This window comes from Oncorhynchus keta, chromosome 20 (genome assembly GCF_023373465.1).
Source record: "Oncorhynchus keta strain PuntledgeMale-10-30-2019 chromosome 20, Oket_V2, whole genome shotgun sequence".
Lineage (NCBI taxonomy): Eukaryota > Metazoa > Chordata > Actinopteri > Salmoniformes > Salmonidae > Oncorhynchus > Oncorhynchus keta.
The window spans coordinates 12,819,332-12,880,279 of NC_068440.1; the positions used below are offsets into that span (position 1 = coordinate 12,819,332).

The 60,948-nt window shown below is 42.3% G+C and overlaps 1 protein-coding gene and 1 long non-coding RNA gene across 2 annotated transcripts; both read right to left on the reverse strand.

Annotated features, from left to right (window-relative positions):
- Positions 1-15,243: 15,243 nt before the first annotated feature.
- LOC127909868 (uncharacterized) lies at positions 15,244-18,196 on the reverse strand. Its single transcript, XR_008072630.1, has 3 exons — positions 17,867-18,196; positions 16,149-16,215; positions 15,244-15,492 (listed from the first exon to the last, which is right to left on the reverse strand). It is a non-coding gene; the product is annotated as an uncharacterized LOC127909868 (long non-coding RNA).
- A 21,722-nt stretch (positions 18,197-39,918) lies between these two features.
- dus3l (dihydrouridine synthase 3-like (S. cerevisiae)) lies at positions 39,919-57,647 on the reverse strand. Its single transcript, XM_035795478.2, has 16 exons — positions 57,542-57,647; positions 56,954-57,047; positions 50,676-50,946; positions 50,095-50,470; positions 49,577-49,659; positions 49,272-49,361; positions 49,046-49,087; positions 48,584-48,736; positions 47,680-47,796; positions 47,494-47,559; positions 47,230-47,340; positions 47,012-47,108; positions 41,676-41,751; positions 41,044-41,232; positions 40,636-40,764; positions 39,919-40,236 (listed from the first exon to the last, which is right to left on the reverse strand). The coding sequence occupies exons 2-16, from the start codon at positions 57,037-57,039 to the stop codon at positions 40,164-40,166; spliced, it is 1,959 nt and encodes a 652-aa protein (XP_035651371.1). The 5' UTR covers positions 57,040-57,047; positions 57,542-57,647; the 3' UTR covers positions 39,919-40,163.
- Positions 57,648-60,948: the final 3,301 nt, after the last annotated feature.

Sequence of the window (60,948 nt, forward strand, 5' to 3'; positions counted from 1 at the left end):
CTGCGTCTGTGCCAGCGTCTCCTTATAGCTGCACATCCGCCACATAAAATGCACTGCAAAACAAGATGGAGAAGTATGATTCACATGTAAAATTAAATCATTGCAGAAATGTAGCATATTTTTTTTTATAAATATGTAAACAGTATACACATTACACAAGTGAACACAAGACTATACGTACACATAGCAGGATCCACAGAGGTACCAAAATGATAGCGATGCCACAAGGGATGATAATGGCCAGAGCCCAGCCAGGAAAACCTCCACTTGTGGTATTGAAAGGAGTGGTCAGCAACAGAGTAGGAGGGGGTGTGGTTGCTTCTACAGTTGCCGTTGTGGGTGCTGCTGTTGTGGTGGTCGTAGCAGCTACAGTTGTGGTTTTTGTAGCAGCTTTTGTTGTGGTTGTCGAAGGAGCTGGAGTTGTGGTTGTTGAAGGAGCTGCCATTGTAGTGGTTGTAGGAGCTATAGCTGTTGTAATTAGAGCAGCATTATCAGCTGCAGTTGTAGGAGCTGCAGTTGTAGGAGCTGCAGTTGTAGGAGTTGCAGCTGTAGGAGCTGCAGTTGCAGCTGTAGGAGCTGCAGTGGCAGCTTTAGGAGCCGCAGTTGTTGGAGCTGCAGTTGTTCGAGCTGCAGTTGTAGGAGCTGCAGTTATTATAGGAGCTGCAATTGGGGTCTTCGTAAAAGCTGCAGTTGTTGTCGTAGTAGATGCTGCAGTTGTAGGGGTGGTAGGACCAATGGTTGTTGTAGTAAGAGCTGAATTGATTGTCATAGCAGCTTTTGTGGTGCTGGTTGAAGGAGCTACAGTTATTGGAGTAAGAGCTTTAGTTGTTGTAGGTATGGTAGATGTAGTGGTCGTAGGCGCTATAGTTGCCGTCGGAGCAACAGTTGTCATTGTAGGTGCGGCTGTTGTAGTGGTCATAAGAGCTAAAAGTGTTATAGTAGGAGGTGCAGTTATGGTCGTAGCTTTAGCTGCAGTTGCGTTTGTTGTAAGAGCTGCAGTTGTAGTGGTCGTAGTCGGTGCTTCTGTTGTAGTGGTCGTGGGATCTAAAATTGTAATAGGAGCTGCAGTTGTTGTTGTAGTAGGAGCTGCAGTTGTGGTTGTTGTATTAACTGCATTTGTAGTTGTTGAAGTAGGTGCTGCAGTTGCAGTGGTCATAGGAGCTACAGTTGTCATTGTAGGTGCTACAGTTGTAATTGTCGTAGTAAGTGCTTCAGTTGTAATTGTTGTAGTAAGGGATGCAGATGTAGTTGTCGTAGTAGGTGCTGCAGATGTAGTTGTCGTAGTAGGTGCTGCAGATGTAGGTGTCGTAATTGGTGCTGCAATTGTTGTTATCGTTGGAGCTTTAGTTATCGATGTAGTATGTGAAGCAGTTGTTGTGGTTGAAAGAGCTACAGTTGTTGTAGTAGGAGCTGAAGTTATTTTCGCAGTAGCTGCTGACGTTGTAGTGGTTGGGGATATATTTGTTGTCGTAGATGCTACAGTTGTTGTTGTAGGGGCTTCTGTTGTGGTTGTCGTAGGCGCTGCATTTGTGGTTGTCGTAGGAGCTACAGTTGTGGTTGTCATAGTAGGTGTTGTAGTTGTCGTAGTAGGCGCTGAAGTCGTGGTTGTCGTAGCAGCTTTGGTTGTAGTTGTTGTAGTTGGAGCTGCAGTTGTGATTGTCGTAGGAGCTACAGTTGTGGTTGTCGTAGTAGGTGTTGTAGTTGTCGTAGTAGGCGCTGAAGTCGTGGTTGTCGTAGCAGCTTCGGTTGTAGTTGTTGAAGTAGGTGCTGCAGTTGTTGTAGTTGGAGCTGCAGTTGTTGTTGTCATAGTAGGTGGTGTAGTTGTGGTCGTAGGAGCTACAGTTGTCATTGTAGGTGCTGCAGTTGTGGGGGTCGTTGGAGCTACAGTTGTTGTAGTTTGAGATGCAGTTGTTGTCATAGTAGGTGTTGTGGTTGTCGTAGTAGGTGTTGTAGTTGTCGTAGTAGGTGCTGCAGTTGTGGTGGTCGTAGGAGCTACAGTTGTGGTTGTCGTAGTAGGTGTTGTGGTTGTCGTAGTAGGTGTTGTAGTTGTCGTAGTAGGTGCTGCAGTTATGGTGGTCGTAGGAGCTACAGTTGTTGTAGTTGGAGCTGCAGTTGTGGTTGTCGTAGTAGGTGTTGTGGTTGTCGTAGTAGGTGTTGTAGTTGCCGTAGTAGGCGCTGAAGTCGTGGTTGTCGTAGCAGCTTCGGTTGTGGTTGTCGTAGTAGGTGCTGCAGTTGTGGTGGTCGTAGAAGCTACAGTTGTTGTAGTTGGAGCTGCAGTTATGGTTGTCGTAGGAGCTACAATTGTGGTTGCCATAGTAGGTGTTGTGGTTGTCGTAGTAGGTGTTGTAGTTGTCGTAGTAGGTGCTGAAGTCGTGGTTGTTGTAGCAGTTTCGGTTGTAGTTGTCGTAGTAGGTGCTGCAGTTGTAGTTGTTGAAGTAGGTGCTGCAGTTGTGGTCATAGGAGGTACAGTTGTGGTTGTCGTAGTAGGTGTTGTGGTTGCCGTAGTAATTGTTGTGGTTGCCGTAGTAGGTGTTGTGGTTGTCGTAGTAGGTGTTGTAGTTGTCGTTGTAGGTGTTGTAGTTGTCGTAGTAGGTGCTGCAGTTGTGGTGGTCGTAGGAGCTACAGTTGTTGTAGTTGGAGCTGCAGTTGTGGTTGTCGTCGTAGGTGTTGTAGTTGCTAGTAGGCGCAGTCGTGGTTGTTGTTGTAGTTGTCGTAGTAGGTGCTGCAGTTGTGGTGGTCGTAGGAGCTACAGTTGTTGTAGTTGGAGCTGCAGTTGTGGTTGTCGTCGTAGGTGTTGTGGTTGTCGTCGTAGGTGTTGTGGTTGTCGTAGTAGGTGTTGTAGTTGTCGTAGTAGGTGCTGAAGTCGTGGTTGTTGTAGCAGTTTTGGTTGTAGTTGTCGTAGTATGTGCTGCAGTTGTAGTTGTTGAAGTAGGTGCTGCAGTTGTTGTCGTAGGAGCTACAGTTGTCGTAGTAGGTGCTGCAGTTGTGGGGGTCGTAGGAGCTACATTTGTTGTAGTTGGAGCTGCAGTTGTGGTTGTCGTAGGAGGTACAGTTGTGGTTGTCGTAGTAGGTGTTGTAGTTGCCGTAGTAGTTGTTGTGGTTGCCGTAGTAGGTGTTGTGGTTGTCGTAGTAGGTGATGCAGTTGTGGCGGTCGTAGGAGCTACAGTTGTTGTAGCTGGAGCTGCAGTTGTGGTTGTCGTCGTAGGTGTTGTGGTTGCCGTAGTAGGCGCTGAAGTCGTGGTTGTCGTAGCAGCTTCGGTTGTAGTTGTCGTAGTAAGCGCTGCAGTTGTGGTGGTCGTAGGAGCTACAGTTGTTGTAGTTGGAGCTGCAGTTGTGGTTGTCGTAGGAGCTACAGTTGTGGTTGTCATAGTAGGTGTTGTGGTTGTCGTAGTAGGTATTGTAGTTGTCGTAGTAGGTGTTGTAGTTGTCGTAGTAGGTGCTGCAGTTGTAGTTGTTGAAGTAGGTGCTGCAGTTGTGGTCGTTGGAGCTACAGTTGTCGTTGAAGGTGCTGCAGTTGTGGGGGTCGTAGGAGCTACAGTTGTTGTAGTTGGAGCTGCAGTTGTGGTTGTCGTAGGAGGTACAGTTGTGGTTGCCGTAGTAGGTGTTGTGGTTGTCGTAGTAGGTGCTGCAGTTGTGGGGGTCGTAGGAGCTACAGTTGTTGTAGTTGGAGCTGCAGTTGTGAATGTCGTAGGAGCTACAGTTGTGGTTGTCATAGTAGGTGTTGTGGTTGTCGTAGTAGGTGCTGAAGTCGTGGTTGTTGTAGCAGTTTCGGTTGTAGTTGTCGCAGTTGGTGCTGCAGTTATAGTTGTTGAAGAAGGTGTGGCAGTTGTGGTCGTAGGAGCTACAGTTGTCGTTGTAGGTGCTGCAGTTGTGGGGGTCGTAGGAGCTGCAGTTGTTGTAGTTGGAGCTGCAGTTGTGGTTGTCGTAGGAGGTACAGTTGTGGTTGTCGTAGTAGGTGTTGTGGTTGCCGTAGTAGTTGTTGTGGTTGCCGTAGTAGGTGTTGTGGTTGTCGTAGTAGGTGCTGCAGTTGTGGTTGTCGTAGGAGGTACAGTTGTGGTTGTTAGTAGGTGCTGTGGTTGCCGTAGTAGGTGTTGTAGTTGTCGTAGTAGGTGCTGCAGTTATGGTGGTCGTAGGAGCTACAGTTGTTGTAGTTGGAGCTGCAGTTGTGGTTGTCGTAGTAGGTAATGTAGGTGTTGTAGTTGTCGTAGTAGGCGCTGAAGTCGTGGTTGTCATGTCGGTTGTTGTCGTAGTAGGTGCTGCAGTTGTGGTGGTCGTAGGAGCTACAGTTGTTGTAGTTGGAGCTGCAGTTATGGTTGTCGTAGGAGCTACAGTTGTGGTTGTCATAGTAGGTGTTGTAGTTGTCGTAGTAGGTGCTGAAGTCGTGGTTGTTGTAGCAGTTTCGGTTGTAGTTGTCGTAGTAGGTGCTGCAGTTGGTCGTAGGAGCTCCAGTTGTTGTTGTAGGTGCTGCAGGTGTGGGGGTCGTAGGAGCTACAGTTGTTGTAGTTGGAGCTGCAGTTTTGGTTGTCGTAGGAACTACAGTTGTGGTTGTCATAGTAGGTGTTGTGGTTGTGTCATAGGTGTTGTAGTAGGTGCTGAAGTCGTGGATGTTGTAGCAGTTTCGGTTGTAGTTGTCGCAGTAGGTGCTGCAGTTGTAGTTGTTGAAGAAGGTGTGGCAGTTGGGGTCGTAGGAGCTACAGTTGTCGTAGTAGGTGCTGCAGTTGTGGGGGTCGTAGGAGCTACAGTTGTTGTAGTTGGAGCTGCAGTTGTGGTTGTCGTAGGAGGTACAGTTGTGGTTGTCGTAGTAGGTGTTGTGGTTGCCGTAGTAGTTGTTGTGGTTGCCGTAGTAGGTGTTGTGGTTGTCGTAGTAGGTGCTGCAGTTGTGGTTGTCGTAGGAGGTACAGTTGTGGTTGTCGTAGTAGGTGCTGTGGTTGCCATAGTAGGTGTTGTAGTTGTCGTAGTAGGTGCTGCAGTTATGGTGGTCGTAGGAGCTACAGTTGTTGTAGTTGGAGCTGCAGTTGTGGTTGTCGTAGTAGGTAATGTAGGTGTTGTAGTTGTCGTAGTAGGCGCTGAAGTCGTGGTTGTCGTAGCAGCTTCGGTTGTGGTTGTCGTAGTAGGTGCTGCAGTTGTGGTGGTCGTAGGAGCTACAGTTGTTGTAGTTGGAGCTGCAGTTATGGTTGTCGTAGGAGCTACAGTTGTGGTTGTCATAGTAGGTGTTGTGGTTGTCGTAGTAGGTGTTGTAGTTGTCGTAGTAGGTGCTGCAGTTGTAGTTGTTGAAGTAGGTGCTGCAGTTGTGGTCGTAGGAGCTCCAGTTGTTGTTGTAGGTGCTGCAGTTGTGGGGGTCGTAGGAGCTACAGTTGTTGTAGTTGGAGCTGCAGTTGTGGTTGTCGTAGGAGGTACAGTTGTGGTTGTCGTAGTAGGTGCTGTGGTTGCCGTAGTAGGTGTTGTAGTTGTCGTAGTAGGTGCTGCAGTTATGGTGGTCGTAGGAGTACAGTTGTTGTAGTTGGAGCTGCAGTTGTGGTTGTCGTAGTAGGTAATGTAGGTGTTGTAGTTGTCGTAGTAGGCGCTGAAGTCGTGGTTGTCATAGCAGTTCGGTTGTGGTCGTCGTAGTAGGTGCTGCAGTTGTGGTGGTCGTAGGAGCTACAGTTGTTGTAGTGCAGTTATGGTTGTCGTAGGAGCTACAGTTGTGGTTGTCATAGTAGGTGTTGTAGTTGTCGTAGTAGGTGCTGAAGTCGTGGTTGTTGTAGCAGTTTCGGTTGTAGTTGTCGTAGTAGGTGCTGCAGTTGTGGTCGTAGGAGCTCCAGTTGTTGTTGTAGGTGCTGCAGTTGTGGGGGTCGTAGGAGCTACAGTTGTTGTAGTTGGAGCTGCAGTTTTGGTTGTCGTAGGAACTACAGTTGTGGTTGTCATAGTAGGTGTTGTGGTTGTCGTAATAGGTGTTGTAGTAGGTGCTGAAGTCGTGGTTGTTGTAGCAGTTTCGGTTGTAGTTGTCGCAGTAGGTGCTGCAGTTGTAGTTGTTGAAGAAGGTGTGGCAGTTGTGGTCGTAGGAGCTACAGTTGTCGTTGTAGGTGCTGCAGTTGTGGGGGTCGTAGGAGCTACAGTTGTTGTAGTTGGAGCTGCAGTTGTGGTTGTCGTAGGAGGTACAGTTGTGGTTGTCGTAGTAGGTGTTGTGGTTGCCGTAGTAGTTGTTGTGGTTGCCGTAGTAGGTGTTGTGGTTGTCGTAGTAGGTGCTGCAGTTGTGGTTGTCGTAGGAGGTACAGTTGTGGTTGTCGTAGTAGGTGCTGTGGTTGCCGTAGTAGGTGTTGTAGTTGTCAGTTGTGCAGTGGTGTCGTAGGAGCTACAGTTGTTGTAGTGGAGCTGCAGTTGTGGTTGTTAGTAGGTAATGTAGGTGTTGTAGTTGTCGTAGTAGGCGCTGAAGTCGTGGTTGTCGTAGCAGTTCGGTTGTGGTTGTCGTAGTAGGTGCTGCAGTTGTGGTTGGTCGTAGGAGCTACAGTTGTTGTAGTTGGAGCTGCAGTTATGGTTGTCGTAGGAGCTACAGTTGTGGTTGTCATAGTAGGTGTTGTGGTTGTCGTAGTAGGTGTTGTAGTTGTCGTAGTAGGTGTTGTAGTTGTCGTAGTAGGTGCTGCAGTTGTGGTCGTAGGAGCTCCAGTTGCAGTTGTGTTGTGGTCGTAGGAGCTACAGTTGTTGTAGTTTGCAGTTGTGGTTGCTGCAGTTGTGGTTGTCATAGTAGGTGCTGTGGTTGTTGTAGTTGTTGTAGTTGTCGTAGTAGGTGCTGAAGTTCGTGGTTGTCGTAGTAGGTTGTGGTTGTCGTAGTAGGTGCTGCAGTTGTGGTGGTCGTAGGAGCTACAGTTGTTGTAGTTGGAGCTGCAGTTGTGGTTGTCGTAGGAGCAGTTGTGGTTGTCATAGTAGGTGTTGTGGTTGTCGTAGTAGGTGTTGTAGTTGTCGTAGTAGGTGCTGAAGTCGTGGTTGTGTAGCAGTTGTCGGTTGTAGTTGTCGTAGTAGGTGCTGCAGTTGTGGTCGTAGGAGCTTCAGTTGTCGTTGTAGGTGCTGCAGTTGTGGGGGTCGTAGGAGCTACAGTTGTTGTAGTTGGAGCTGCAGTTGTGGTTGTCGTAGTAGGTGCAGTTGTGGTTGTCGTAGTAGGTGTTGTGGTTGTTGTCGTAGTAGGTGTTGTTGTGGTTGTCGTAGTAGGTGTAGGTGTTGTAGTTGTCGTAGTAGGTGCTGCAGTTGTGGTGGTCGTAGGAGCTACAGTTGTTGTAGTTAGTAGGAGCTGCAGTTGTGGTTGTCGTAGGTAGGTGCAGTTGTGGTTGCTGAAGTCGTGGTTGGTAGCAGCTTCGGTTGTGGTTGTCGTAGTAGGTGCTGCAGTTGTGGTGGTCGTAGGAGCTACAGTTGTTGTAGTTGGAGCTGCAGTTGTGGTTGTCGTAGGAGCTACAGTTGTGGTTGTCATAGTAGGTGTTGTGGTTGTCGTAGTAGGTGTTGTAGTTGTCGTAGTAGGTGCTGAAGTCGTGGTTGTTGTAGCAGTTTTGGTTGTGCAGTTGTCGTGAGCTGCAGTTGTGGTTGTCGTAGGTAGGTACAGTTGTGGTTGTCAGTTGTTAGTTCAGTAGGTGTTGTAGTGTCAGTTGCTGAGCTTCAGTTGTAGTAGGTGCTGCAGTTGTGGGGGTCGTAGGAGCTACAGTTGTTGTAGTTGGAGCTGCAGTTATGTTGTTGTAGGAGCTACAGTTGTGGTTGTCATAGTAGGTGTTGTGGTTGTCGTAGTAGTTGTAGTTGTCGTAGTAGGTGCTGAAGTCGTGGTTGTTGTAGCAGTTTCGGTTGTAGTTGTCGCAGTAGGTGCTGCAGTTGTAGTTGTTTGTGGCAGTTGTGGTCGTAGGAGCTACAGTTGTCGTTGTAGGTGCTGCAGTTGTGGGGGTCGTAGGAGCTACAGTTGTTGTAGTTGGAGCTGCAGTTGTGGTTGTCGTAGGAGGTACAGTTGTGGTTGTCGTAGTAGGTGTTGTGGTTGCCGTAGTAGTTGTTGTGGTTGCCGTAGTAGGTGTTGTGGTTGTCGTAGTAGGTGCTGCAGTTGTGGTTGTCGTAGGAGGTACAGTTGTGGTTGTCGTAGTAGGTGCTGTGGTTGCCGTAGTAGGTGTTGTAGTTGTCGTAGTAGGTGCTGCAGTTATGGTGGTCGTAGGAGCTACAGTTGTTGTAGTTGGAGCTGCAGTTGTGGTTGTCGTAGTAGGTAATGTAGGTGTTGTAGTTGTCGTAGTAGGCGCTGAAGGTGGCTAGCAGTTGTCGTAGTAGGTGCTGCAGTTGTGGTGGTCGTAGGAGCTACAGTTGTTGTAGTTGGAGCTGCAGTTATGGTTGTCGTAGGAGTACAGTTGTGGTTGTCATAGTAGGTGTTGTGGTTGTCGTAGTAGGTGTTGTAGTTGTCGTAGTAGGTGCTGAAGTCGTGGTTGTTGTAGCAGTTCGGTTGTAGTTGTCGTAGTAGGTGCTGCAGTTGTGGTCGAGGAGCTCCAGTTGTTGTTGTAGGTGCTGCAGTTGTCGTAGGAGCTACAGTTGTTGTAGTTGGAGCTGTAGTAGGAGCTACAGTTGTGGTTGTCATAGTAGGTGTTGTGGTTGTCGTCATAGGTGTTGTAGTAGGTGCTGAAGTCGTGGATGTTGTAGCAGCGGTTGTAGTTGTCGCAGTAGGTGCTGCAGTTGTAGTTGTTGAAGAAGGTGTGGCAGTTGTGGTCGTAGGAGCTACAGTTGTCGTGTAGGTGCTGCAGTTGTGGTTGTCGTAGGAGGTACAGTTGTGGTTGTCGTAGTAGGTGTTGTGGTTGCTGCAGTTGTTGTGGTTGCCGTAGTAGGTGTTGTGGTTGTCGTAGTAGGTGCTGCAGTTGTGGTTGTCGTAGTAGGTGTTGTGGTTGCCGTAGTAGTTGTTGTGGTTGCCGTAGTAGGTGTTGTAGTTGTCGTAGTAGGTGCTGCAGTTATGGTGGTCGTAGGAGCTACAGTTGTTGTAGTTGGAGCTGCAGTTGTGGTTGTCGTAGTAGGTAATGTAGGTGTTGTAGTTGTCGTAGTAGGCGCTGAAGTCGTGGTTGTCATAGCAGCTTCGGTTGTGGTTGTCGTAGTAGGTGCTGCAGTTGTGGTGGTCGTAGGAGCTACAGTTGTTGTAGTTGGAGCTGCAGTTATGGTTGTCGTAGGAGCTACAGTTGTGGTTGTCATAGTAGGTGTTGTGGTTGTCGTAGTAGGTGTTGTAGTTGTCGTAGTAGGTGCTGCAGTTGTGGGGGTCGAAGTCGTGGTTGGTTGTAGGAGCAGTTGTGGTTGTCGTAGTAGGTGTTGTGGTTAGTAGGTGTTGTGGTTGTCGTAGTAGGTGCTGCAGTTGTGGTGGTCGTAGGAGCTACAGTTGTTGTAGTTGCTGCAGTTGTGGGGGTCGTAGGAGCTACAGTTGTTGTAGTTGGAGCTGCAGTTGTGGTTGTCGTAGGAGGTACAGTTGTGGTTGTCGTAGTAGGTGTTGTGGTTGCGTAGTAGTTGTTGTGGTTGCCGTAGTAGGTCTTGTGGTTGTCGTAGTAGGTGTTGTAGTTGTCGTAGTAGGTGCTGCAGTTGTGGTGGTCGTAGGAGCTACAGTTGTTGTAGTTGGAGCTGCAGTTGTGGTTGTCGTCGTAGGTGTTGTGGTTGCCGTAGTAGGTGTTGTGGTTGTCGTAGTAGGTGTTGTAGTAGGTGCTGCAGTGGTGGTGGTGTTGCTACAGTTGTTGTAGTTGGAGCTACAGTTGTGGTTGTAGTAGGTGTTGTGGTTGTCGTAGTAGGTGTTGTAGTTGTCGTAGTAGGTGCTGCAGTTGTGGTTGTAGCAGCGGTTGAAGTTGTCGTAGTTGCTGCAGTTGTAGTTGTGAAGTAGGTGCTGCAGTTGTGGGGGTCGTAGGAGCTACAGTTGTTGTAGTTGGAGCTGCAGTTGTGGTTGTCGTAGGAGGTACAGTTGTGGTTGTCGTAGTAGTGTTGTAGTTGTCGTAGTAGGTGCTGCAGTGGTGGTGGTCGTAGGAGCTACAGTTGTTGTAGTTGGAGCTGCAGTTGTGGTTGTCGTAGGAGGTACAGTTGTGGTTGTCGTAGTAGGTGTTGTGGTTGCCGTAGTAGGTGTTGTAGTTGTCGTAGTAGGTGCTGAAGGTGTTGCAGTTGTAGTTGGTAGTAAGTGCTGCAGTTGTGGTGGTCGTAGGAGCTACAGTTGTTGTAGTTGGAGCTGCAGTTGTGGTTGTAGGTGTTGGAGTCGTAGTAGGCGCAGTTGTGGTTGTCATAGTAGTTGTCGTAGTAAGTGCTGCAGTTGTGGTGGTCGTAGGAGCTACAGTTGTTGTAGTTGGAGCTGCAGTTGTGGTTGTCGTAGGAGCTACAGGTGTGGTTGTCATAGTAGGTGTTGTGGTTGTCGTAGTAGGTGCTGAAGTCGTGGTTGTTGTAGCAGTTTCGGTTGTAGTTGTCGTAGTAGGTGCTGCAGTTGTAGTTGTTGAAGTAGGTGCTGCAGTTGTGGTCGTAGGAGCTACAGTTGTCGTAGTAGGTGCTGCAGTTGTGGGGTCGTAGGAGCTACAGTTGTTGTAGGTTGTCGTAGGAGGTACAGTTGTGGTTGTCGTAGTAGGTGTTGTGGTTGCCGTAGTAGGTGTTGTGGTTGTCGTAGTAGGTGCTGCAGTTGTGGTGGTCGTAGGAGCTACAGTTGTTGTAGTTGGAGCTGCAGTTGTGGTTGTTGTAGGTGTTGTGGTTGTAGCAGTTGTGGTTGTCGTCAGTAGTAGGTGCTGCAGTTGTGGTAGGAGCTACAGTTGTTGTAGTTGGAGCTGCGAAGGAGGTACAGTTGTGGTTGTAGTAGTAGGTTTCGTAGTAGGTGTTGCAGTTGGTTAGTAGGTGCTGCAGTTGTGGTGGGTAGGAGCAACAGTTGTAGTTGGAGCTGCAATTGTGGTGGTCGTAGGAGCTATAGTTGTTGTTGCAGCTTCAGTTGTAGTTGTCGTAGTAGGTGCTGCAGTTCGTAGGAGCTCAGTTGTAGTTGTTAGTAGGTGCTGCAGTTGTTGTGATGTTGTCGTAGAAGTCAGTTGTGGGGTCATAGGAGTAGTGTTGGCAGCTGCAGTTGTGGTTGTGGTTGAGCTAGGTGCAGTGGTTTGTGTTGTGGTTGTCGTAGTAGGTGCTGCAGTTGTGGTGGTCGTAGGAGCTACAGTTGTTGTAGTTGGAGCTGCAGTTATGGTTGTCGTAGGAGCTACAGTTGTGGTTGTCATAGTAGGTGTTGTGGTTGTCGTAGTAGGTGTTGTAGTTGTCGTAGTAGGTGCTGCAGTTGTAGTTGTTGAAGTAGGTGCTGCAGTTGTGGTCGTAGGAGCTCCAGTTGTTGTTGTAGGTGCTGCAGTTGTGGGGGTCGTAGGAGCTAGTTGTTGTAGTTGGAGCTGCAGTTGTGGTTGTCGTAGGAGGTACAGTTGTGGTTGTCATAGTAGGTGTTGTGGTTGTCGTAGTAGGTGTTGTGGTTGTCGTAGTAGGTGCTGTCGTGGTTGTCGTGCCGGTTGTGGTTGTCGTAGTAGGTGCTGCAGTTGTGGTGGTCGTAGAGCTACAGTTGTTGTAGTTGGAGCTGCAGTTGTGGTTGTCGTAGGAGCTACAGTTGTGGTTGTCATAGTAGGTGTTGTGGTTGTCGTAGTAGGTGTTGTAGTTGTCGTAGTAGGTGCTGAAGTCGTGGTTGTTGTAGCAGTTTCGGTTGTAGTTGTCGCAGTTGGTGCTGCAGTTATAGTTGTTGAAGAAGGTGTGGCAGTTGTGGTCGTAGGAGCTACAGTTGTCGTTGTAGGTGCTGCAGTTGTGGGGGTCGTAGGAGCTGCAGTTGTTGTAGTTGGAGCTGCAGTTGTGGTTGTCGTAGGAGGTACAGTTGTGGTTGTCGTAGTAGGTGTTGTGGTTGCCGTAGTAGTTGTTGTGGTTGCCGTAGTAGGTGTTGTGGTTGTCGTAGTAGGTGCTGCAGTTGTGGTTGTCGTAGGAGGTACAGTTGTGGTTGTTAGTAGGTGCTGTGGTTGCCGTAGTAGGTGTTGTAGTTGTGGTAGGTGCTGCAGTTATGGTGGTCGTAGGAGCTAGTTGTTGTAGTGGAGCTGCAGTTGTGGTTGTCGTAGTAGGTGTTGTTGTAGTTGTCGTAGTAGGCGCTGAAGTCGTGGTTGTCATAGCAGCTTCGGTTGTGGTCGTCGTAGTAGGTGCTGCAGTTGTGGTGGTCGTAGGAGCTACAGTTGTTGTAGTTGGAGCTGCAGTTATGGTTGTCGTAGGAGCTACAGTTGTGGTTGTCATAGTAGGTGTTGTGGTTGTCGTAGTAGGTGTTGTAGTTGTCGTAGTAGGTGCTGAAGTCGTGGTTGTTGTAGCAGTTTCGGTTGTAGTTGTCGTAGTAGGTGCTGCAGTTGTGGTCGTGCTGTAGGTGCTGCAGTTGTGGGGTGTAGGAGCTACAGTTGTTGTAGTTGGAGCTGCAGTTTGTCGTAGGAACTACAGTTGTGGTTGTCATAGTAGGTGTTGTGGTTGTCATAGGTGTTGTAGTAGGTGCTGCAGTTGTGGTTGTGAAGTAGCAGTTTCAGTTGTAGTTGTCGTAGTAGGTGCTGCAGTTGTAGTTGTTGAAGTAGGTGCTGCAGTTGTGGTCGTAGGAGCTACAGTTGTTGTAGTAGGTGCTGCAGTTGTGGTTGTCGTAGGAGGTACAGTTGTGGTTGTCGTAGTAGGTGTTGTGGTTGCCGTAGTAGTTGTTGTGGTTGCCGTAGTAGGTGTTGTGGTTGTCGTAGTAGGTGCTGCAGTTGTGGTTGTCGTAGGAGGTACAGTTGTGGTTGTCGTAGTAGGTGCTGTGGTTGCCATAGTAGGTGTTGTAGTTGTCGTAGTAGGTGCTGCAGTTATGGTGGTCGTAGGAGCTACAGTTGTTGTAGTTGGAGCTGCAGTTGTGGTTGTCGTAGTAGGTAATGTAGGTGTTGTAGTTGTCGTAGTAGGCGCTGAAGTCGTGGTTGTCGTAGCAGTCGGTTGTGGTTGTCGTAGTAGGTGCTGCAGTTGTGGTGGTCGTAGGAGCTACAGTTGTTGTAGTTGGAGCTGCAGTTATGGTTGTCGTAGGAGCTACAGTTGTGGTTGTCATAGTAGGTGTTGTGGTTGTCGTAGTAGGTGTTGTAGTTGTCGTAGTAGGTGCTGCAGTTGTGGGGGTCGTAGGAGTACAGTTGTTGTAGTTGGAGCTGTGGTTAGTACAGTTGTGGTTGTCGTAGTAGGTGTTGTGGTTGCCGTAGTAGGTGTTGTGGTTGTCGTAGTAGGTGCTGCAGTTGTGGTGGTCGTAGGAGCTACAGTTGTTGTAGTTAGGAGCTGCAGTTGTGGGGGTCGTAGGAGCTACAGTTGTTGTAGTTGGAGCTGCAGTTGTGGTTGTCGTAGGAGGTACAGTTGTGGTTGTCGTAGTAGGTGTTGTGGTTGCCGTAGTAGTTGTTGTGGTTGCCGTAGTAGGTCTTGTGGTTGTCGTAGTAGGTGTTGTAGTTGTTGTAGTAGGTGCTGCAGTTGTGGTGGTCGTAGGAGCTACAGTTGTTGTAGTTGGAGCTTCAGTTGTGGTTGTCGTCGTAGGTGTTGTGGTTGCCGTAGTAGGTGTTGTGGTTGTCGTAGTAGGTGTTGTAGTAGGTGCTGCAGTGGTGGTGGTCGTTGGAGCTACAGTTGTTGTAGTTGGAGCTACAGTTGTGGTTGTCATAGTAGGTGTTGTGGTTGTCGTAGTAGGTGTTGTAGTTGTCGTAGTAGGTGCTGAAGTCGTGGTTGTAGCAGTTTCGGTTGTAGTTGTCGTAGTAGGTGCTGCAGTTGTAGTTGTTGAAGTAGGTGCTGCAGTTGTGGGGGTCGTAGGAGCTACAGTTGTTGTAGTTGGAGCTGCAGTTGTGGTTGTCGTAGGAGGTACAGTTGTGGTTGTCGTAGTAGGTGTTGTAGTTGTCGTAGTAGGTGCTGCAGTGGTGGTGGTCGTAGGAGCTACAGTTGTTGTAGTTGGAGCTGCAGTTGTGGTTGTCGTAGGAGGTACAGTTGTGGTTGTCGTAGTAGGTGTTGTGGTTGCCGTAGTTGGTGTTGTAATTGTCGTAGTAGGTGCTGAAGTCGTGGTTGTCATAGCAGCTTCGGTTGTAGTTGTCGTAGTAAGTGCTGCAGTTGTGGTGGTCGTACGAGCTACAGTTGTTGTAGTTGGAGCTGCAGTTGTGGTTGTCGTCGTAGGTGTTGTGGTTGTCGTAGTAGGCGCTGAAGTCGTGGTTGTCATAGCAGCTTCGGTAGTAGTTGTCGTAGTAAGTGCTGCAGTTGTGGTGGTCGTAGGAGCTACAGTTGTTGTAGTTGGAGCTGCAGTTGTGGTTGTCGTAGGAGCTACAGGTGTGGTTGTCATAGTAGGTGTTGTGGTTGTCGTAGTAGGTGCTGAAGTCGTGGTTGTTGTAGCAGTTTCGGTTGTAGTTGTCGTAGTAGGTGCTGCAGTTGTAGTTGTTGAAGTAGGTGCTGCAGTTGTGGTCATAGGAGCTACAGTTGTCGTAGTAGGTGCTGCAGTTGTGGGGGTCGTAGGAGCTACAGTTGTTGTAGTTGGAGCTGTGGTTGTCGTAGGAGGTACAGTTGTGGTTGTCGTAGTAGGTGTTGTGGTTGCCGTAGTAGGTGTTGTGGTTGTCGTAGTAGGTGCTGCAGTTGTGGTGGTCGTAGGAGCTACAGTTGTTGTAGTTGGAGCTGCAGTTGTGGTTGTCGTCGTAGGTGTTGTGGTTGTCGTAGTAGGCGCTGAAGTCGTGGTTGTCGTAGCAGCTTCGGTTGTAGTTGTAGGTGCTGCAGTTGTGGGGGTCATAGGAGCTACAGTTGTTGTAGTTGGAGTTGTGGTTGTCGAAGGAGGTACAGTTGTGGTTGTCGTAGTAGGTGCTGTGGTTATCGTAGTAGGTGTTGCAGTTGTCGTAGTAGGTGCTGCAGTTGTGGTGGTCATAGGAGCAACAGTTGTAGTTGGAGCTGCAATTGTGGTGGTCGTAGGAGCTATAGTTGTTGTTGCAGCTTCAGTTGTAGTTGTCGAAGTAGGTGCTGCAGTTGTGGTTATCGTAGGAGCTTCAGTTGTAGTTGTTGAAGTAGGTGCTGCAGTTGTAGTGGTCATAGGCGCTTCAGATGTTGTCGTAGAAGCATCAATTGTGGGGGTCATAGGAGCTACAATTGTTGTAGTTGCAGCCGCAGTTGTGGTTGTCGGAGCTGCAGTGGCTGTCGTAGAAGGTGCTGTAGTTGTGGTTGTTGCAGTTGGTGCAGCTGGTGTAGTGGTCGTAGGACTGACAGTTGTAGGAAGAGCTGCATTGGTTGTTGTTGAAGCTTCAGTTGTTGTCGAAGGAGCTACAGTTGTTGTAGTAGGAGCTACAGTTATTGTCATAGGAGCTACACTTGTTGTCATAGGAGCTGCAGTTGTCATAGGAGCTGCAGTTGTCGTAGGAGCTGCAGTCGTCGTAGGAGCTGCAGTCGTCGTCGGAGCTGCAGTTGTCGTAGGAGCTGCAGTTGTCGTAGGAGCTTCAGGTGTCGTAGGAGCTGCAGTTGTCGTAGGAGCTGCAGTTGTGGTCAGAACTCCATGGATATTCCAGCATAAAAACACTGTGGTTTATGAGATTAATGGTTAATATGTTTATTGCGCACAATATCAACATTTCCAAGATTTCCCTTCATCAGCATGGTGCAGTTTTTGACATATTTATTATGTAATATATACAATTATAATTTATAGCTACATATTATTCCCTTGATTGTTAATAATATTACCTATAATACTTTATTGAGATTACCACACCTGAGTTCTATTTTTGTTGTTGTTGAAAAGAGGGTACATTTTTCATTACAGTAGTGTGGTAATATAATTCAAGTAATAGAGGTTACAGCAGTGTGATAATGTTTACTGCTTACAATTGAGTCATTTTCCTTTTTTATATTTTGGAAACGTATTTAATCGAGGGGAGACATTTGACAGTAAAGTAGCCTTGGCAAAATGTAAAACTGCCTCCATGAAATGTCAAAATAAACATATTTAGAAAAAATCATAAGCATTGTAACATCATATGCATACAACACGTACATCATTGCTCATTATTCTAATTACATTATCCAAATGTATATGGTCTATTTTGTCACCATCTTGCCTTTTTGGTTGTTAATATTTTAATTCAGGATTAATACATGAGTTGGCATGAAGTTAGCAAATAGTAAAAAATGAGTTAGAAACATGAACACAGAATGAAATTCAGTGTACTACATACCCATTGTAAATAAAGTAGCTGTCAGTTTCTGGGTCTTCATTTTGGACTCAGTTGATGCAGTTGTTTTCTGAATAGAAAGGAAAATATACATTTTATTGACAGGTCATAAGCCACTATTCATGTTCAGCGGTGGACACTTTTCAACTTAATCTGTAACTTGTTAAGCACATTTATGCAACTCATTTAGGTGTGCCAGATCAAGAGCTGTGAATAATTATTCATTCAAGACATCGCTGTGAACAAAATTAGCTTGTGAAGAATAATGTAAAAAAACAAGGAAACAAAATGTGAAAACTTTGCAAGGCTGTGAATCATTTCACAATGGTCACTATAACCACTATAACATGGATTTATACACTTTAGTGAAATTACACAGTAAAATCCAGATTAGCGTTGCATTTTTTCCCATCAGAAATCAGCCTATTACCGCATCCCACCAACCATGTTACTTCATTGCAGAGGAAAGGGCATTTCAAATTTGCAAACGGTCTGCGAGCGACCAGGAATTCACACATATTCTGTGAAAGTAATCGGTGTAGTTCATCAAAAGATGCATTTTTTTTCAAATATAAAACATGAAATAGTAAAATCAACATTAGCGTTACAATTTTTCAAGAGAAATACGCATTTTGCTGCTTAATAAGCATAAGTATTTAAACTTGGCTTTCAAAAGTTGACCAATCCATTTTCTACATTCTTAAAAAGATGAGAAAAAATAAGAAACCTGCACACTGCTCTTGCTAATATCACTGCTCTATTAAATTCACATTTAGGCCTCAAGCATGAAACACATTGAACGTATGTGACTGGAGCAATGTCAACATAAGGGTGCAAATTAAAAACACTCACAAAATCCTGGAGTATAAGGAAAACAAGCATATGTTACAAATGTTTATATTTTTTATTTAACCTTCATTTAACTAGGCAAGTCCATTAAGAACAAATTCTTACTTACAATGACAGCCTAGGAACATTGGGTTAACTGCCTTGTTCAGGGGCACAACAACAGATTTTTACCTTGTCAGCTCTGTGATTCGATCTAGCAACCATTCGGTTACTGGCTCAATACTCTAACCACAAGGCTACCTGCCACCCCTATAATATAACAACGTGCATTTCATAAGTGTTCTTATAATTCTAATAAAGTGTGTACATAAAACGTATTAAACAAGACCGTAAAACATCAATGAGGACATCGACCTATCAATAAAGTTGTCATAAATCATTGGGTACTGAACAAGAAAAACCGTCAGAGTGATCTGAAGTGGCGGCGTTAACTCATGTTCACATTTACATAACATGCATGGGCATTTCATCATTAAGACCAGGCTGTAACACAATACAATGTGGAATAAGTCAAGAGGTATGAATACTTTCTGAAGGCACTGTAAATCATATAAATTTAAAGTTTTCAAATGGTCTGCCAGCAATGAACTACATATTCCTATACATATTCTGTGACAGTTTAGTAGTTCATCAAAAGTGTATGGATGTTTACATATAACGTGTACATAATAACCATAATCTTCATTGTTTCAATGTTGTTGCCTTTACATTATCAATTTTGGATTTTAATCTTTTCTTGTCAGACCATTTTACCTTGTTATATTTGTATGTGATATTTAAAAAAAGATTGTGCTGTGTGCAATTTATTTAAAAATATTGATCAAGTATTTTCCGTGTATATATTCAATTATAGAGTAAAGGTCATTACTTACCTACAGCAAACACTTCAATGGCAGTCACCTATTTATGTAATTTCTCCAAATATCAATTGAGGAAGGTCTTGGTTAATGACAATTAACAATCACAATATCTGGCTTATATCTACTCTAAAATATAATTTTCCTTCTAGTTCTGCTAACCATTTCAAGCTTACAATTGAACTGTTCCCGTGTATACTGTCATGCCAATGTATTTCTAGTTTGTATTTATATTACTACAGGGCTGGTTTGATGCCACAAATTGTCTCTTTCAGGTGACGTAATATTTTGGGAGGCACCAAAGATAATAAGATAAAGGTGACGAAAAAGGGAGGGACAGAGGAATGCAAGTGGGAAGTACTTAGCTTCAAAATGTTTGTTTTTTTCCCCAGGTACTGACTGACGTGGTATGGAAAACTGGTAAGGTGTTCTGACAACAAAATTTGTCACGGACTAAAAATAATTGAAAAAAGGGGAGGGGGAAAATAATCTGTTTGAGAGTATAATAACAGTTATGTACTAACCTTTTTTTATTGTAAACTGTTTAGGTCACAAATTAATAAAAATCTGTATATTGTGACTCGATAAAAAAAATACATATTTAAAGACTTGTATCTCTCTATGATAATGAAATGTGTTCAAGTTATTTTTTAAATATTTTCTATTGAACATTAACATGACACTACAATAGTGTTTCAGTATTTTGAAGTGTGCCTTGGTCCTCATTATTTTGATATCATGGATGGTCAGTCCTTGCATCCATAGCTACATCTATGAATTTGAGAGTGGTTACGTTTACTAAAGTGGTGGGGTGTCCACATTGTTGTTGTTTGAATCCCAGATTTCCCCACTAAGGACTCAGGGACTAAGGACTAAAATCTTTAGTAAAGCTATCAAAAAGTAAATGCATAATAGTATTGACCTATTTCTGGGTGCACATTTAACCTCTGCAAGGTTCATGGCAACGATCTGAAGTATGCAGGTTTTCCCTCTCCAGCTGACTGTCAGTATCACTTTATTTAGGGTTAAACCTTGATGCACAGTTTTCCTGTCTTCCTCAGGGAGTTCCTCTCAACCAAGGGGAATATTCTGCATGCCAATGTTGCATTAGTTGATCTGAAACAAAGGTGGGTAATACATAACACCTTGATGAGTGTTCCAGTGTCATTCATAACAACTATTAGAACACATTTATTCAACATCATTCATGAGGAATTTGATAAATATTTGATTTATTCCGTCAAAGTACACATCCCTCTGACATACTAATCACACAACAATCTGGGAGCACCAGGAAGGCCTCAGAGCAGTACCCAGGTAGCAGATTAGGGGTTATGTGACTTGCTCAAGGCCACAAGAGCAGAAGGGTTGGATCCAGACCTGTCTGTAAATAATATATTTCAAATACTCTAACTGACTGTGGTCGGTGATTTAGCTTGCCTGGCACAATGGAACCATTGTAGTAGTCCCAAAAGAGAAAACCTCATCTTTCTGGCACTCACTCCAGACAGGCTCAATAGTATTTGAACCCAGGTCAGAGCAATTGATGACATTGTAACATGTTGAGTAACTTTGCCTGATATCTGAAAACTATTAGATCAAATCAATCAATCACATTTGCTGTAAAAAAGGGCTTTATAAATTAGTGTTCGTCAGGAATTGCTTTACTGATACCGACCTAAACCCCATCGAGCCAGAAGCTTATGCCTTGGCTTTAGCTCGGCAAAGACTAATACAGCCTTGTGGTGCACAGGACTAATCCAGTCAGTAACACCAGCAACAATACTGTTCACTCAGACCAGACTATTTCAACTAAAACCATTTAACTTCATAATACCAAGATAAATAATTTTAAAAAATGTCTAAATGTTACTATCTCATGCCGCCTTGACTAATAAGGACTGTTATAATACAGGATATACTGGATTTTTCCTAAAACTTAACCAGCCAGGCGCATTTATTACCTTTTATTTATACTTTTGTACTATCAAACTTGGTCTGATGCATTCCTTAATACCTCTGTGAAGTGAATTATTTCCATAGAACTCCATCCTGCTTATATAACGGCTACTTGCCACATTAAACTAAACTAACTACTGGTAGAACTGTATTAATCTTAAAGAAAATGTACTGTCATCTTGCAGAGAGCACGATCCCCAGTCAAAAAGTGCCTCACGTGTCAGTGTTTTGACCCGTGATTTTTTTGCTGCACACATCCCAACTGTCACGTCTACAACCATTCCCCCTCTCCGGCGCTCGACGTCGCCAGTATTAATTATTGTGCACACCTGCCACCTTCTTGATTACCTCAGCTATATCTGTCACTCCCTTTCGTTCTTTCCCCAGGTGTTTTTGATTTTGCTACTGTGTTTTGTGGCCTTACGCTACTTGTGTTTATTTCTAACTCCCTATACTTGCTTTCCGATTCATAGCGTCCACATTACACCAACTCACGATTTGTATTGAACCAATCATAAAAATGTATATTTATCAGATGTGAATTGTACAACTTACACTTAACACAATTTGGATATTGATTCACTGTGATTTAATGTTTTCTAATGATGTATTGTTGTGTTAGGTGTTGCCGTCCACCAATAACTACACCGTTCTGTGACTTGCCACACCCTAAACAATCATTGATGATTAAACACTGGTTTGGCTTGTCATTAGATTACATATGATAAAAAGGAATGTTCTTTCAAGTGTTGTATCACTCCCTGACGTCTTCCTGTCGTCTCCCATGACGTTGAAAGGTGTTTGAGTTTCTTATAGAACAGATTCTATTGAACATACCTTTACATCCATAACAAGGAACATCCTCCTTGTTTTATGTTTGAATGCTATGACATGGAAGATGGTGTTAGTGCTTAGTTTATGAAAACAGATCTAATCCAGTGTTGCCAACTTAGCCACTTTGTTGCTATATTTAGTGAGTATTCAGACCCCTCTAGCAACACATTTTCAAAAAAGCAACTAGCAAAAATCTAGTGATTTACATAAAAAAAAACAATTAACCTGAATTAGTGCCAGACTAGTTACCATAATTTTCTCACATTACCATTGACAGTTTTTTCTATTGTCTCTTTTTGGTCCATTTAGATTGTTAATGTAGATTGTATTACAACAAATGGTTAAATGTTATGGTTAAAAATGTTCATGTTTTACTGTGACTTGTTTTAGGCTCCTAAGTGGACCATAAGGTTAAAAAAACAAACCAAATTAAGAAAACTAAAAAAATCAAGTAAAAAACATTAACTCCGCCAGAGGGTCACTTTTGCCAGTCCCAAGGCCGGATAAAGGAGGAGGGTTGGAAATAACAAGACAGTGGTATCATCCCAGATTAGGAACAATACACTATTTCAAAGGAGGAGGAAATCGCATTATCACAGAAGTGACAGCCGTTGAAAACAGTGGGAGGCTGACATGGTTTTTTGAGTGGGGATGGTTTGTCCTCTGGGTTTCGCCTGCCATTTCAGTTCTGTTATACTCACAGACATTATTTTAACAGTTTTAGAAACTTTAGAGTGTTTTCTATCAAACTCTACCAATTATATGCATATCCTAGCTTAGTTTACCTTAGGCACGCTTTTCATCCGCACGTGAAAATACTGCCCCCTACCCAAGAGAGATGAACAAATATCATTGTGTAATATGAAATTTCACATTCAACTAAATCTGAGATGTCCTAGTCTCAGATATCCCGGACCTTGGAGCATCGTAAGCTATTGCCTGGTTACCCATCCACATCGTTCCCGGCAACTGGCGTTTCTTCTCCTCTACGAGTATGGATTTGCCTCCCTCCCTGATGATTTATAGAATGCAAACACATTCTGACCATTCTGATTGGTCCCAGATATCAATGGGTTGGGCCAGAGCCAGACTAAATGATGTTATCAATTTTGATCCTCTGATTAGTTAAATTTGTTAAAGACCATTCAATCACTGATAAATTTGTTTTGTACAATGCCACTAATTTTGAAGTCACACAAACGACTTCTAGGATAGCAGGTTGTGACTGAATGTAGAATGTATGATGCAATCAATAGAGCAGCAGTAATTAATTTGGCGTGAGTCTTCAGCCAATGTAAGCTAGGTAATGGCAGAAGGTCTGGGGAGGATGTCGGCTGCTCTCTGACAATCCGAAATGGGTAAAGAAATATTATAGTGGAGGATCCTCTTCAGACAGATCTCTCAACAAATCAAGAGTTTGCGTAGGCAGGGTTCAAAATTCAGGCAGGAATTCTGCTCATGTTTAGCTAGGGCAAGAAGCGGCTCCGGCAGCGACCTTACCGGTGATGTGCTTCCCATTTCTGACTTGTCCTCTTTTGTCCAAACTGATGCAGGAACATCTACACACGTGTTAAACTGTAGTGTTGGTACATTGCCGGAAGCAACCAGTCTGTATAGGGAGTCTAGAGATGACACAGTCCAGAGCCGAAGTTCCCCTAGCCCTGTATGTGTCAATGGGTTTTGGTGTTGATCAATTAATAGTCCTACATCATCTTTTTTCCATCTTTTCAATGGGCTTTCATTGGGAATCCAGATTTCTAAGGGACCTTCTTGCAGTTCCTATCACTTCCACTGGATGTCAACAGTCTTTAGAAATTGGTTGAGGTGTTTCCTTTGTGTTATGAAGAAGTACGGTCATCTTGAACGAGGACCACTTGAAGTGTACTGTTAGAGGCGTGTGACCAGAAAGCTAGCTAGAGTTTGTTTTCCTCCTGTATTGAACTCAGATCATCCCGTCTTCAATTTTATCGATAAAAAAAATACCTAAAGTTGTATTACAAAAGTCGTTTTTAATGTTTTGGCAAAGTTTACAGATATTTTGTAGTCACGTTGGAACCGGTGTTTTTCTGGATCAAACGCGCCAAATAAATGGACATTTTGGATATTGACGGAATTAATCGAACAAAAGGACCATTTGTGATGTTCATGGGACATATTGGAGTGCCAACAAAAGAAGCTCATCAAAGGTAAGGCATGAATTATATTTTTATTTCTGCGTTTTGTGTCACGCCTGCAGGGTTGAAATATGCTTATCTCTCTTTGTTTACGGGGGTGCTATTCTCAGATAATATCATTGTTTGCTTTCGCCTGAAAAGCCTTTTTGAAATCTGACATGTTGGCTGGATTCACAACAAGTGAAGCTTTAATTTGCTATCTTGCATGTGTGATTTAATGAAAGTTTGATTTTCATAGTAATTTATTTGAATTTGGCGCTCTGCATTTTCCCTGGCTTTTGGCCAGGTGGAACGCTAGCGTCCCACATATCCCAGAGAGGTTAACCTCTCACAACCTACACTTCAAACATAGTCTGGCAATATGACAAAGGGAAAAGGCACAAAAAAGGGGGCGCTAAACAAGATAATTTGAATGAGACAACAAACCAATTTCAACATCACCGACCCACGAGGAGTTAGCTGAAGATGCTAGCTCCCAAGAGTTCCCCACACAACCTACTCAAAGCGACCGACTGGCTGCTATAAACTCACTAAGCAAGAAGGTGGACACAAGGTTGTTGATCTCAAAGAGTATTGGGATATTGCCTGAAACTGTGAAGGCAACTATGGGCAGGGTGCATGAGGTTGAGCAGACGACAGTCGATCACGAGGCCAGGCTACAGGACATAGAGAAACAGTGCACGTTCAAAAATGACAACAAAACCCTGAAAGCCCGATTTGGAAATGCTCGAGTCGCATTCAAGATGCCAGAACATCCAAATATTTGGGATCCAGGAGGACACTGAGAAATGGAAACCCACTGAATTTGTCTCTGAGCTGATACCGGCATTGCTGGGGAGTGAACACTTCAAAATGGCCATCCTGATCGATCGCGCACACAGATCACAGGCAACGAAGCTGGCCACGGGCGCCACCAATGCCATTCATTGCACGGCTGCAATATACCCAGACCAGGGATCTCATCCTCAAGCTGACTAGTCAAAAGTTCCCCTTAACTACAACAGAGCCAGGGTGTCTTTCTACCCAGATCTTACTTTGGAGGTGAGGAACCAGCGGAAAGAGTATGATGAGTTACTCAAGAAATGCAGGGCTGCCAACATCTGATATGGATTCCTCTTCCCAGCCCGGTTTAAGGTGACCAGTCGAGTGATTAACACGTACGTTTGACAACCCAAATGAGTCTGATCTGTTCTTGTCAAGCAAGCTCCCAGGCTGAGGATACAGAACGGCTGTGTCAACCGGGCTAAATGGCTAAATACAGGCCAGGAATGTGTTTGAATGTCTTTTCGATCAGAAGATCAGAAATTGGGACTTATATGATGGGTGAGATGTTAGGTTAAACAATGCTATATAAGCCATATCAGAGTTATGAGTTAGTTCAAGCTGTATGTCTAGACACACTATAAGGTTTGTGTGGTAGTCAAGGAGTGCTTCGTTTGGGGAAGTCACTAAGTAATGGGACGGGAGGGGGATGGGGTCTGTGTTTTATGTTCACATTTAATACATGTGGCATGACAAGCTCCCACACTGCGGGACATTGTTCTTTTGGGTTTTGTATGACAGCAACAATTTGCTCTAAAATAAGAAATTACACACAGTGACCGAGCACAGAGTAGACCTGGTGGAATAAAGAGAGTCAGCTGGAACTGTAATGGCATCTCATGAAACAAGATCATGTTTTTTCTCATCTTAAATCACTGGGCACTGACATAGTGCTTCTTCAAGAAACTCATATTAAAAGCTAGGCTCAGGTCAAGCTACAAGTCGGTTGGATCGGTCAGATATACCAGTCTAATTTTGATGCAAAAGCGAGAGGGGTAGCAACATTTCTTTTGTTTACTCATACTCGATTTAAGATCCTAATGGTAGGTATATTATTGTGGAAGGTACACTGAATTGGAAACCAATAACCTTGGTCAATTTATATGGACCCAACTTCGATGATCTATTATTTTTTCAAAGGGTATTAAGGCCATACAAGTGTTATTGTTGGAGGTGACTTTAACTGTACGTTAGATCCTCCTTTTAGATAATCAGCTATCAAGGTCACTTCAACAATAAAATGCTAGTGTCTGTCTAAATACATTGATGACAAACCTTAACATTGTCAATATTTGGAGACTGACGCACCCAATAGATAGAATAATCCCTTTCTTTTTGTCAGTTCATAAATCACATTCAAGTTTTTTTTAAATTTTTTTAAATTGTTGTACTCCAAATTTCAGCAGCTGCGTCGGGTACCTATCACCCTATTCTAATTATGGACCACTCTCCTCTCCATGGTGCTGAAACTCGACAATGTGCTACAGGTCGGCGACCGTGGCACTGAGATGCATACCTGTTGAAAGATGAGACTATTTGTCAGTATTTGAAGGAGCATGGGGGATGTTGACGACTCCACCCTTTCGGAATCTCTAAAGGCTGTGATTAGAGGTTACATTATTTCTTATACATCAGAGAGGAAGTAATGCGCCAATACTAGGATGAGAGAAATAAAAAAGAGTTAGGGGATTATAAGAACGTTTTTCAGACGAATTCCTCAAATGCAGTCCTTGAGAAGATCACAAAGTTGAAATATGAATAAAATACCATCCTTTCGAAACGGATGGGCTCTTTACTTGCAAGAATGCAACAAAGTTGTTTTGAACTGGGTGACAAACCACATAAATTATTAGCAAGACAGCTCAGTACAGGCATCTAGAGGTTTTCACAAAATAAAAGACACAAAGGGTAAAATAGTAACAGATCCGCAGAATATTAACCGCAGAATATTAATAAATGCTTTGCGTAGTTTTAATCAGAGCTATATCAATCAAAATGTGATGCTACTGATCCACAAACTATGGAATGCTTTCTCACTGAATGTGAACTTCCTAAACTAGACAGGGGGGCAGCTGCTGCACTCGATGCTGGGATAACTTTAGAGGAAATTAGCCCAATGCATATGTAATAGAATTCTATAAGAAGTATTATGCCAGTCTAGCTCCACTTATGTTGCGAATGTTTAAACATTCCAAAGACAATGCCAAACTCCCGCAAACACTGTATGAGGCTACAATGGCACTGATTTTGAAAAAAGATAGATTCCATGGAGATGTCATCTTATCACCACACTCTTTTGGAGAGATTGGAAACTCAAATTGGTCTACACGGACAAGTTCTGGCCCGGTTTAGATCTTATCTGTTGGAAAGATATCAGTTTGTCTCTCGGGATGGTTTGTCCTCAAATCAACTGTAAATTTCGGTGTTCCTCAAGGCTCTGTTTTAGGACCACTATTGTTTTCACTATATATTTTACCTCTTGGTGATGTCATTCGGAAACATAATGTTAACCTGGAAGCCTGTGTTTCAGACATAAGGATGTGGATGGCGGCAAATGTTCTACTTTTAAACTCGGACAAAACAGAAATTAAATGCTTGTTCTAGGTTCCAAGAAACAGAGGGCCAAAAAAGCGAATTGATGCCAATATCACGGACTGTGGATATGCAATACCTACCCCATTTAGAACAGTGATGGACAAGTTGACAAGCCTTGGCATTGTAGTGACAAGAGAACTTGATCAGCTATTGAAAGTGAAATGGGACATGCAAATTTATCAGCTTAAATAAAATATATTGATTTTTGGAAAACTCTGCCTGTCTCCTTGGTTGGTCGTATAAACGTTATTAAAGTGGTTATCCTACCCAGGTTTCTTTACCTCTTCCAATGTCTACCCAATTCCATACCACAAAGCTATTTTAAGAAACTGGATTCAATAGTAACTCAATTTTTATGGGATAACCTGGCAGCCAGAATTTCAAGGAAGCATTTATGCAAGTACAAGATAGATGGGGGCTATGGCCTTCCTCACTTTAAACTGTATTATTGGGCTGTTAATTTTAACATTGTGTCTTCCTGTTGCTGGTTTTTGATTGAGCAGGCCCTACAACACTCTACAGTTGTTGTAGTTGTAGCTATAGTTGTTGTAGGAGCTTCAGTTGTGGTCGTTGTAGTAGGAGCTGCAGTTGTGTAAACTGCAGTTGTGGTCAGAACTCCAAGGATAATCCACCATAAAAACACTGTGGTTTATGAGATGAATGGTTAATTTGTTTATTGTGCACAATATCATTATTTCCAAGATTACCCTTCATCAACATGGTGCAGGTTTTTACATCTTTATTATATACAATAAACAATTATAATTTCTAGATAAATAAATTAAATACTGAAATGATTCCAATGATTGATAATAATATTACCTATAATACCTTATTGAGATTACCACACCTGAGTTGCATTTTTTACAGTAGTGTGGTAATATAATGCAACTAATAGATGTTACAGCAGTGTGATAATGTAATTTTCTGTAGTCACTTTTCAATGGTTCATTAGAGAGAGAGCGTCATTGAAAGTGAAAAAAGGCAATTGCAAAGTTCTTTATTATTAAATATGTCATTTAAGTATAACTCTGACTGGTGTGTAGTTTGTAACTCTCCTCATTTGGTAAAGCAGAAAAATGCCACGACACTTGTTAAGCAAATATATGCACTTGAACTCATTTTGTTGTGCCAGATCAAGAGGTGTGAATAACTATGATGCAAGACATCTCATTGAATAAAGGTTTTCAAGGGTGTGAATAATTTCACAATAGCCACTATAAGTGCTGTGAACATGGATTTATTCACCGTAGTGAAATTACAGAGTAAAATCCAGTAGCATTGCATTTTTTCAATGAGAAGTCAGCCTATTACTGCATCACGTCAATCATGTTACTTCATAAAAGAGGAAAAGTCATTTCAAATTTTCAAATGGTCTGCCAGCACCCAGCAATTAATTCTTAATTCTATACATATTCTGTGAAAGTAATTGGTGTAGTTCATCGAAGTGGATGTTTTTTCAAATATAAAATATAATACATAAAATATATTATATTCCACATTAGCGTTGCAATTTTTCAAGAGAAATCAGCATTTTACTGCTTAAAAAACATAAGTAATCTTGGCCATCAAAAGTTTACCAATCCAATTTCTATATTCTTCAAAAGATGAGAAAAAATATGAAACCTGCACACTGCTCTTGCTAATATCACTGCTCTGTATTAAGCTTTACATATCGGCCTCAAGGCCTTGATCAGAACTTTTTTAATTTGCTCCACCCACATCCGTTCAATGCATTGAATGGGATTGAAGTTTAAGGAAAACAAGCATGTTAGCAAAAATAACAATGTGCATTTCATTAGTATTCTTATAATTCTAATCAAGTGTGTACATAAAACGTATTAAACAAGACTGTGAAACCACAATGAGGACATCGACCTATCAATAAAGTTGTCATAAATCATTGGGTACTGAACAAGAAAAACCGCATGGGCATTTCATATGTGGAGGGTGAAAATCCCAAAACATTCTCTTTTGCTCAGAGTATCATTTATATCAACTCCCTGGTCTGATATCTTGACTTTCTCTATGCCTCAAAATTTAAATGTAGAAATGTTTTTGGTCATTAAAATGTACTGTGACTGGATAATCCCTGTTGTTTCTCCTGATTTAACTTTTATGTTCACTAATTCTCTGTTTGAGAATGTTGTAAAATCTCTATTTTATCCATTTTGAATTCAGGCTGTAACACAACAAAATGTGGAATGAGTCAAGAGGTATGAATACCTTCTGAAGGCACTGTAAATCATGTAACTGTTACTACAAAAAAGAGGAAGTCATTTAAAGTTTTCAAATGGTCTGCCAGCAACTCACTCTGAATCCTATCCATATTCTGTGACAGAATAGTAGGTGTACTTCATCAAAAGTGTAATGGTGATCACATATAACACATACATAATAACCATAAGTTTCAATGTTTTTGCCTTAGATGATCAATTTGGGATTTTTATCCTTTCTTTTAAGACCATTTTACCTTGATATATTTGTATGTATTTCTATGTTTTGTACAGTGTGCAATTTAATTTAAAAAATGTTATCAAACCTTTCCATTTATATATTCCATTATAGAGTAAAGATTATTACTTACCTACAGCAAACACTTCAATGCCAGCCACCTATTTCTGTAATTTCTCCAAATATCAATTGAGGAAGGTCTTGTTTGGTCAAAGATAATCACAATATATAGCTTATATCTACTCTAAAATCTCATTATCTTTCTATTTCTGTTAACCATTTCAAGCTTTTTTTAAATGTATTTTTAATTTCACCTTTATTTAACCAAGTAGGCCGATTAAGAACAAGTTCTCATTTACAACTGCGACCTGGTCAAGATAAAGCAAAGCAGTGCGACAAAAACAACAACAGAGTTACACACGGGACAAACAAACTTACAATCAATAACACAATACAAACAACACAATCAATAACACAACACAAACTTACAATCAGTCATAGAAAAATCTATGTACAGTGTGTAAATGTGGTAAGATTAGGTAGGTAAGGCAATAAATAGGCCATAGAGGCGAAATAACGACAATGTAGCATTAACACTGGAGTGATAGAGGTGCAGATGATGATGTGCAAGTAGAGATAATGGGTGCAAAAGAGCAACACAAAAAAGCAGCAACAACAACAACGACAAAAATATATATATATAAATAACAATATGGGGTTGAGGTAGCTTACAATTGTTGATACAGTAGGCACACTGTCATGAAAATGTATTTCTAGTTTATATTACTATAGGGCTGGTTTGATGCCACAAATTGTCTGTCTTTCAGGTGACATAATATTTTGGGAGGCACCAAAGATAATAAGATAAAGGTGACGAAAAAGGGAGGGACAGAGGAATGCATGTCAGAGTTACTTAGCTTAAACAAATATATATCCCCAGGTACTGACGTGGTATGGAAAACTGGTTAGGTGTTCTGACAAAAAATGTGGGATGGACAAAAAATAATTGAAAGAAAGGGAGTGGCAAAGAATCTGTTTGAGAGTATAATAACAGTTATATACTGACCTTGTTTTATTGTAAATGGTTTAGGTGACAAATACAATTAGCCAGAAATATGCTTCATTGTACTTAATTGATTTAACTTTGGAGCCATTCATTTATTTTAGTCAATGGCCAGCAGTCATCCTTTTTCTATTTAACAGTCCTACACACACATGTGCTACTTCCCATATATTTTTACACAACATTTATTTTAAAGGTAGATTCAGTTTATAAATCTCTAACAAAAGTGATTGTTGTAATCAACTGGTAACTATGATTGAGGGTCACAATGACCCCACATGGTGAGCCCAACAATGGAGGAAATTATCTTGGATTTCTGATTTCTAGTTTTACGTGGAGTTGGACTTCATTAATTGTATTAATAAAAATAATATATTTGAATGGACTCCATCTCAGTGCTGGAGGTGTCACTACACACACCCTGGCTCGAATCCAGGCTGTATCACAACCGGACGTATTTGGGAGTTCCATGGGAAGGCGTACAATTGTCCCAGCGTCGTCCGAGTTTGGCCGGTGTAGGCTGACGTTGTAAAGAAGAATTTGTTGTTAACTGACATGCCTAGTTAAATAAAGGTAAAAAATATATATTATGTGTGTAACGTCTTTCTTGTGGAGAAGGAGAGTCAGACCAAAATGCAGCGTGATGATGATTCATGATATTTTAATGAAGGAAAAAAACTATACATGAAGAAACTACAAAATAATGAAATGTGAAAACCGAAACAGCCCTATCTGGTGCAAACACAAAGACAGGAACAATCACCCACAAAACACTCAAAGAATATGGCTGCCTAATATGGTTCCCAATCAGAGACAACGATAAACACCTGCCTCTGATTGAGAACCACTCCAGACAGCCATAGACTTTGCTAGATACCCCCACTAAGCCACACACCCAATACCTAACAAAACCCCAAGACAAAACACACCACAATAAACCCATGTCACACCCCGGCCTGACCAAATAAATAAAGACAAACACAATATACTTCGACCAGGGCGTGACAATGTGTATATAATGTATATACATTCATAACTATTATAACACATTTCATCAGCATCATTTATGAGTTATTTGTTAAACACAAGTCCCCTCGAAAAGCTCTTTTATATATCAGTACAAATAACATTTGTATTTCTTCTGTCACAGTACCCAACCCTCTGACATACGATTCACACAACAGTCTGGAAGCACCGGGTAAGTCTCAGAGCAGTACCCGGGTAGCAGTTTAGGGGTTTATGTGCCTTGCTCAGGACCACAAAGGCAGAAGGGTTGGAACCAGACCTGGCTGTAAATAATATATTTCAAATACTCTAACGCACTGTGGTCGGTGATTGAGCTTGACCGGCACAATGGAAATATTGTAGTAGTCCCATAAGAGCAAATCCCATCTTTCTGGCACTCACTCCAGACAGGCTCAATACTATTTGAACCCAGGTCAGAGCAATTGATGTTATTGTAACGTGTTGAGTAACTTTGCCTGATACCTGAAGACATGTATTTGTCAGGCATATGTGTATAGGTGGCAGGGAAGTCAGGCGCAGGAGAGTCAAACTGAGTGTAAAATGGAGTCTTTTAATAATGTCCTAGTAACATGCTCCATAACACTAAACAGGAAAAGAACATAAACAAAATATGGGTACGAAGACCCGACACGCACCTATACAACAAACAACACTACACTGACAATAAACAATCTCTGACAAAGACATGAGGGGAAACAGAGGGTTAAATACACAACAGGTAATGAATGGGATTGAAAATTTGTAAGTCGCTCTGGATAAGAGCATCTGCTAAATGACTTAAATGTAAATGTAAATGTAAAACAGGTGTGTGGGAAGACAAGACAAAACCAATGGAAAATGAAAAAAGGATCAATGATGGCTAGAAGACCAGTGATGTCGAACGCCGAGCACCGCCCAAACAAGGAGAGGCAACGACTTCGGCAGAAGTCGTGACAGTATTAGATCAAATCAATCACATTTCATTTATAAAACCCTTTTCACATCAGTGATGGTCAGGAATAGCTTTACTAAACCCCATCGAGCCAGAAGCTTATGCCTTGGCTTTAGCTCAGCAAAGTCTAATACAGCCTTGTGGTGCACAGGACTAATCCAGTCAGTGACACCAGCAACAATACTGTTCACAATACTGATTTAAAATAATTTAACTTAACTTAATAATTACTTACTGGAATTAAAAAATAACTAATGAAGGTTCCTTGTGAATGATGTTAAAATATGAAGGTTGTTATGCATGATAGTTTTAACATTCACAAAGTGTTACACAAACTATCTATTTACGCAATTTGGGCGAAGATCTTCATTCTAGCCAGCATCATGTGGGTATCACTTGTGAACATGTACATTCCTGGGTGTGATGCCTGACTCAACATGTCTAATTGTTACTGTCTCAAGCCTTCTTGAATAATAAGGACTGACTGCCATGAATGTATGCATGTGTTTTTCAGTTATACCTGCTCGGTGTAAACACATCATAGGTTTTAGAGAGTATGTTTATCGTCAAAGGTGTGATTTTCTTTTTAGGGTGTGACTAGCTTTAAGACTCATTTTCCACCAGCCTATTCACGGAGACAGTGCTGTGAGTGCAGCTCTGTTCAGCTCAGCAATGTGAAAAGCCCTTTATAGGTTTTACAACTTTTGCCCATCCAAAATTGGAGTCATAATCATATACAAATTTATGATATATACAAGATGTGTCCTTAAACTTAACCAGTCAGGTGCATATATAACCTTTATTTATACTATTCAACTAACAAAATTGGCCTGATGCATTCCTTTACACCTCTGTGAAGTGGATTATTTTCATATAACTCAAACCTGTTAATACAATGGCTACTTGTTATAGTAAACTAAACTAACACATGAACTGGTATAAATGTATTCAGTTTAGAGAAAACATAATGTCATCATGCAGAGGGAAAAATCCCCAGTCAGAGCGTGCTGGCAAGTTGCTTCGTGGTTCAGTGTTTAGATCAGTGATTTTTTGGGGGGAAATATCCCAACTAATGATTTGCATTGACCCAATTGTAACAACTTATATTATAAGATGTGAATTGTACAACTTACTCTTACACTTAACCCTATTTGGACTGTGATTTCCGGTTTATGATGATTGATTGTTGTTTTAGGCGTCCACCAATAACTACACTGTTCTGTGACGAGCGACGCCCTAAGAAATCATGGTTTATTAAACACTGGTCTGGTTTGTCATTCGATGACATATCATAAGATGGCATGTTTTTTAGGAGTTGTATCACTCCCTGACGTCTCCCTGACGTCTCGTATGACGTTTAAAGGTGTTTGAGTTTCTTTTAGAATCTGCTCTATTGAACATACCTCTACATCCATAACAAGCAACATCCTCCTTGTTTCGAAGATGATTTATAAGATAATTTAGAAGATGCTTTTATCGAAAGCAACGTACAGTAGAGCACGCATACATTTTTGCGTGGCTGACCCCAGGGGGAACCAAAACCACTACCGTGGAATTGCAATCGCTACACTCTACATAATGGTACACAATGCCCCTTTGAAAACTTTTAATGCTTGCTTTCATCAATTCAGACATGCAAGAATGCATTTTCTAAGTATTTGGTCCTGGGCCTATACACTGAGTATTTATTTATTTTTATTTCACCTTTATTTAACCAGGTAGGCCAGTTGAGAACAAGTTCTCATTTACAACTGCAACCTGTCCAAGAAAAGGAAAGCAGTGTGACACAAACAACAAGACAGAGTTACACATGGAATAAACAAACATAGTCAATAACACAATAGAAAAGTCTATATAAAGTGTGTGCAAATGAGGGAAGATAAGGCAATAAATATGCCACAGTGGCAAAATAATTACAATATATAAATTAAACACTGGAGTGATAGATGTGCAGAAGATGAATGTAAGTAGAGATACTGGGGTGCAAAGGAGAAAAAAATAATATAACAGTATGGGGATGAGGTAGTTGGATGGGCTATGTACAGGTGGGCTATGTACAGGTGCAGTGATCTGTGAGCTGCTCTGACAGCTAGTGCTTAAAGTTAGAGAGGAAGATATGAGTCTCAAGCTTCTGTGATTTTTGCAATTCATTCCAGTCATTGGCATCAGAGAACTGGAAGGAAAGGCGGCCAAAGGAGGAATTGGCTTTGGGGGTGACCAGTGAAATTATACCTTCTGGAGCGAGTGCTATGGGTGGGTACTGCTATGGTGACCAGTGAGCTGAGATAAGGCGAGGCTTTACCTATCAAAGACTTATATAGGACAAGGAGCCAGTGGTTTTTTAAATATTTTTATTTCACCTTTATTTAACCAGGTAGACTAGTTGAGAACAAGTTCTCATTTGCAACTGCGACCTGGCCAAGATAAAGCATAGCAGTGTGAAAAGACAACAACACAGAGTTACACGTGGGGTAAACAATAAACAATAAGTCAATAACATAGTAGGGGGAAAAAATAATCTATATACATTGTGTGCAAAAGGCACGAGGAGGTAGGCAAAAAATAGGCCATAGGAGTGAATAATTACAGTTTAGCAGATTAACACTGGAGTGATAAATGATCAGATTAACATGTAAAGGTAGAGATACTGGTGTGCAAAAGAGCAGAAAAGTAAATAAAATAAAATCAGTATGGTAAATTGGGTGGGCTATATACCGATTGACTACGTACAGCTGCAGCGATCGGTTAGCTGCTCAGATAGCAGATGTTTAAAGTTGGTGAGGGAGATAAAAGTCTCCAACTTCAGAGATTTTTGCAATTCGTTCCAGTCGCAGGCAGCAGAGAACTGGAAGGAAAGGCGGCCAAATGAGGTTTTGGCTTTCTCTCTTTCTTTCTCTCTATCGGAGGACCTGAGCCCTAGGACCATGCCTCAGGACTACCTGACATGATGACTCCTTGCTGTCCCCAGTCCACCTGGCCTTGCTGCTGCTCCAGTTTCAACTGTTCTGCCATATTATTATTGGACAATGCTGGTCATTTATGAACATTTGAACATCTTGGCCATGTTCTGTTATAATCTCCACCCGGCACAGCCAGAAGAGGACTGGCCACCCCACATAGCCTGGATCCTCTCTAGGTTTCTTCCTATGTTTTGGCCTTTCTCGGGAGTTTTTCCTAGCCACTGTGCTTCTACACCTGCATTGCTTGCTGTTTGGGGTTTTAGGCTGGGTTTCTGTACAGCACTTTGAGATATCAGCTGATGTACGAAGGGCTATATAAATAAATTTGATTTGATTTAGACCTTCAGGTCAGGAACAATGGTGGCCCTCTTGAAGCATGTGGGAACAGCAGACTGGTATAGGGATTGATCCCCAGCGCGGCTGGGGATGCCGTCTGGGCCTGCGGCCTTGCGAGGGTTAACACGTTTAAATGTCTTACTCACCTCGGCTGCAGTGAAGGAGAGACCGCATGTTTTCGTTGCAGGCCGTGTCAGTGGCACTGTATTGTCCTCAAAGCGGGCAAAAAAGTTATTTAGTCTGCCTGGGAGCAAGACATCCTGGTCCGTGACTGGGCTGGGTTTCTTCTTGTAGTCCGTGATTGACTGTAGACCCTGCCACATGCCTCTTGTGTCTGAGCCATTGCATTGAGATTCCACTTTGTCTCTGTACTGACGCTTAGCTTGTTTAATAGCCTTGCGGAGGGAATAGCTGCACTGTTTGTATTCGGTCATGTTGCCAGACACCTTGCCCTGATTAAAAGCAGTGGTTCGCGCTTTCAGTTTCACGCGAATGCTGCCATCAATCCACGGTTTCTGGTTAGGGAATGTTTTTATCGTTGCTATGCGAACGACATCTTCGACGCACGTTCTAATGAACTCGCACACCGAATCAGCGTATTCGTCAATATTTTTATCTGACGCAATACGAAACATGTCCCAGTCCACGTGATGGAAGCAGTCTTGGAGTGTGGAGTCAGCTTGGTCTGACCAGCGTTGGACAGACCTCAGCGTGGGAGCCTCTTGTTTGAGTTTCTGCCTGAAGGCAGGGGTCAGCAAAATGGAGTCGTGGTCAGCTTTTCCGAAAGGGGGGCGGGGCAGGGCCTTATATGCGTCGCGGAAGTTAGAGTAACAATGATCCAAGGTTTTACCACCCCTGGTTGCGCAATCGATATGCTGATAAAATTTAGGGAGTCTTGTTTTCAGATTAGCTTTGTTATCCCCAGCTACAATGAATGCAGCCTCCGGATAAATGGTTTCCAGGTTGCAAAGAGTTAAATAAAGTTCGTTCAGAGCCATCGATGTGTCTGCTTGGGGGGGATATATACGGCTGTGATTATAATCGAAGAGAATTCTCTTGGAAGATAATGCGGTCTACATTTGATTGTGAGGAATTCTAAATCAGGTGAACAGAAGGATTTGAGTTCCTGTATGTTTCCTTCATCACACCATGTCTCGTTAGTCATGAGGCATACGCCCCGCCACTCTTCTTACCAGAAAGATGTTTGTTTCTGTCCGCGCGATGCGTGGAGAAACCCGTTGGCTGCACCGCATCTGGATAGCGTCTTCCCAGTGAGCCATGTTTCCGTGAAGCAGAGAACGTTGCAGTCTCTGATGTCCCTCTGGAATGCCACCCTTGCTCGGATTTCATCAACCTTGTTGTCAAGAGACTGGACATTGGCAAGAAGAATGCTGGGGGTGGTGCGCGATGTGCCCTTGTTCGAGTCTGACCAGAAGACCGCCTCGTTTCCCTCTTTTCGAGTCGTTTTCCTTGGGTCGCTGCATGCGATCCATTCCGTTGTCCTGTTTGTAAGGCAGAACACAGGATCCGCGTCGCGGAAAACATATTCTTGGTCGTACTGATGGTGAGTTGACGCTGATCTTATATTCAGTAGTTCTTCTCGACTGTATGTAACGAAACCTAAGATGACCTGGGGTACTAATGTAAGAAATAACACGTAAAAAAACTAAAAACTGCATAGTTTCCTAGGAACGTGAAGCGAGGCGGCCATCTCTGTCGGCGCCGGAAGAGATCCTATATCGACGTAACCTGAAAGGCTGCTCAGCCTTGAAGAAGCCACTGCTCCAAAACCACCATAAAAAGCCAGTCTACAGTTTGCAACTGCACATGGGGGCAAAGATCGTACTTTTTGAAGAAATGTCCTCTGGCCTGATGAAACAAAAATAGAACTGTTTGGCCATTGTTATGTTTGGAGGAAAAAGGTTGGAGGCTTGCAAGCCGAAGAACACCATCCCAACCGTGAAGCCCGGGGGTGGCAGCATCATGTTGTGGGGGTGCTTTGCTGCAGGAGGGACTGGTGCACTTCAGAAAATAGATGGCATCATGAGATAGGAAAATTCTGTGGATATATTGAAGCAACTTCTCTAGACATCAGTCAGGAAGTTAAAGCTTGGTCGCAAATGAGTCTGCCAAATGGACAATGACCCCAAGCATACTTCCAAATTTGTGGCAAAATGGTTTAAGGACAACAAAGTCAAGGTATTGGAGTGGCCATCACAAAGCCCTGACCTCAATCCTATAGAAAATGTGTGGGCAAAACTGAAAAGCCTACAAACCTGACTCAGGTACATCAACTCTATCAGGAGGAATGGGCCGAAATTCGACCAACTTATTGTGGGAAGGTTGTAGAAGGCTACCCAAAACATTTGACCCAAGTTAAACAATTTAAAGGCAATGCTACCAAATACGAATTGAGTGTATGTAAAACTTCTGACCCACTGGGAATGTGATGAAAGAAATAAAAGCTGAAATAAATCATTCTCTCTACTGTTATTCTGACATTTCACATTCTTTAAATAAAGTGGTGATCCTATCTGACCTAAGACATGGAATTTGTATTGTTAAAAACTGAGTTTAAATGTATTTCGCTAAGGTATACGTAAAAGTCAGACTACATCTGTATATTTATACCCTCCTACTAGGCGGAGTGAAATCCTTGCACATCTATACAGCCAATTCATCTCTGTTGTTAGTCAGGAGCTTAACTGGTTCCTCTCATTGGTGTAGACTCCTGCTAGAACCGTCATGGGTGAGTAAATATGTGTGTGTGACAGGAGAGACTGTTCCTCCTCAGTAATCTAGTATGGTACTGTAACGGTACAGCGCATTCGTAAAGTATTCAGACACCTTGACTTTTTCCACATTTTGTTACTTTACATCCTTACTCTAGAATTGATTAAATTACATTTTTTTCCTAATATAATAATAATAATAATATATGCCATTTAGCATTTTTCCTCATCAATCTACATCCAATACCCCATAATGACAAAGCAAAAGCAGGCTTTTAAAAATGTGTATAAATGTAAAAATATATATATATATTAAAAAACAGAAACCTTATTTACAATTCGTTTTCTGACACTTTGCTGTGAGACACAAAATTCAGCTCAGGTGCATCCTGTTTCCATTGATCAACCTTGAGTTGTTTCTACAACTTGATCAGAGTTCACCTGTGGTAAATTCAATTGATTGGACATGATTTGGAAAGGCACACAACTGTATATAAGGTCCCACAGTTGACAGTATATGTCATAGCAAAAACCAAGCCATTAGATCTAACAAATTATCCGTAGAGGAGCAAAAAATGTCTGCAGCATTGAAGGTCCCAAGAACACTGTGGTCGCCATCATTCTTAAATGGAAAAAATATGGAACGACCAAAACTCTTCCTAGAGGGGCCTTAGTCAGAGAGGTGACAAAGAACCCGATGGTCACTCTGACAGAGCTCCAGAAATCATCTGTGGAGATGGGAGAACCTTCTAGAAGGACAACCATCTCTGCAGCACTCTACCAATCAGGCTTTTGTGATAGGGTGGTCAGATGGAAGCCACTCCTCAGTAAAAGGCAGTGGTGGAAAAAGTTCCCAATTGTCATACTTGAGTAAAAGTAAAGATAGTTTAATAAAAAATGACGAGTAAAAGTCCAAAAGTATTTGGTTTAAAATATACTTAAGTATCAAATGTAAAAGTAGGAATCATTTAAAATTCATTATAAGTAAACGAGACATCACAATTTATTTTTATTTTTTAAATGTATGGATAGCCAGGGGTAATAATAATAAATAATATATGCCATTTAGCAGACGCTTTTATCCAAAGCGACTTACAGTCATGTGTGCATACATTCTACGTATGGGTGGTCCCGGGAATCGAACCCACTACCCTGGCGTTACAAGCGCCATGCTCTACCAACTGAGCTACAGAAGGACCACATACTCCAACACTCAGACAATATACAAACAAAGTATTTGTGTTGAGTCAGTCTGCCAGATCAGAAGCATTAGGGATGACCAGGAATGTTCTTTTGATAAATGTGTGAAATGGACCACTTTCTGTCCTGCGAAGCATTTCAAATTTAACTTTTGGGTGTCAGGGAATGTATGGAGTAAAAAGTACATCACTTTTACTTCTCTACATTCCTAATATAAATAGTAAAGTACAGATACCCAAAAAAACGACCTAAGAGATGGCAGAGTTTTGATAAATTAGAAAATCAGATTTTACGTGTCCATTTAAATGCTTTGTAAATACACTCCACAAATGGTCTATCAACTTGAAACTGTGTATTCATCAAATACATTACAATAATGAACCATGTTCCGTTTTGCGTTGATATCTTTTTTTTAAATCTAACAATTAACTGTTTTGACTATGTAACACTAATGCTTAAAATAAATCATATCAAATCTTCTCATGGACTAAAATTCAGATTCACTCCAAATTTGGTCCCTGGACTAGTCACAATAGTCCCTAAAGAGAAAATAACATTGATACATTCAAAGATGGCCACTCTATACCAGGAGATGCATATTAGCACATAAGCCAAAATATTCTCCCGAACCATACGACCAAATTGGAACGTCTAAATTAACTTAGTTTGAGAAAAGCAAAGGGATTGGTCAAAAGATGACTGAGTTATTGACAAAATTCAGTGGCCTACCAATTTGAAACTTGTCATAGCCGTTATGAACATCCGTAACATGAACCACACTGCATTTGGTATTGATATCTCAAAAAACAAAACTATTAACAACTCATTCTTTGCAAATGTAATGCTAATATTCAAAGTCATCTGCAATCCTCTTCTCATGACTCATGTCAGATTCACACTAAGACAGTTGTATGTTAAACGAGAGAATCAAAACTCAAACAAACAAACATACTAATGTAAAAACTTCAGAAAAGATCAAAGTTGTATTTTAGATGTATTTTATTCCATATACAGTATTTATTTGGTGCAATGGTAAAACAAATACATCTCCAAGTAAAAGAAACACACCACTCCAAACAAAGTTGAAATAAATCATTTACGTAATTTTTTAATTACTCGTGTATTACTCATGTAATAGGTATATTCAGGACTGCTGACTTGAATGGAAATAAAATTGACAAAAGCTTTGCCTTCATAACTTTTTGTTGAGCATTCATACACAAAATTCATTTGTAAGCATTTGCTTTATGCTTGGGCAGAAAGTTGAAATTCTTGGGTACAGGTCCAAGCAGCATTTCACTGTGGAGAAGGGGAAAAAGACCATTATTAAAACCCCTTTTTCCATTAAACTATTCAGCATGCTGTGTGTAATTGGAACAGATGTTCAGCCTGTATAAATACATTAGTTTCGAGGTAGTCTATACTAATTCAAACCAACTGAGAGATGCTAATGGGACTATTTTTTTAAGTGCATTAACGCACTCATCTTATTGGCTGGTTTAGCTAAAAGCCACCATATAAAAGCCCTCAAGAATATGGATTGAGACACGAGACATCGCTCTTGCAACCTCCTACTATGCTATTTTTAATTGGAAGCTTCAACTACTGAGAATGATTCAAGAGGTCAGTGTGAATGAAAACCAGCATACACTGGCAGCCATAAGAACCTAGGTTAGGATAAGCAATAGTGATCTTCACCTGATCTTGATCCAGTCCCCTACGTGTTGACTGGCCATGAGAGACTCCAGGTAGTCCCTGCCCATGTAGTAGGGTGGTCGCTCGTTGATCCTCTGGGGCACTTGTTCCAGCAGCCCAACTGGTATGTACCTATAAAGGAGAGAGGGTAAGATTGACATGTCCACATTAAATGTGTTACGGTGTTAATGTTTAATAAAGAACATTTTGAATTGGTTGAATTCTAGGTTTGTGAAAGACGGTAAATACAGAGAAAAAAAAGAATTGGCAGCCCTGCAGGTTCTCGTTTGTCTTCACCTACATCAACATATTGATCAACCTATAAAGCACTAAAACAACTATTGTGTATGTTTCTAAGCATTATTACAGTGTGAATAACACCTGATACTTCGTGCCTATACGAGTACCCACCTGCACATGAAGGACAGCCATTCCAGCAAGAAGTTCCTGGTCTTCTCCAGGCCTTGGGTGTCCGAGCCCCAGTGCTCCAGGCCGTAGTGGGTGAAGTCCCTAAGGACATCCAGTCGCTCGCTGGACGAGATGTCCCAGTCCCGCCTCTCCTTGATCTCGGTGAAAACCCAGGGCTTGATGAGCGCGCCCCTGCCCGAGAGAAAAAGTATTACAACTAGAGCTGGAGTCGATTAAGGCAGGGGTTCTCAAACCTCCTCGGAGACTCCCAGCTGTTCCATGTATTTGAATTATTCACTGCTAACACACCTGATTCAAATGGTCAACTAATTATCAGCCCTTGACTAGAGGAATCAGGTGAGTTAAGGGCTACAACAAGATTGTGAAATGTCATGGGGGTCCCTGAGGAGAGGTTTGAGAACCACTGAGATAAGAGACTGAATCTAAGGTGCTTCCCATCTCAAATCAACCCATAGCCCTCCGTCAAGCCTCCCTATGCACTTCATTAGATCTGAAAGGGTTGGATAAAAAGTAAGCTATATGTTATCCACTCTTCCTATCAGAGCGCACTAGTCTGATCAGTCAAATTGTGTGAAATCAAAAGCATGTCTATTCTTTTCCATTAAGATACCAACCTTGCCAGCATTATACCCGAAACTTCAGTCTCTCTAGCCTTCATGGCGTCATAATAAGACAAAATGTCTCCATTACCTGCATATAAGAGAGATGAGGTTTAACAGGTGCACACACACACACACACAGAAAGAAAAACACGCACGAACACACTAACTTTGTGAGATTGAGACGCCACGCGACCCGTCCTCCATTACCAAGCATACTACTTGCCAATGTTCAATCATTATAGAATTAACTTAGTGAACTTAAGATCGAGGACCTCCTTCCAAATGGACATCAGATTCTACAACATACTTTGCTTTCCTCCGGCATACAAACTGATTATATACAACCAGTGGGTTTTACAGTTCATTGAGCGGATAGGAAGCGGGTTCTCTCTGGCAAGAACAAAGGCTTTATGACCAATAACAAGTGGTCCCACGGGGGAAACGTACAGGAACTTCCGAGCTTCTGCTCTCCCGACTTGTAATACATGTCGCCCTGTTTAGATTCTGAGAGAGTTCTCCGGGATTATAGCCATGTATGTGTAAGTCCCGCCCCAAGCAGACACCAAAAATGCTCTCAAAGATCTTCATTGGACCCTGAAAAAGATGGCGACCACATAACCGGATGCAGCATTTGTCGCAGTGAACTAAATCAAATCAACGTTTGTCACATGCGCCAAATACAACAGTATAGTGTATTGATTACTTACAGGCCCTAACCAACAGTGTGATTTTTAAGTAAAAAAAGAAAGAAATAAATACAACAGTAAAAAGAGTGAAAAATAACAGTAGCGAGGCTATATACAGGCACCGGTCAGGCTAATTTAGGTAGTATGTACATGTACAGTGGGGAGAACAAGTATTTGATACACTGTCGATTTTGCAGGTTTTCCTACTTACAAAGCATGTAGAGGTCTGTCATTTTTTATCATAGGTACACTTTAACTGTAAAAGGCGGAATCTAAAACAAAAATCCAGAAAATCACACTATGATTTTTAAGTCATTCCTTTGCATTTTATTGCATGACATAAGTATTTGATCACCTACCAACCAGTAAGAATTCCGGCTCTCACAGACCTGTTAGTTTTTCTTTAAGAAGCCCTCCTGCTCTCCACTCATTACCTGTATTAACTGCACCTGTTTGAACTCCTTACCTGTATAAAAGACACCTGTCCACACACTCAATCAAACAGACTCCAACCTCTCCACAATGGCCAAGATCAGAGAGCTGTGTAAGGACATCAGGGATAAAATTGTAGACCTGCACAAGGCTGGGATGGGCCACAGGACAATAGGCAAGCAGCTCGGTGAGAAGGCAACAACTGTTGGCGCAATTATTAGAAAATGGAAGAAGTTCAAGATGACGGTCCATCACCCTCAGTCTGGGGCTCCATGCAAGATCTCACCTCGTGGGGCATCAATGGTCATGAGGAAGGTGAGGGATCAGCCCAGAACTACACGGCAGGACCTGGTCAATGACCTGAAGAGAGCTGGGACCACAGTCTCAAAGAAAACCATTAGTAACACACTACGCCGTCATGGATTAAAATCCTGCAGCGCACGCAAGGTCCCCCTGCTCAAGCCAGAGCATGTCCAGGCCCGTCTGAAGTTTGCCAATGACCATCTGGATGATCCAGAGGAGGAATGGGAGAAGGTCATGTGGTCTGATGAGACAAAAATAGAGATTATTTTGTCTAAACTCCACTCGCCATGTTTGGAGGAAGAAGGAGGATGATTACAACCCCAAGAACACCATCCCAACCATGAAGCATGGAGGTGGAAACATCATTCTTTGTTGATGCTTTTCTGAAAGGGGACAGGACGACTGCACCGTATTGAGGGGAGGATGGATGGGCCCATGTATCGCGAGATCTGGGCCAACAACCTCCTTCCCTCAGTAAGAGTATTGAAGTTGGGTCGTGGCTGGGTCTTCCAGCATGACAACGACCCGAAACACACAGCCAGGGCAACTAAGGAGTGGCTCCGTAAGAAGCATCTCATGGTTCTGGAGTGACTTAGCCAGTCTCCAGACCTGAACCCAAAATAAAATCTTTGGAGGGAGCTGAAAGTCCGTATTGCCCAGCGACAGCCCCGAAACCTGAAGGATCTGGAGAAGGTCTGTAGGAGTGGGCCAAAATCCCTGCTGCAGTGTGTGCAAACCTGGTCAAGAACTACAGGAAACATATGATCTCTGTAATTGCAAACAAAGGTTTCTGTACCAAATATTAAGTTCTGCTTTTCTGATGTATGAAATACTTATGTCATGCAATAAAATGCTAATTAATTACTTAAAAATCATACAATGTGATTTTCTGGATTTTTGTTTTAGATTCCGTCTCTCACAGTTAGTGTACCTATGATAAAAAAAGGACAGACCTCTACATGCTTTGGAAGTAGGGAAACCTGCAAAATCAGCAGTGTATTAAATACTTGTTCTCCCCACTGTATGTATGGTTAGAATGCCTACACCTATATGATAAACAGAGAGTAGCGTAAAGGAGGGGTTGGCGGGTGGCGGGACACAATGCAAATAGCCCGGGTAGCCAATGTGTGGGGGCACCAGTTAGTCGGGCTAATTGAGGTAGTATGTACATTAATGTATAGTTAAAGTGACTACGCATATCTGATAAACAGAGCAGCAGCAGCGTAAAAGAGGGGTTGAGGGAGGGACAATGCAAATAGTCCAGGTAGCCATTTGATTACTTGTTCAGGAGTATTATGGCTTGGGGGTAAATACTGTTGAGAAGCCTTTTGGTCCTAGACTTGGCGCTCCAGTACCGCTTGCCATTCGGTAGTAGAGAGGACATTCTGTGGCTGGGGTCTCTGATAATTTTTTTGATAACCTGGTGTAGAGGTCCTGGATGGCAAGCAGCTTAGCTCCAGTGATGTACTGGGCCATACGCACTACCGTCTGCAGTGCCTTGCGGTCGGAGGCCGAGCAGTTGCCATACCTGGCAGTGATGCAACCAGTCAGGATGCTCTCGATGTTGCAGCTGTAGAACCTTTTGAGGATCTGAGTATCCATGCCAAATCTTTTTAGTTTCCTGAGGGGGAATAGGCAGTCTAGTGCAGTCTTAGTGCCAGCATCTGTCTGTGAAGGTAAATAAACAGCCACGGAAAGTATGGATGAAAACTCTCGGCAAATAGTGTGGTCTACAGCTTATCATAAGATACTCTAGAGACTTTAGATATTGTGCACCAGCTGTTGTTTACAAATATGCACAGACCGCTCCCCCTCGTCTTACCGGAGTGTGTTTTTCTATCTAGCCGTTGCAGCGTATATCCCTTTTGCTGAATATCCATGTCATCATTCAGCCACGATTCCGTGAAACATAAGATGTTACAGTTTCTGATGTTCCGTTGGTAAGATATTCGTGATCGTACCTTGTCTAATGTATTGTCCAATGATTGCACGTTGGCAAGTAATATTGACTAACGGCAGCTTTCTTTCTCACTCGCCTTCTGCGGAATCTTACGAGGCACCCCGCTCTGTGTCCTCTGTAACTGCGCCTCTTTCTCTTGCAAATGGCGGGGATGTCAGCCTTGTCGGGTGTTCGAAGTACATCCTGCTTGTTGAAGAAAAAAAGTCTGTCTAATCCAAGGTGAGTGATTGCTCTCCTGATATCCAGAAGCTCTTTTTTTGCCGTAGGATACGGTGGCAGAAAATGATGTACAAAATAAGTTAACCACACAACAAAACAATAGCACAATTGCTTAGGCGCCCGTAAAACTGGTGCCATTTCTTCCTGCGCCATTTTCAATTTTTAAAGTAATTTGAAGTCCGTGCTCCTGAAATCAACACATTGACGGTCCAACACGCGCAAATTCCACACTTGACCACTGCTACACCGCTTTTCGACATGGGTATTAGGCTCTATTCCATCCTCAAATCTGACCGCGACTCCATTTTGCTCCTACCCGCCTACATACAAAGACTCAAGAGAGATGTTCCAGTGGTCAGGTCTGTACAACACTGGTCCGATCAATTAGAATCCATGCTCCAAGACCGTTTTGATAACGTGAACCGAAGTATGTTCCAGATTGCCTCTGGGGATTAAAATTAATGAATACACCGACTAAAAATGTGATACCAACGATGTCTTTCAAAACTTATCCAAATTAAACAGTGGATAGATGACACCCGTGTCAGGAAACTGAAGAATGGGCATTTATCGTGTTACAGTTGTCAATATGTATATATAATGTAAGGGATAATTAACGAGGGGCTATGCATTCACTGGAAAATAATGACATGGAAGGTGTATGCTAGCGGATTGGAAATAACCTTTCACGGAGTTGCATTATTTCCCAGAGAACGCATAGAGCCCCAAGTTGATTATCCCTTTATACCATGGCTATAATTGAACACATTTACAGCTAGAAACTCATTCATTTGCAGGTAGAAATGTGTTCAACATCCAATGAAGTAGCTAACAAGTTTACTAGTGTTGGATTCTGGGTAAACTTTGAACACTGATTTTCTAGAGACATGATAGATCAGAAGTATGGCACCTGAGGGATGATAATGGTTTTTACATCAGAAGTTAATGGTTATCTGTAGGAGTTAGATGGCTTTGGGAATGTGTAGGGGAGACGGGTGGAGATCTTAGAAACTAACAAGGTCACTGAGGGAGAGAGGGTGGTTACATTATGTCAGGATATGTCATTGTTAGCCATCAGGGATCCTCTGTGAAGAGAAGAGACAGTCTGGTATCATTAACCATGACAGCCTTGAGTTGGGTAGCAGTGAGCACTTTTGGGTAGAGGTCAGGTTAGATGAAGTGAGGAATAACAGATATAATTAAGGTTCTGTCTATCAACAGAGGTGCATTGGCTGTTCAGTGTGGAGGAGGAGACTCAACCTAGAAGTGTTAAATATCAGTGCTTGTGTGAAATGTGATGTCTGAATACAGCTGTGTCGACCCTTTGGGAAGAATTAAACTTGGTTAAGCTTCTCTAGTGTCTGCGAGTTATTTACTCTGAAAAATAAGAACCTAACACGAGATAGCGACAGTAGTTGCCTTAGTAACCAAACCATCAGTCCTAGCTTGCCATTACAGAAATCGAATTCAACAACGCCAATGTTTTCAATTAGACATCTTCTTTCAAAAGTAGCTCAAACATGTAAGAACTATAAGCCACTGAATTCTACCTTGCAAATACACTGTGCTTTATATATAAATAATGCATGCTCTAGAATGACCTTCAAGCCAATCAGAAATTAGTATTCAACAATGCCAGTTTTTATTGTTTCATTCACTTCACTTTGACCTGCACTGTTGAATTTCCCTGTACCTTGCTAGATTTCCAACCCTGTGCATGTGACAAATAAACTCTAAATCCTACTTACCAAAGAGTGGGATGGGGCTGGCGAGTTGGGAGCAGGTATTGATGTAGTCCCAGTCAGCTGACTTAGTATAGCGCTGTTCCCTGGACCTGCCATGCAACTGCATAGAGACTTGAAATTACTCTTATGCTACACATCCCTGCCTGTGACGAAACCAACACAGAACAGTTTACTTAGGCTAGATCGATTTAGGATCCAGCATTACATTCTGACAGACGTACCGTGATCATGGACACCCCCCAATTCTTCATCTCTGGGATGAGTTTATGTGCGATGTTGACCTTCTCCTGAACACCGGTACGAATCTTGACAGTCAAAGGGACATCCAGAACCTGAGGAAAGAACAACAAAGTCCCTTTACATACCAGACCTGAGTTCAAGTAATATTTGTTTTCTTTCAAATGCTTTGAGGGTTTTATTAAGCCTGCATTAGTGCAACATCTCCAATACCATAGCTGAGCAAATAAGGAATTCGCATCACTTACAGAGTTCATTCCTCGGATGATTTGCTCAAACTTGTTGGTGCGCGTCATCAGCCCACATCCTCCGCCCTAAAGAAACGGAAAGGAAGATCATACTAATCATGTTTTAGAGGGCCGGTTTCCCAGACACATTAAGACAAATCCTGGACTAAAAAGTAAGCTCAATGGAGAATGTCCAGAAGATTACACCTTCTTGTATACAAGGTCAATAGGACACCCAGAGTTGATGTCCACAAAGTCCACGTCGATTTTGTTGTTGAGTAGCTCTGCACATCTGGTCATTGTGTCAGGAAAGCATCCCTCCACCTAAAAATGTAAATTATCAGACTTCAAGTACAGACCAAGCTAGAATCCTTAGTTGCTATATATATTTATTTATTTTTCTTCTTCTTATAAATGAATGATAAACCATTGATTCTTAGATAATATAAATTGTAAAGACCTCATGAGTTTAGTTCAACTGTCGCACCCCATCAGAACCCAAAATATAAGCTTGTTTTACTCCAACGTTTGTAAACCATGTAAATTTAAACAAACACTGTATTGCCCCAAAACATGGTTAAAACTATAAAGACATTATTTTATAATAATTTTGACATCATGTATGGTCAGTGCTTCCATCCATAGCTCTGTCTATGAATTTAGACCCATTCCTCAGCATTATTACCAAACATAGGTGGGGTGATGCTTTGTTATCGCTTCAATTAAGGATTCTACCTTTAAAATTAAACCGTTTCAAAGATATTTACTTTGGGCTCAAATACCCTGGAGGTTCAATCTAAAATGATGGACTAAGATAATCCCCATCTTCCCCATTAATTCAGGATTGAGGCAAATAGCTAGATCTACGCAAATGAGGGACATAGGACTAAACTTATAGGAATAAAAAAAAAAGTCTTGACAAATTTAGTAGTGATCTACTACCACTTCTATCACTTTTAAAACCGCCATGGGGTGGAACAAGCTCAAGCACACTGCCCAGAACAGAGTACAATGAAGTGGAGATATCCCTGGGGAGCAATGGGCATAAGTATGTATTCAGATGTGTAAAAAAAAAAAAAGAAGAATTCTAGCACTTTCAGCCTGTTCTAACCTGCACACCAAAAACGTCCTCGCTCTCATGTCTCTTGAGGAGCGCCCATTCGGACGACTGGCCCTGCAGCAGGTTGGTACACATGGCCATCTCTCCGCATGTAATGTCAGCGCCGAATCGTTTGCATATACGACGGAAAGGCAGGTTTCCACACTGAGACAAATGTATTCATTTTATTAGATCATTCTAAAATACATAATGCAGAAAACAACAATATACACATAAAATAATCTGATTATATCTAACAAAGTCACTTATTTTCATTCTGGTTCTCTTTGGTGTATGAAATATCAAGCCATTAGTGTGTGCACATTGGGTCGCTTTCCCGAACCCAAAACAAGCTTATTCCTGGACTAAGAAACCCTATTAAAAATAGATTTTCAGTTGAGCATGGGTTTCACTCCAGGAGTAGGATTAATCAGTCTGGGAAAGTGACCAATTCTGTTCCAAGGACCGACTTACCGTTGTTAAGGGAGCAAGATACAGCTTGTCTTTGAAGTCCACCTTTAGGAAGAATAAAAACAATTATTTCTATTCATAACTTTACTATTTGGTTTATACAACTTCTTAATATTAAAAATGGGCAGTTAATATTTAAATGAGATTAATATACAAAGTGCCACTCAGATGCCCGACATGCAAGACAGAATACCTAGCACTGTGTTTAAGTCAAGCGGCTCAAACATACCTGCTTCTTTTCACATTGTCGTAACTTTATAACATCAGCATCAGTCAACGGCCCAATGGTTTTCACTAGAGCCAGGTTCTCCTGGCTAACCTGCAAGTTTCCAAAAGGTAAACAACTGGAGGAAAAACTTCTAGCCACCATACAGTAAATCCCAAAATAGCATAGATCGATTTATTATATTTCCCAGCCAGGCAGTTTTTCCCTTGTCACTGTCAACTCTAATGACTTTTTGAAGATTAAGATCCAGGTTGCTGTTAAGCGCAGGTGACAAATGTAGTTGTAGAGTAATAGTGTTGCTACAGTACCTCAGTTCCCTGGTTGTCTGTTGTTTGTGGTTTCTCCCCTTCAGAACACTGAGAGTGCACCACCGCTGAACAACAGTTATCAACTAAGGGAGATAAAACATTGAACTATCAGAATAATTATCATCAACACCTGATTAGGGTGAAAATCAGATTATATAATAGCTGAATTAATCAATTTAATGTATTCTAACACCATCTCTGCACCTGACACTTTACAAACAGTAAAGCCACTTGAAATGCAGTTTGGCTTTGAGAGTGGTACACAAAGAAAACTGTCCAAACAAAAATATGGCCAATTCTGCAACTAAAAACAGTGAAATTCCTGCAAATATCAGTCGCAAAACCACCAGGGATGTATTCACTAGTAACCAAACAGAAGCAAATAGGGAGGGACCTACCGGAATTTGCTAATATAAACTCTTGTTTCGTTGCAAAACTTTTTGCTACGGTGTATGACTAATGAATATAACCCAGGCGACATATTGCTTCCACAAAATGGCAGACCCGCCGAGCCTTACCGTTCTCTGCGGTCGCAGCCTTTTTCCAGCCCTGTCCTGCTTTGTGACCGCCTTTGAAAACGGTCTTCATGTAGGCGTCAGACGCTGTAAAGGGGACCACCTTCTTGCGGAGGCGCCACTGCAGGTCCTTGTCCAGGTTATTCCTCACGGGTGTTCTCCCCTCCATGGTTTTCACACGCTCCTCGTTAGCCAGGTTTTTTAGGTCAGCGCTGGTGTGGGCCCGGGCGAATCGGCAGCTCAAGCCGTAGTGGCACTTCCCGAAGGTGTCATAGAGGTAGCAGTGCTCTCCAACGTCAGCGGGCTTTAAGGCCATGTACTCAGCAACATCATGGATGAACTTGCATTTGTCGCCGTAGACACATTTGGTCTCACGCTCCTGGGGGAGTTCAATGAGAAAATAGAAAAAACAATTTGGTGTTGATAAACAATTAGGTCTACAGGAAACTCAATTGAGCATGCTCCTGATAGGTAAAGGAAAAACATATTATTGAAATAACTTGGGGGGGGTTTAACATGGCAAGTCCCAGGTTGCATGAAAAGTAGTTGGCCCTTTCATCTAGTCGCTAAAGTGACAGTCCTACCTGAATTATGGAAGGACACAGTCGTCTGTTGTCGTAGCTTGTGGGTTTCATATGCGGCCTAGACTTGTTCTGTCCTCGCATTCGCTTCCTGTTCCGTTTCTCCGTCCTCTCCTGCTCATCCGGGTCCACTTTAATTTTTTTCTCTTGAGGCTCTTCCAGAGAGTCCTCTGCTGTCTCTTTTGGTGCTGCATCATCACTGGCCTTGTCATCGTTAGGACCCTTCCCTCCAGAGTCCAGTAACTCATGGAACTTTTCTTTGGTTGTGAGAAACCTGAAAAACGAGAATGCTGATCACATTCATATATAATTGATACAATTCAACAAGTAGGCCTAATACGTATAAATTAGGGCTGTCCCCGAATACAAAAAATATTGGTCGGCCGAGAGTCATCTGTTCTTTTGGTCTAAATGTTTAAACGTGAATTTTTCCATATACAGACACATCCTATGTGTTTTAATCAAATCAACTATACTGAACAAAAATATAAACTCAATATGAAGGTGTTAGTCCAATTCTTTGGAGTTGTGTTCTATTCTAGCTTGAAATATATACAGTGGGGAGAACAAGTATTTGATAACCTGCAAAATCGGCAGTGTTTCCTACTTACAAAGCATGTAGAGGTCTGTAATGTTTTATCATTGGTACACTTTAACTGTGAGAGACGGAATCGAAAACAACAATCCAGAAAATCATATTGTATGATTTTTAAGTAATTCATTTGCATTTTATTGCATGACATAAGTATTTGATACATCAGAAAAGCAGAACTTAATATTTGGTACAGAAACCTTTGTTTGCAATTACAGTAGTTCCTTGACCAGGTTTGCACACACTGCAGCAGGGATTTTGGCCTACAACTCCATACAGACCGTCTCCAGATCCTTCAGGTTTCGGGGCTGTCCCTGGGCAATACGGACTTTCAGCTCTCTCCAAAGATTTTCTATTGGGTTCAGGTCTGGAGACTGAACCCACTCCATGACCTTGAGATGCTTCTTACGGAGCCACTCCTTAGTTGCCCTGGCTGTGTGTTTCGGGTCGTTGTCATGCTGGAAGACCCAGCCACGACCCATCTTCAATGCTCTTACTGAGGGAAGGAGGTTGTTGGCCACGATCTCGCGATCCCTGGCCCCATTTATCCTCCCCTCAATACGACGCAGTCGTCCTGTCCCCTTTGCAGAAAAGCATCCCCAAAGAATGATGTTTCCACCTCCATGCTTCACGGTTGGGATGATGTTCTTGGGGTTGTACTCATCCTACTTCTTCCTCCAAACATGGCGAGTGGAGTTTAGACCAAAAAGCTCTATTTTTGTCTCATCAGACCACATGACCTTCTCCCATTCCTCCTCTGGATCATCCAGATGGTCATTGGCAAACTTCAGACGGGCCTGGACATGCTCTGGCTTGAGCAGGGGGATCTTGCGTGTGCTGCAGGATTTTAATCCATGACGGCGTAGTGTGTAACTAATGGTTTTCTTTGAGACTGTGGTCCCAGCTCTCTTCAGGTCATTGACCAGGTCCTGCCGTGTAGTTCTGGGCTGATCCCTCACCTTCCTCATGATCATTGATGCCCCACGAGGTGAGATCTTGCATGGAGCCCCAGACTGAGGGTGATGGACCGTCATCTTGAACTTCTTCCATTTTCTAATAATTGCGCCAACAGTTGTTGCCTTCTCACCAAGCTGCTTGCCTATTGTCCTGTGGCCCATCCCAGCCTTGTGCAGGTCTACAATTTTATCCCTGATGTCCTTATACAGCTCTGGTCTTGGCCATTGTGGAGAGGTTGGAGTCTGTTTGATTGAGTGTGGACAGGTGTCTTTTATACAGGTAAGGAGTTCAAACAGGTGCAGTTAATACAGGTAATGAGTGGAGAGCAGGAGGGCTTCTTAAAGAAAAACTAACAGGTCTGTGAGAGCCGGAATTCTTACTGGTTGGTAGGTGATCAAATACTTATGTCATGCAATAAAATGCAAATGCATGACTTAAAAATCATAGTTGAAGTGTACCAATGATAAAAATGACGGACCTCTACATGCTTTGTAAGTAGGAAAACCTGCAAAATCGGCAGTGTATCAAATACTTGTTCTACATTACCCACTGTACTTGTTCATTTTACCATACTAGAACTACTTTACATGTATAATGTTATTGTTAAATCTCATGAATCCTATTGAGAGGGCCAAAGGGTAAAACTTTGGTTTCAGTCACTGATAAGGTTGGATAGCCGTGGATTAGGGAGGAGTGAGGAAGGTTAGCCGAGGTCAGGTCAGATGAAGTGACAAGAAACTGTTCTATTACGCACACACCACATACGTTCCTGCCTAGCAATAGAGATGTATTGGCTGTCTGGATGTCAAATCACATGCGCTGAATACAACATCTGTAGATGTAACAGTATACCTTCCGTCCTTACCCCTACCTGGGCTCGAACCAGGGACCATTCTGCACGCATCGACAACAGCCACCCTTGAAGCATCATTTAACCACCCTCCTTCGTGGCCCTTTGAGAGCAAGGGGAACAACTACTTGAAGGTCTCAGAGCGAGTGACGTCACCGATTGAAACGCTATTAGCGTGCACCCCACTAACTAGCTAGCCATTTCACATCGGTTACATAGACCTTACCGTGAAATGCTTACATAAAAGTCCTTTATTTCTTGAACTGCATTGTTGGTTCAGAAAATATTTACTAAATAAAGTTAAGTAAAAAATTAAATATAAAGTAACAAAAAAGAGGCTATATACAGGGGATACCGGTACCGAGTTAATGTGCGGGGGTATAGGTTAAACAAGGTCATTTGTAGATGTACAGTACCAGTCAAAAGTTTGGACACACCTACTCATTCCAGGGTTTTTCTTTATTTTTACTATTTTCTACATTGTAGAATAATAGTGAAGATATCAAAACTATGAAATAACACATAAGGAATCATGTAGCAACAAAAAATGGTTTAACAAACCAAAATATATTTAATATTTGAGATTCTTCAAAGTAGCCACCCTTTGCCTTGACAGCTTTGCACACTCTTGGAATTCTCTCAACAAGCTTCATGAGGTAGTCACCTGGAATGCATTTAAATTAACAGATATGCCTTGTTAAAAGTTAATTTGTGGAATTTCTGTGTTTGAGCCTATCAGTTGTGTTGTGACAAGGTAGGGGTGGTATAAAGAAGATGACTTATTTGAGCCATTTTGCCAAATAGGGCAAAGAGAAATGACAGTCCATGAAGGTCAGTTAATCCTGAACATTTGAAGAACTTTGAAAGTTTCTTCAAGTGCCTCCGCAAACACCATCAAGCGCTATGATGAAAATGGTTCTCATGGGTACCGCCACAGGAAAGTAAGACCCAGAGTTACCTCTGCTACAGAGGATAAGTTCATTAGAGTTAACAGCCTCAGAAATTGCTGCCCAAATAAATGCTTCAGAGTTCAAGTAACAGACATCAACATCAACTGTTCAGAAGAGACTGTGTGAATCAGGCCTTCATGCTTGAATTTCTGCAAAGAAACTACTACTAAAGGACACCAATAAGAAGAAGGGACTTGATTGGGCCAAGAAACAAGAGCAATGGACATGAGACCGGTGGAAATCTGTCCTTTGGTCTGATGAGTCCAAATATGAGATTTTTGGTTCCAAACGCTGTGTCTTTGTGAGATGCAGAGTTGGTGAATGGACGATGTCCGCATGTGCGGTACCCACCATGAAGCATGGAGAAGGTGGTGTGATGGTGCTTTGCTGGTGACACTGTCAGTGGTTTATTTATAATTCAACTCACACTTAACCAGCATGGCTACCACAGCATTCTGCAGCAAAATTCCATCCCATCTGGTTTGTGCTTAGTGGGACTATCATTTGTTTTTCAACAGGACAATGACCCAACACACCTCCAAGATGTGTAAGGGCTATTTGACCAAGAAGGAGAGTGAGGAGTGCTGCATCCAGATGAAATGGCCTCCACAATCACCCAACCTCAACCCAATTGAGATGGTTTGGGATGAGTTGGACCTCAGAGTGAACGAAAAGCAGCCAACAATATGCTCAGCTTATGTGGGACCTCCTTCAAGACTGTTAGAAATTCATTCCAGGTGAATCTGGTTGAGAGAATTCCAAGAGTGTGCAAAGCAGCCATCATATTTCAAATATAAAATATATTTGAGGATCTGGGGGTTCATGCCAAATCTTTTCAGTCTCCGGAGGGGGAAAAGGTGTAGTCATGCTCTTCACGACTGTCTTGGGGTATTTGGAACATGATAGTTTGTTGGTGAAGTGGACATCAAGGAATTTGAAATACTCGACCCACTCCACTACAGCCCCCTCCACCATCAGCTCCTTTGTCTTGCTCACGGTGAGGTTGTTGTCCTTAGCACTACACTCCCAGGGCTCAGACCTCTTCCCTATAGGCGGTCTCATCATTGTCAGTGATCTGGCCTACCACTGTTGTGTTGTCAGCAAACTTAATGATGGTTAAGAGTTGTGCTTGGCCAAGCAGTCGTGGGTGAACAGGGAATACAGAAGGGGACTAAGTACGCACCCCTGAGGGGTACCTCGAGACTTGTGTAATATTAGACATCGCGCACCAGCAGTTATTGACAAAAAGACACCACCACCCCTTGTCTTACCAGTCATAGCTGTTCTGTCGATGCACGGAAAACCCAGCCAACTGTACATTATTTGTGTTGTCGTTCAGCCACGACTCGGTGAAACAGAAGATATTACAGCTTTTAATGTCCCATTGGTAGGAGAGTCTTGAATGCCGATCATCCAATTTATTCTCCAGTGATTGCACTTTGGCCAATAGAACTGATGGTAGAGGAAGCTTACCCACTCGCCGACTAAATCTCACAAGGCACCCCAACCTCCACCCCTGTATTTCCATATTTTCTTCACGCGAATGACAGGGATTTGGGCCTGGTCTCAGGGAAACAGTATATCCTTCACCTCAGATTCATTAAAGAAAAAATATTCATCCAGTTTGAGGTGAGTAATCACTGTTCTGATATCCAGAAGCTCTTTTAGGTCATGAGATGGTAGCAGCAACACTATGTACAAAATAAGTAACAAAAATGTGAAAATAACAAAATAGCACAGTTGGTTAGGAGCCTGTAAAACAGCAGCCATCCCCTCTGGCACCATTCCTTTATTAGACAGGAGACTCTATATATAAATACTTGTGCTGATGGAAACATGTCTTTGTCTTCTCAGCTCTTTGACCCAGTGGGTGAATAAACTTGGTTTGCGCTTTGACTAATTGTCCATTAGGTTCTGACACAGAGTGAAAAACTAGCAGCTGAAATAAAAGGCCTCAGACATTTTCAATAAGCACAAAAAAAAAAAAAAAATTATGCACAAATTGTTGTTTCTATCACTGTCAGTGGCCATTTCTCCTTGGTCAAGATAACCCACCCAGCTGACAAGTGTGGCATATCAAGACGCTGATTAAACCAATTGATCATTACCCAGGTGTACCTTGTGCTGGGGACATTTAGAAGGCCACAAAAATGTGGTGTGTTGTCACACAACAATGCCACAGATATCACAAGTTGAGGGAGTGTGCAATTGGCATGCTGACTGCAGGGATGTCCAACAGAGCTGTTGCCAAATAATTGAATGTTTATTTCTCTACCATAAGCCATTTCCAACGTTGTTTTTAGAGAATTTGGCAATACAACCTACTGGCCTCACAACCGCAGACCACGTTTAACCACGCCAGCACAGGACCTCCACATCTGCGGCATCGTTTGAGGATGGGGTGCTCAGTTGTAGTTCTGTCTGTAATAAAGTCATTTTGTGAGGAAAAACTAATTCTGATTGGCTGGGCCTGGCTCCCAGTGGGTGGACCTGGCTCCCAAGTGGGTGGACCTATGCCCTCCCATGGCTGCGTCCCTGCCCAGTCATGCGAAATCCATAGATTAGGGCCTAATTGAATGTACTTGAATGATTTCATTCTATTAACTGTTACTCAGTAAAATCTTGTGTGTATGACACTTTAAGCAAACATTTGATTGTGCCAGGCCAAGCTCAGACTTGCTGCCCTGTGTTAAAAATGACAGCGAGTGACTGTGTGACTAGCACCTGTTGTCTCTCTCGTCCCTGCTGCAGCGACCACCACAGAAAATCAGTGTTTATCGTGGTGTCCGTGTTACTAAAGCTGCAACATAATAACATCTTAATGTTCTATCAGTACATGTCAGACTGGTGATGGTCTGGGGCAGCCAATTGTATCCACAGTTGTGTGTGCAGGATTCTTTTCCAGCCAAGTAGTAACAGGAAGCACACTTACTGGGTTTTAATGGCAGCTCTGCCTTTATCAGTCCCATTCATCCCATGGCTTTCTGTGGGTATATTTGGGGTTGTCTCGGTCTCCATAAGTCCCTCTGAAATAAACATTGCAACATTAGTTGGTAAGTTAGCTAGCACAGTTGCTTGCTTGAACACTTAACGTTAGTCGACACTGGACTCGGATTTTGGCTGGCTTGAACAAGGGTGGTAACTTTAATGCATTATGGCTACTGTAGTTAGCTAGAAAACAATGTCAGCAACAAAATACTACTGCAATGTTGCAGTAGCACATTAGGAAAAGCAACACTCATAGCTATTATGATTCAATTATACACTTAAAGATAAATCCATGGAAACGTCATGACAAGTAAAATTAAGCAAGCGAAGCTACACTTGGCGAGCTGCATTTCATGACAACCCATGCATGACAGCTAGCCGTGCACTGCAGCTAACTAGCAAATCAAGTTAAGCTGCCCGTAACGTTAGCTAACCATGTCGCTCTCGAATAATTATGCGTTGATTAAGTGGAAGAAAGTCATTATACAAAAGTAAAATATCATTAAAACTATGTTAATATGCTGAGGAGTACCTGATAATCCAAAACTAACTACCGCGGCAAGACAATCGACCCGTGCAACACCTTATATCGGTCCGTGTGACGCATTTTCTAAATATTTGGATCCAGGCAAATAAATAATTCCGTTAGAGGTTCAGTTGTCTTCAATCTTGCATATTTATTCATTGATACTATAATGTAAAAAATATATATATAAAAATAGTACTGATTTGATTATTAAAACCAACTGTCAATCACTTAGATCATGTAATTTCAGGTAGAGATACCTTACAAAGCAACTACTCTCCTATCGATTTCGCCTGCTTCTATTTATTTTATGTAGCAGGCTTGACTTCATTTATCTCTAGGAAACTGTGCATTGAGTCAACAATGCAGTTTTAAGAAAAAAGAGATAAGAATAACAAATAAGTAAAGAGCAGCAGTAAATAACAATAGCGGGGCTATATACAGGGTGTACCGGTGTCGAGATAATTATGTACATGTAGGTAAAGTTTTTAAAGTGACCATGCATAGATAATAACAGAGAGTAATAGCAGCATAGAAGAGGGTGGGGAGTGGGGTGCAATGCAAACAGTCTCGGTTGCCATTTGATTAGCTGTTCAGGAGACGTATGGCTGTTTAGAAGCCTCTTGGACCTAGACTTGGCGTAAAGTCGCACACTGTGCTGGCTACTGTAAAGGCACACACACACTATAGTTAGCTACTGTAAAGTCACACATACACTATAGCTGGCTGCTGTAAAGTCACACACACACACACTTCAGCCGGCTACTGTAAAGTCACACACAAACTATAGCTGGCTACTGTAAAGTCACCCACACACTATAGCTGGCTACTGTAAAGTCACCCACACCCACACCCACACACACACACACACACACACTATAGCTGGGTACTGTAAAGTCTTACATTCACTATAGCTGGCTATTGTAAAGTCACACACTATAGTTGGCTACTGTAAAATCACACACACACACACTATAGCTGGCTACTGTAAAGTCACTCACATACACAGACACACACACACACGCACATGCACCCACACACACAGCGTTTTCCTGTTTGCTTATGGCGGAATACAGCTCATTCAGTACGGTCTTAGTGCCAGCATCAGTCTGTGGTGGAATGTAGACAGCTATGAAAAATACAGATGAAAACTCTCTAGGTAGATGTTGTGGTCTACAGCTTATCATGAGATACTCTACCTCAAGCAAGTAAAACCTCAAGACTTCCTTAGATATCATGCACCAGCGGTTATTTACAAAAATACATAGATCATCGTTTTTATTTTCCAAAGATTGCACGTTTGCTATCAGAATTGGAAGGAAGTGGGGGTTTATTCGATCGCCGACAAATTCTCTCCAGTCCATGGTGAGTAATCGCAGTTCTGATGCACAGAAGTTATTTTCGGTCATAAAAGACGATAGCAGCAACACTATGTACAAAATAAGTTATAAAGAGAATTGCCCTATAACGGTGACAAACGGTGCCCACAACCTGTTATGGCCTACATAAAGCTGTCCAAGTGGCAGAGTCCCAACAGCAGTCCCAAAACCTTACCACTGCTACACCTGGCTATCAGAGGAACTGTGTCTGGCAGAGAAGCAATTCTTTCAGCCTCATTTCCTGCCTTTAAAAAACAGCAAAGCTGATACGACTGACTTGCTTAAACACGTGTAGTGTCTGGAGACAATTGAGATGTACAAACTATGGCATAAGGGGACGACGAGCGCATAAGAGGCAATCCGTAATTTTGATTAAGACATTAATGTGCGAGCGAGGACAGATGTAGTCAATAAAACTATTAGTTCAGCACTTTTGAACAGGACACTATGTACAGCACAGTACAGTACAGTATTCTCCCTGTTCACCAAGTCAGAACAGTAGGATAAATAAAAGGGGCATGTAAGCAAACATTGAAAGCTCTTACAAAATTTTGATGATGACATTTCTTTAAAACAGGCTATAGGCTACATGTACACCACCAAGTCAGAACAGTAGTTAGAATTATGAGGGAAAAGGGATCAAATTATTAGGGTGAGGCTAACAGCTTACTACACAACATACACTTGATATTACTTTCTTAGTTACAGTATACATATCTCCCTGGAATATAACTTCATTTACGCAGCAGCATGCAATACATTTTTGGACTCACCTTGTTGTGCTGTGCTCACTTGAACAGGAAGGTTGTGTGGCTGTCCTTTGAGGGCAAATTTTGTTATCAAACTTTGTCATCAAAGTCTGGCATTCTCTAGATGTATGGTACTTTCAAGACAACAAAGTTGACTCATGATGACATCAGTGACCTTCAGGCCCGAGTTCCCAACTTGAAATTCCAAGTTGGACGACCATTCAAAACCTATTTTCCCAATCAGAGCAAAACAAAATTGAGTTCCCAGTTGTCTTGAACTCACTGAAGTCTGAGATTTCCCAGTTCCGAGCTTCCATTTTTTTTGAGCAAGGCAGAAGTCCTGCTGGATTGATGAGCACCGATTTGTTTTATCTATAATTTCTCTTCTTATTTTCTCTTCATATGACAAGGATTGAAAAGGATTTTCCAGTAGATTGTCGACTTTATTCATGATGATAACTGCTAGCTTGCTAGTTAACATTTTGAAAATATGATGTTGACATGATCAGTCCAATCAAAGCTACTGTAGATATAACGTAATTAGATTTTGTTTTGCCTTCTTGGACGGGCACTTCTAATGTAACTCTATGGCAGCACCTAAGTAGCTTGAATATTCGAGCTCTACCTGTAGATTTTGGGTGACGTAGTGTCCCTATGAGTGACAGAACACTGAGCCAATCGTGGTGCAACTAGAGAACATTACCAGCCCCTACGCTCTGTATTTTCAGCTGGCTGCCCAACCACCACAGAAAGCTAAGTTGAAACACCTGCATTTTGGAGATGCCTTACTGTCAGGCATATGTGTATAGGTGGCAGGGAAGTCAGGCGCAGTAGGGTCAAACGGAGTGTAAAATGGAGTCTTTTAATAATGTCCTAGTAACATGCTCCATAACACTAAACAGGAAAAGAACATAAACAACATATGGGTACGAAGACCCGATGCACACCTATACAACAAACACTACACTGACAATAAACAATCTCTGACAAAGACAATGAGGGGAAACAGAGGGTTAAATACACAACAGGTAATGAATGGGATTGAAAACAGGTGTGTGGGAAGACAAGACAAAACCAATGGAAAATGAAAAAAGGATCAATGATGGCTAGAAGACCGGTGACGTCGAACGCCGAGCACCGCTCGAACAAGGAGAGGCAACGACTTCGGCAGAAGTCGTGACACTTACTTAATAAAGGAAAAAAGAGACAAAATTTGTATGCGACTTTATTAACTCAATTATTTAGCTCTTTTTTTTAACATTGTTTGCAAACTGATATGTGACAA

Coding starts and splice junctions, on each gene's coding strand:
- dus3l (XM_035795478.2), bottom strand. CDS start 57,039: ATGGAGACCGAGACAACCCCAAATATACCCACAGAAAGCCATGGGATG. Junction 49,362..49,576: donor CAGACAACCAGGGAACTGAG/GTACTGTAGCAA, acceptor GGAAACTTGCAG/GTTAGCCAGGAGAACCTGGC. Junction 41,233..41,675: donor TCGGGTATAATGCTGGCAAG/GTTGGTATCTTA, acceptor TCTCTCGGGCAG/GGGCGCGCTCATCAAGCCCT.